We start from the raw sequence: 72,089 nt of genomic DNA, 5'->3' as shown, positions 1-72,089 counted from the left end.
CACAAGTGGATAGTCCATAAATATCCTCATACATGTCACCGGAACAGAAGATCCAGTCGACTTGCGGCTCAGGGCATCCGCTACCACATTCGCTTTTCTTGGAAGGTAAAAGATCTCGCATTCATAATCCTTGACTACGTCCAGTCACCTGTGCTGCTTCATGTTCAGGTTAGGCTGATCCATAATATGCCTCAAACTCTTGTGGTCCATGTAGATAATACAGAGGACTCCATAAAGGTAATGTCTCAAAATCTTGAGGGCGAAAACCACCACCCCTAACTCAAGATAGTGTGTAGGATATCTCGGCTCATGCAGCTTCAACTACCGCGAAGCATAAGTATCACTCGTCTCTCTGCATGAGGACTACTCCCAAGCCGGTGATGGATGCATCACAAAAAACCACAAAATCCTCAATTCCCTCCGAGAGGGTCAAAACTGGGGCCTCGCAAAGTCTCTGCCGAAGGGTCTCAAATGCGGACTACTGCTCAGGGCCCCATCGGAAATCCACCCCTTCCTCTTCAGACGAGTGAGGGGTACTGCAATCTAGGAGAGATCTTGAATAAATCTCCGGTAGTACCCTGCCAAACCCAGAAAACTCCTGATATCCGAGGGAGATTTTGGAACCTCCCAATGCATCACCGCCTCAATTTTGGATGGATCAACCAAAATTCCATCTTGGTTAACGAGGTGTCCAAGGAACTGAACCTCTCACAAACAAAACTTGCACTTCGAGAACTTAGCATAAAGCTGTTCTCGCCTCAAAACCCCTAGAAGCTCGCGAAGATGCTCCTCATGCTGCTCTCTAGTCTTGGAATACACCAAGATATCATCAATGAACACAATAACTGAGTGATCGAGCATCGACCTGCATACCCGATTCATTAAATCCATAAATATCGCAGGCGCATTGGTGAGCTCAAATGGCAATACCACGAACTCAAAATGCCCATAACGAGTCTAGAACGCGGTCTTCTCCATGTCCTCCTCCCTCACCCTAACCTGATGGTACCCAGACCTCAGATGAATATCAAAGAACCAAGATGCTTCTTGCAACTGATCAAAGAGATTCAATCTGCGGAAGCGGATAACAATTCTTCACCATCAACTTGCTCAGCTCCCTATAATCAATGCACATCCGATACGAACCATCCTTCTTCCTGACAAATGGAATCGATGCTCCCAATGGAGAACTGCTTAGACGGATGAACTCTTTGCCTAGAAACTCCTGCAGTTGAGATGACAGCTCCTACATCTTAGGCGGTGCCAATCGATATGGCGCCTTGGAAATAAGAGTCGCATCTAGCACAAGATCTATCCTGAACTCGACCAGCCTCTCAGGAGTCACACTGGTTAACTCCTCCGGAAATACATCAAAGAATTCCCTGATAAATGGAACTTCAACAACCGACACTTGATCCCCAACCTGTGTGTCCACCATATAAGCCAAGTAACCTGCACACCTGTGTTGAATATACTGTCAAGCCCTGACTACCGAACAAAAACCCTGAACCCAACCTAGTGCCCCCTCCATAAATAACTACTTCTTCCCCACTTAGGGTTCGAACTACAACATCCTGAGCCTCGCAGTCGATCATGACACCGAAACGACTCAACCAATCCATACCCTCAATCACACAGACATCCCCCATAGGAATCAGAATCAAATGGATTAGAAAGGATATCACGAAGATCTCCAGAACACAACCCTGATAAACAAACGAAGCAGAAATTCCGTTTTTGTTAGCGACGGAAACTCACAGCGGACATTCCAACTCCCCTATGGGCAAGGGAAAATCCCTACTGAAATATCGAGAAACAAAGGACCGAATCGCACCTGAGTCAAACAACACTAAAGTAGGAAAGACGTTCACTAGAAATATACCTACCAAAGGTACAAAAAAATGAGCAAAAAATAAACATAATCAATAAGATAAGGGATAGAAACATACCAGCCACGACATCTGGAGTGGCTCTGATCTCCTCGGTAATGATCATAAAACTGCAACCTCGAGCCTTTGAGGACTCCACCTTCACCTGACGTCCATTTTCAATCCTCAATCGGGCTGGCACGGGGGCCTGTGCGGGCTTGGCGATGAGCAATGGATAATTGACATTCACATGGCCAAATTGATCACAATGATAAAAAAATCCTCGCATTTTGAACCGGGGTTAGATGGCGGTAATCCCTCTCATAGTGCCCCTCCCTGCCACACTTGTGGCATACCCCTACTGGTCTACAAGCCCTGTCATGAACCTTTCTGCACTTCCCACATGTGCGGCCTCGCTAACCTCTAGACCTAGAATCAGCTGCCTTAAACTGCTTTGGCACCGGCTGCGACTGTGCTGAGGTCGACCTTTGGTCCCTCAACTGAAGCTCTATCTCAAGATCACGCTGCCTGGCGGCCTTTTGCAACTCTAGTAAAGTATCACACACCATTGGGTAGAAACAAACTTCTGGATATCCGTCTTAAGCTTGCTCAAGTAACGGGTCATCTGAGCCTGCTTCGAAGCAAACTCAGGGCAAAACATGGCCCTCTCAGTAAACATCTGGGTGATCTCTGTCACTGACTACGATCTCTGCCGCAAATCCAAAAATTCTTGAGCGAAGCTCTCATGCTCAACCCTCGGCACATAACGAGCATGAAACATCTCCACGAATTGATCCCAATATACCACAACCCTCTTCTCAGCAGAATATGATCCAGTAACAAGTCTCCACCAATCCTTCACTTCGAACCTCAAAAGGTTTAGAGTGCAACTGACCTTCTAGTCAGCTGGGCATGAGCATGTGAAAAAGCATCCCTCAATGTCAGATAGCCACCTCATGGCTATAATCGGGTCTTGAACTCCCTCGAAGGTCTTGGGCTTCGTATTATCAAAGTCCCGATACTGAAAGACCTGACCTGGTCCAACACCTAAAGTGGCTATGGCTGCAACAACAACAATCTCAACAATGGCTTTGTATCTCTCATTAAAAAGCTCCATCATCACGGTCTTAATAGACCTAAACCACTCCGGTATCTGATCCCAAACGATGGCCAAAACCTCCTTGTGGAGGATCTCCCTGATCCTGGCATCCAACTCATCTGACCCAGTCTGCCTGCCGGCTCTCGACCCTGATCTGGACCGGATCTCAAATCGTCTCGTAGTCACCATACTGAAAATACACCAAGAAAATATAAGAGAATCCACATATCATAATAGGGAACCAACTCCCAACAAAGTCGTAGGGGTTGTGACTTCCTTGCCATGCATACAGGTCCTATGCTTTCAATAGTAAGGGCCCATACTACCTTCCACACCTACCCGTATCTGTCTTAAGGATCATCAAAATGTCCTAAAAATACTCATAAGCATAGTCGAACACTCAATCCTTACTCCCTAGAGAGAAGGCTAACCCTCTCACGACTGGACAACTGACCCCACATATCCCATCCTACCCCCAACTGCTACACGACCCTCCGTTGGTGCCAGATAGCTCTTACATGAGCACTATCACATACCACATGACTTAAACAACCTTAGGCTATAGGGTCTAATCCCACAACGCTAGGATTCAAACAAGAGTTGTGTAACAGGACCAAATCCTCTAACCTAACACCCTTTAACCCATGTAGTATGTGACTTAACGCATTCATTCAATAACTACTTCACACACGAAAGAGTCACACAACAATCAATGAGTTACTCTACACAAGATAAGGCATCAAATATCAGGCAATTCTATCATACGATTCTTGAGGATCCCTATTCTATCTCTAGCATGCTGTTCTAACGTATCACAATATCAAATAACAATATGGTATTTTAGGGTATACTTACTGGCTCCTGTTGATCGTACACATCGCACCCTCCTTGTTTATTTTGAAAATCATTAAAAAAAATCTTTTCCTTAGTTTAAGACTGGATTCACACGAGTGTTTCTCCAATTCACTCAAACCAAGGCTCTGATACCAACTTTTAACATTCGAAAAATTCTTGAAAATTTTTAAACTTTTAAAATAAACCACAAACCATCATTGTTTACAAAATGTTTTCAAAAAAAGTTTAATATCAAAGAAATCCCAAAATCATGAAATAAAAACATGAGGAGGTGCACGATCACGCCTTCGCCTTCCTGCGATCCTCGGAAGTACCTGCAAAATAATCCAAAACTGTAAGCCCAAAGCTTAGTGAGTTTCCCCCAAAATACCAACAAACAACAAAACCAAAACAATACAATAAACATCATGCATATAAAGCGTTCATCCTGACTTGAACACCCCACTGGCCTTCAGTCTAACTGGTACGCTCTTTGGGACTTCGATCTGACTGGTACGCCACCTTCGACCTTCATTCTATCTAGGACGCCCTGGGTTTGTTGGCCTTCAGCGAAAGCAGGACTGCCTTAAACCAACCACACATAACATAACAACAGATATCATATCAAGTACTAGCTAGCATGCACAGCAAGTCAAACAGATCTAACAGATCACTAAGCATATCATTATTCTATAATCAGAATACAGATCTAACAAATTCCTACACATAGCATCAGACAATAACTAGGGTAACAATCCAATGGGCCAGCCTTGATGCTTTCGACCCAGTAAGTATAGTGAGGAAAACTCACCTCACAAGTAGTGCTGACTGATAAGATCCAACTCCCAAATCTTAGCTCCTAACTCAAATGCCTACAAACACCATGTGACCAGTTCAATCAAACTTCAAAAATACCAAAAATGCCCTCAAAAGTCAAACTTGGACAACCATGGTGAAAGTCAAGGTCAACAGTCCATATTGACCCAACTCGTCGAGTTCCTATCGGACTTAGAGAATCGGTAAAACCCTAGCCAACTCTCCGAGTTGACTGGAAAACTCGCTGAGTTTTCCCAGCTTAACACATTCAGTCCTTTTTCATTAAGTCTAACGCTTTAAAATGTAAATCTGATACCCAAGAGAGCTGGAAAACCACATAAATGGCTAACTTTACGTCCATGCATCTCACAAAAAGGCTCCAAAAATCAAGGAAGGCTTAATAATGGACCGAAAGTATGAAAGAGGCCTAGAACTTGATAAAGCTTGAAACTTTAAGTCCAATGAGGCCATAAAACGTCCACTTCTGAATTCGTAACTTCATGAAATACTCAACCCATGAACAATCCCAAAAATGAGCCAAATATGAAAATAAACTTCCAAGGAAGAGATCTAAGAAATAGATAAGCAAGTTGTCGAATTTTTACCTCAAAAGAACTGCAATACTCAAAGAGTTTCTGGATCTGAAGCTTTCCCTTCAATCTAGACACTTCCAACCTCAAGTTCCTTCAAAAAAACACCAAAAGAACCAACTCTTCAAGCTCACACACTCAATTTGGGAGAGGATGCACGGAAATTAGGGTTTTTGGACAGAGGAGGCAATTAAGGAGGCCATACATGGAACTTAAGGCCTTTAAATAGGATACAACACCCTAAAAATTAGGGTTTCATAATCAGCCACAAAACGTTCACTTCTGAATTCGTAACTTCATGAAATACTCAACCCATGAACAATCCCAAAAATGAGCCAAATATGAAAATAAACTTCCAAGGAAGAGATCTAAGAAATAGATAAGCAAGTTGTCGAATTTTTACCTCAAAAGAACTGCAATACTCAAAGAGTTTCTGGATCTGAAGCCTTCCCTTCAATCTAGACACTTCCAACCTCAAGTTCCTTCAAAAGAACCAACTCTTCAAGCTCACACACTCAATTTGGGAGAGGATGCACGGAAATTAGGGTTTTTGGACAGAGGAGGCAATTAAGGAGGCCATACATGGGACTTAAGGCCTTTAAATAGGATACAACACCCTAAAAATTTGGGTTTCATAATCAGCCACCAACTCATCGAGTTTTCCTCTCAAACTCGTCGAGTTGGTCCAAAAAGATGTGCGACCTAAGGCCTTTCAACATGTCGAGTTGAGGCCATCAACTCGACGAGTTCCAAAGGAATCTTGACTTTTAAAATAATAAATCTCATACCTAGAAATCGGGATATTACATCTGGCCTTGGCCACGTCATGGGATTCCATCACCACATCGTAATCGGAACCGATATGAATCACAGGGGTATTGGATTCGATTTTGGGTTATTTGAATTTTCATTTTTCAGTTTGATTTTTTTATTCTAGATCGGTTTGATACGAATACGATTTTAATCAACTATGTTTCTTATTTAATTATAAATTCATGGACATTTAAATCTAATCAACTATGTTTGTCATTTGATTATAATTCATGGACAATTAAATCTTTCTGTATCTCTTCCATGTAAATAAATGAATGACAATGAGTTTTATACAAGTAAGAGCATCTACGGCATGCTTATTTCTTTTTAATAAGTTTTTTTTAGCATCATTATATCATTGTTAGATCAACAACTAATCCTTTTACAAGGTGTATTTATGGGTTCTACGAATAACTTTTTATTTATAACCAGGTGTGTGAGACCTATGTATTATATGAGTTTATTTAAAAGAAAAAATAAATATGAAACTATAAACATTTGAAGTTTAAATTTATGAAGTAAAAGTGAAAAAAATATTGAATTATTAAAATTAATGTGTTTTTTTTTATAAATTTAAACAAATAATTTACATAAATAAACAAATGAAACTAATGAGGTTTTAATTAGTAATTCTCAAATTGGATGGAAAATACATTAATGAAATAATATGCATTTATTATTATATTAAATATTAATATTATGTAAAATTTACAGAAAAACCATAAAATACCATGTAGGAAAAAATAAAATAAAAATAAAAATAATAAGAAAAAACCATATGACATAATAAAAGATATAAGTGACAACATTTATTAAAGATGATTGCTAAAGTGAAATAACAATGAATATTAAATTGAAATTTGTTAAAAAAACATTTTTAATGTTTTCCAAAAATTAATTTTACTAGAAAAAATATTTTCTCTAAAATATCCACTTCAATATTTCAATTTTCACCAATATTTAATAGTGTGTTATTTCTTAGATTTTTGACACGTTTCTGGTCAGATGCATAAGCAACACTTTGAGAGGTGATCCAACACTTTCTTGATCTGTTGCAATAAATTCTCGACAAAAAAAAAAAAAAAAAAAAAAAAAAAAAAAAAGCACCTTTCTAAGCTTAATGCAACTTTTCTGGAGTGTTGAAATAGTCGCTAATTTATCTTTTAGATCATCACATTAGAATTAATCTCATAAAGTACAATGAGATTGTTAGACAAAGATCCAATTCGGATTTTGATTTGATTATTATTTAAACAAAGTGAAATTATGGGCAAACCCAACAACATTATATGTAAGCAATATTTTTGTGGGTTATTTCTATAAAAGATCTTATATTTTGATTTTTTTTTTTAATTTAGAATTTTTTTCTTTATTGAAAAGAACCCAACTTTTATCTACTTGTTATATTAGATCTTAGCAGGTCACCAACATATAAAATATGTATTTTTGCTTCATAAAAGACCATATATTTTGTAGGGTTTTTTTTTTTTTTTTTTTTTTCTTAGACCTAAAATGTTTTTTTTTTCAAAATAAACTCAACTTTAAAATTGGTTATAATATGTTATAATTATATCAAATACATACATAAAAATATTAATCCTAACCATTCATAATAGTTTTGTTTAGATATATCAGATTCAAGTTTAAGACATTTCTTAAAAAATAATAACATCACATATAAATACATAAAACTATATTATGAGAATGAAACCATTTGAGCATAAGTTGAAAATCCAAATAACAAAAATGATACCGCGCGCACACTTAAATATCCAAATATATGGTGTTTGTATATCGTGCTGTTAGGAAATTTGACTTCACATGTCTATGTATTCAACTTTTAGCTTTTGGTAACTGTTTTACATAATTGAAATCGAAAAGCTAATTGACCAATAATATTAAAAAAAAAAAAGTTTTGGAGCTAGAAACTATATATTTTCCCAAGTGTAGATAAAAACATTTTGTTATTATTTATATTACAATCGTGAAAAAAAATTATACTATACAACTTCATTGTATGTGTAATGGTTTAAAAAAATGTTTCATGCGTAAATCAATATGACACCAAAAGATGCAAAAGTTAATTTGTTGTCTATTATTAAAACTATAATAATATAAATATGTTTTTTATGCATTGACGAAATTAAGCTATATGAATTTGATGTAGTAAAGAAATAGCTTTTACTACTTTTTTTTTGTATAAATATACGTGGACAAAGAATTGTCCAATCATAAATAAATGTACGCATAATAATTACATTGTTTAAATCGATATCTATGTTTAAACTAAAAGAATATAATTACGTTTTTATACAACTAGGCTTGAAATAAAAAACATTTTAGCTCTAAATTGGAAGAAAAAAAAAATACTAAATGTAGGGTCTTTTATGAAATAAAAATACTTAATTTCCCTTTTGGTGACCTGTTAGGTATAAAATAACAAGTAGCAGGTAAAAGTTAGGTCTTTTTGGAAAAGAAAAAAGTTTTAGGTCTAAAAAGAAAAAAGTCAAAATATAGGGTCTTTTAGAGAAATAACTCTATTTTTGTTATATACTACGTGTCAGACTCGTGTATTACATGAGTTTGTTAAAAGGACCAAATATGAGCAAAAAGAGATCATTCACATAAGTTTTGGTAACCACAAGGATCATGTTTATAAAAAAAAAATAACGATTGAGTTTATGACCTTTGATAAACCATATGGACCATTTATATAATTTGGTCTTAATTAATCTATATTAATAAAATTAATTAATATGAAAATGTATTTATCTACATTAATATACACATATATTAATTAATAGTATATTAATGGAAAATTGAATTCACAAATAGAAAGTGCATTAATTAATCTCTCTTCTAATAAAAGAGTATAGATTTGTCCACGTACTATTTTCTCCTAATTTACAATTTTTTTTACATAAATTCTAAAAATTACATGTGTCATCTATTATATCAGTTCCCGCTCAGAAAACTGAATTAAAGAAATTTGATGTATGTTAACCCTATGATATCTCTCATAATATTTTGAATTGATATTTGAGCATCAAACCAGGGAAAACCCTATCTTCTCCTGTTCACGGTGTTGTAGAAAAATGGAAATAATTCACACTCTTCAAAATCATGCCAAGAAATCTGGTTTCAAATGATCGGGATTTTCGTCTTGATTACAAGATCGCCCTATTGTTAATCTCTCAATTTATAGTTTGCCTTATCCAATGATTTTAACTTATAATTTTTCTTCTCTGTATTCGTTGTTGACCTAGACGAATTGAAGACTTGCACTTTGAAGTTGTTAATCGCATTTTAGAGTAATCTTCCTCTTTAGCTTTTTTAATTCATTATTTTAATTAAGGTTTCTTAACGTAGAGACTCCAAACGTGCTACTGCTTTGAAATCTTATCAAAATGCTTTATGTCATCTCCTGCTACGTAGCCACATCTTGATTTGTCAACTTTTGGTAACAAATTTGAACATTTATTGATTGTTTGCTTTGATAGCTTTCTTTTTGGATGAATTAAAGGCTAATGAATTTTAATTTTGATTGCGAATAGGAGATTCATGCTTCTTTCTCATTGATTATATTCCATAACTGATTTATTTTGTATTACATATAGGCTTGATGATAGTTTAAAGTTTTGACAAATTTGTTTTAAAGACATCAACTAGCTTTATAGGTTTTGGTTTAATAAGAGCTAAAGATGGTGAAATTAATCCTAAGAATTCTCAAAAGCTTCTACTTATTCTTTCATTCTTTCCATGGTTTTGAACATTTTCAAATTCAGTGCCATCAATTTGATTTTGTTTTTTTCTTTTTTTTTCTTTTCAATATCTATATTTAATTAGTTTGTTTTCATATCAATTGGATTGCTTATCAGTTTGTGTATAAATACTACTCGAGATTGAAACTAGATATTCTTAGTTTTTATCACTGGCATCCAAACACAAATAAATGTGGCAGCCAAAACAATCCTTCATCAATGAGTAATGAGGAAGTATTCCTGCAAATGAGTTAATTTTTCTGAAAATTACCATAATACGCTTTTGCTGTAAAATGCATTAGAATTTGATTTCCTGACTTTGATGTTCTATGATTTTGTTGCAGATCTCGCATATTTACGTTTTTGCACTTTTAATCATTTTTTCCCGACTATATTTGGGATTTAACCTTGCCATTCAGTTTCTCCTATTTGAATGACAAATAATGATCATTATAAAAAAATGGCCATGTTGTCGTTTCCGCAAAACGGTTCTCCCAATTTAATGACAAAACCTTACCATTGTACCCTTTGTTTGGGTTTTGGAGCGAATGTTAAATACAAATAACCATTATAATGGATAATGTGGTCTTTAAATCAGAAAAAGACGAAGATTGCTCCGTTGTTGTGTTTGTATTTAGAATACATATACATATATTGTTGAGCTATCTGTCATTTTTTGTGATTTAGCAATTAACCCTAACTACTTTTTGATGTAAACTCTAATATATATATATATATATATATATATATATATATATATATATATATATATATATATATATATATATATTGTTGAGCTTTGATATTTTTTGTCTTAGAAATAAACCATAAAATAAAAAATATATAATTTGAAAGGACATTGCATGATGTAAAAAGAGGACAGTCACAAAATGGGACAAACTCAAACCTATTCTAAATTAAAAAAAAAAAAGGTCTGTTATTTTAATTTTTGTTAAAGAATTTTCATTTTGTTATATTTCTATTTACCAATATATGAAGGTAGCCAAAAATATAGCATATATTGTTGTTTATTTTAAAATAAATGCAAGTATGATGCTAAGATTGTAAAATAAACTATAGTACAGTGTTATTTTATGTTGTGTGTGTATTTAAGTGTTTACTGCTTCATATTTTGTTAGGAATTGAAATTTATAATTATGATCGGCTCATGCAGATTGCACCTTGCGAAAATGAGCTAGAAAACGTAATAGGGTGCAAAATCCTAAAGAGTTTTTGAAAATTGCTAATTTTCTCAAAACAATACTCATGAAAAAGCCTTTGGAAATCAATGTGAAACACAACTAAACACCATACATAAATCAACTACTTATACATGTTTGATAATTGCCTAAGCAATGTCCATCAGTAGAGGTCTCATCGAAAGTAATACATTAGCCTTGTGATTTACAAATCGAACAACTTTTTTTGCAACCGTAGGAACAAATGCACATGTCCAAGATACGCATATCTCATTAAAGGGTAAAATTGCAATATGCAAGTATAAGTGGGTAATAATTGATTATGCATTAACTTATACATTGTTTCAATTAAATTTTATTATGCCTAGGAACAAATGTATTTTTTTTAATTATAAAACTAATCAATTTTTTTTTCTTAACATTAACATGCACATTTTTTTCAATCCATAGATTTTGAAATTAAAAAAAAAAATCACCACTATAAAATAACTAAATTACTTAAAGTGTTAATTAGTGTTTTCAATAAATAAATAAATTTATGGTTCGACAGGTTTTTTACTCCACAACTATAAATACTTAATAAATATGTTTTTTAATAAAATCATGTAAATACACTACATGTATAAAAAATAAGTTTCTGCCTGTATAACAATTTCTCCTTGCATTTTCTTAATAAATCTTATTCATGATTAACATGTTATACGTCAACACACTTATAAAAAAATGTTATACGGCAAAAACATTCAAAAAAATGTAACAACTAATTACTCATAATGGATTAATAAATATTTGCTATGCTTTCATTCATATGATGTGTTGATATTAATTGACTTTATAACATATTATGTGTAAAATATATATTATCGGCTTTAACATATATAAAATACATATTATTTATATTGAGTCATGTTTATTTAACCTCCACTCCACTCCACTCCCTCCTCACACCTATATCTCATAGTTTTTAAATTCATTATTATTTGATCTTTATATATTTAGTAAGGAATATCATTTTTTATTAATATAACTTTTTTTTTTTTTTTTTTTTTTTTTTTTTTTTTTTTTTTTTTTGCAGATTCAAAGCCCACTATGAAGTCATAGACCAAGAAAAGAGAAAAATAAAGAATTATATTTCGATATTAGAATATCCAAAGTTAATTCATGATTACTTATCAATTTAATTTTAAAATTCTATCACCTACAATGCTGTGTTTCTTGTGTACAAATAAGTACTTTATAAAATTAACTAGGTTAAAACTCGTGAAACCCACGGATGATAATTTTAAACAACATTAAAAAATTGATTATATAATAAAGTAATATATCATTAATTGAGTAAAACAGAAATTGAAAATCGAATTAGTAAAACTACAAGCTTGCTTGTTAACCCAAAATGGTAACACTTTTATCCTATTTAGAAGCAATAATTGAGTAAAATAGAAATTGAAAATCGAATTAGGATAACCCCAAATCAACGATTGCTCTAAATCATTTTTTAAAAAATTCCGAAAAAAAAATCATCAACGATCAAACTCATCATGTCATAAGAACAGAGTGAAGAGGTTGAATTCTTATGGAGTATTAGCATGTTGAATATCTGCTTCCACCTGTAAAAATAAAATAAAATTAATTTAACTTTAGAAATTTGAAAACAATTTTTTTTACATAAAGGGGTATTTTTGGAAATTTAACTTTAGAAAACTGAGAATAATTTTTTTACATAATAGGGCATTTTTAGAATTTTAACTTTAAAAAATTGAAAAGAAAAAAGTTGGTGTTTCTTTCTAACTAACCTACCAAATTAGTAGCTGATTTTGGTATTGTAGATAAATATTAACCATATGTACTCATAAGTGGTATCTTCTTTAATTTGTAAAGCACATTCACCAAGCAAGTGAGGCCTTACCACCTAACATCAATCTCTTTGCGGTATATACCAAACATCAAATTACATATGATTATTTAGAATTCTAGAAGAAACTTGATATAAATCTATAACTAATTTGAAAACCGTTTTGATTTGAATAGTTGGCCTTAAAGAAATTTATGGCAATCAAATCTTAGAAAAAAGGAACTCATATGTCCTATTCTTTATCAACAACATAATGTGGTGATGGCAGTAAAGAAAATGTATTTGCCGTAATTAACCCTTTGGGTATTAGCCTGTATTTATAATAACAATTACAAGGGATAAGATAAGACTAGGATCTAATAAACTAGATCCTATCATTTACAACATACTCAATTCTATATCTATTCTATCTTTTATTATTTTGAGCATGTTTACATTCCCCCTCAATCTCAACCTTCACAAGGTTTAGATTGTGTCTTAGGTGCTCTAACATGTTCTTAGTCACAGGCTTGATTAATCCATCAGCTAGTTGATCTCTTGAAAATATGAATCGAACATCAAGTGCTCCCATTGCTACTTTTTCCCTTACAAAGTGAAAGTCCACTTCAATGTGCTTAGTACGAGCATGGAAAATTGGATTAGCGGTTAGATATGTTGCACCTAGATTATCACACCACAGAACTGGTGGTTTGGGTTGGCTAATGCCCAATTCCTTAAGTAAAATCTACAACCATACCGCCTCTGTTGTCCCGTTAGATAACGCCTTATACTCAGCTTCAGTACTTGATCTAGACACTGTAGGTTGCTTGTGAAAGCTCCAAGAAATCAAATTTTGTCCAAGAAATATAGCATAACCACCCGTGGACCTGCGATAGTCTAAACAACCTGCCCAATCTGCATCAGTAAAGATAACCAAGAGTGTTGAATTTGATTGTCTAAATCTGAGACCAGTGTCTAATGTGCCTTTTACGTATCTTAAGATTCTTTTGACTGCCTCCCAATGAACATATGTTGGCCTTGAAAGAAACCGACACACTTTATTGACTGCAAAAAATAAATCTGGTCGAGTTAGTGTCAAATACTGAAGACCACCAACCATGCTTCTATATTTAAAAATGTCTTCATCGTTTAGTGGTCTCCCATGATCTTGGTATAACTTTTCTTTAACGGACATGGGGGTTGAAACACTCCTGCAATTCTCCATATGAGCCCGACGTAACAGATCATGTGCGTACTTGCATTGCATTAATGTGATGCCCCCTGAATTGTGGAGTACCTAAATCCCAAGAAAATAGGTAAGTCGGTCAAGATCTTTAACTGGAAAGGTGGCTGACAAGTCACTCACCAATTTGTCAATAACTGAAGGAGAGGACCCAGTGATGACAATATCATCAACGTAAACGAGCATGTAAATGGTAATGACATTGTGTTGAAAAACAAATAACGAAACGTCATCCTTGGAGGAGACAAAGCCAAGTTGGAACAACTTGTCACTGAGACGAGAGAACCAGGCACGGGGTGATTGCTTTAGACCATAAAGGGCTTTGTGTAATTTACACACAAAATGAGGTCGATGAGGGTCTTCAAAGGCAGGAGGCTGCTGCATATACACCTCTTCATTCATATATCCATGAAGAAAAGCATTGCTTACATCGATTTTTCGGAGGGGCCAACGCAGGACACAACTAAAGAAAGAATCAGTCGAACTGTTGCAGGTTTAACCACAAGGCTAAAGGTATCATGGTAGTCAATACCATGTTGTTGAGTGAATCCTCGTGCCACCAAGTGCGCTTTATGCTTATCTATACTACCATTTGAGTTTTGTTTCAGTTTAAAAATCCACTTGGAGCCAACAATATTGATACCAGGTGGGCGAGGGACCAGTGACCATGTTCTATTTTGCTGTAAAGCAGAGAACTCAGCATCCATGGCTGTCTTCCAAGCAGGGACTGAAAGTGCTTTGACATGATAGGTTGGTGTGGAAAAGAAAGCACATTTGTGTAGATCATAAGGAACCGTGCCATCTGTAAATTTGCGTGGGAAGAACTTACCAGCACGAGAGCGTGTGTACATACCAGGTGCGGTGACAACAGCTGCTGGACTGTGTGCTGGAGACAGGTCAACATCAATGAGAGGACTAGCTGGAGCATCAGAGGCCATCAATGGAACATCAGTTACCTCAGGTGGGTCTAGAACAGGTACTTGAGACTGAGTCTTGACTGTTGAAGGTGAAGTGGGTCCTGTGATTGTATATGAGACTGGTAGGGCCATTGTCGATGCTGGAGCTATATCACAATTGTTAGATAACAACATAGATAAATCATAATAATTCATATGGTCATTCAGAACTCCTAGTTCATTTTGCGGAAAAGACACAACAAATAGGGACCACCTAGGAGTGGTTGTATCGTGACCTGCAAAAGGGAACCTTGAATCATCAAACACAACATCATGAGAGATGTAGATACGCCCTGGGGTATGATCTAGACATTTGTAACCTTTGTGCATTGAACTATAGCCAAGGAAAACACACATTTTGGATCTAAACTCAAGTTTGTGAGAATTATATTTACGCAAGTTGGGCCAGCAAGCACAGCCAAAGGTGTGCATAAAAGTATAATCAGGCTGGAGTTTTAAAAGACGTGTGATGGGTGTCAAGTTGTGGGTGGTGCGACTGGGCATGCGATTTATAAGGTAACATGCGGTGAGAAATGCTTCACCCCAGAAGCGAAGAGGAAGAGAGGAGTGAGCTAGTAATGCCATACCCTTTTCAACGATGTGGCAATGTTTTCTTTCAGCAATCCCGTTTTGCTGTGAAGTATGAGGGCAATAGACACGATGTGAGATACCAACACGCTGGAAATATTGGTGAAGTTTACGGTATTCCCCTCCCCAATCAGATTGAATAGTTCGAATTTTAGTATTGAGGAGGAGTTCAACATGATTTTGAAAATTGTAAAAGATTTGTTCAACATCATATTTTCGTTTAATGAGATAAATCTAAGTATAGCAACTATAATCATCTAAAAAACTGACATAATATTTAAAACCACCACTCGAAATTTGAGCTGGTCCCTAAACATCTGTGTGGACTAGTTCAAAAAGAAAAGAACATGAACTGAATTTTTATAAGGTAATTGATGACTCTTAGCACGCTGACATGCATCACAAACAGACACTTTATTTTCAGACACATAACCTAACTTATTTGATTGTAGAATAGACTTGACAACCGTAGGGGTGGGATGCTCACGTCGATGATGCCATTGAGAAGACAAGACTCTAACACTGGATGATGCATGATGAGGTGTACGAACGATCGGTACTGGGTACACTCCTCCTCTACTTTTACTAGACAGCAGGATTCTCTTCATGACCTTGTCATTAACAAAGAAAGCATGCTTTTGAATTTCAATGAAAACCTTGTTATCATATACAAGTCTATATGCAGAAAGTAAGTGTTTATGAATATGAGGGACATGAAGGACATTTTTAAGATCAAGAGATGTGTTTAAACCAGGTAGTTTTCCATGACCAATATGAAAAATAGGCAAACCTGCTCCATTGGCGACCTGGACTTGGTCCTTGCCTTGATATCTCTCCTGATTGATGGACATTCTTTCAAGATTGCTGGTCAGATGGTCTGTAGCACCGCAATCCATGAACCATGGCAATTCACTGTTGTAGCTGCTAGTTGTGGCCATGTTTCCTCCATGAAAATCTTCAGACTGATATGAGTGATTGAATATGTTTCTGCAATTGAGAGCAGTATGGCCTGGGATGGCACACACTTGACATCTGGGACCACCATTGCTTCTCCCACGCCCCCTGCCACATCCACGATAGTTGTTGTTTCCTCTGTAGTAAGACCGTTGATTGGAGAAGTTGTTATTATTGTTATTTCAACGAGGAGAAGGTGGAGTGTTTGTGTTTTGGCGACTGACTTGGTTTACTGAGGATGCAAACTCAGTGAGATGATTATTGTTGGCACTTGTCTGTGCTTCATGAGAGATGTGACAATCGTCAATCTTGAGTCAAGTCAAGTCATCAAGTCAAGCCGGTCAACTCTATTAAACCTTGTGTATTAGGGTTTGTGTTATGTTCGTACTGTATAACTTGCTATATTAATGGGAAAACATCACTTGAGAAAAGTTTTGTGTTAAAAATTTCCTAAGCCTTAGTACTAATCAATGAACTAAACTAATGAAAACCATGTTGCATACTCATTAGGAGTGTGTGGGATCCTTAATCATGACTTAACGGGCTCAAGAGACTCGCATTACGGAACCAAACACTCACAAATGGCACACTTGAAATCTCTCTCAACTATCTCTCTGTATGAGAAATCTCTCCAAGAATGTCAAATCCCTCCCAAATCTCTCCAAGTATGTGAAATCTCTCTCAAATATCTCTTTGTATGAGAAATCTCTCCAAGAATGTGAAATCTCTCTCAAATATCTCTCTATATGAGAAATCTCTCCAAGAATGTCAAATCCCTCCCAAATCTCTCCAAGTATGTGAAATCTCTCTCAAATATCTCTCTGTATGAGAAATCTCTCCAAGAATGTCAAATCTCTCCTAAATCTCTCCAAGTATGTGAAATCTCTCTCAAATATCTCTTCGTATGAAAAATCTCTCCAAGAATGTCAAATCTCTCCCAAATCTCTCCAAGTATGTGAAATCTCTCTCAAATATCTCTCTGTATGAGAAATCTCTCCAAGAATGTCAAATCTCTCCTAAATCTCTCCAAGTATGTGAAATCTCTCTCAAATATCTCTTCGTATGAAAAATCTCTCCAAGAATGTCAAATCTCTCCCAAATCTCTCCAAGTATGTGAAACCTCTCTCAAATATCTCTTTGTATGAGAAATCTCTCCAAGAATGTGAAATCTCTCCCAAATCTCTCCAAGTGTGAGAAATCTCTCCCAAATCTCTCTCAAAAGTTTCCCGTAACTTTTTGGAATCATTCGGGTCATTCCGGCCCTTAACCGGGTCAAAAACGGCTTGAAACGGGGCGAAAACGAGAAAAATAGGCTTTAGGAACCGAAACCGGAGTGAGAGGCCTCTTAGGACCAGAGACCGAGCCTCTGGTGGCTAAGAGACCAGAGACCGAGCCTCTGGTGGCTTAGAGACCAGAGACCGAGCCTCTGGTGGCTAAGAGACCAGAGACCGAGCCTCTGGTGGCTTAGAGACCAGAGACCGAGCCTCTGGTGGCTAAGAAACCAGAGACCGAGCCTCTGCCTCTGTCGCTTCACACTCCGCCGCTCGGTCGCCTTCTGTTCGCTACTCCGCCGCTCGGTCGCGCTCTGTTCCTTTCTCTCCTCTCTGTCTCTTCGCGTGCTCTGTTCCCTTCTCTCCCCTCTGTCTCTTCGCGCGCTCTGTTCCTTTCTCTCCTCTCTATCTCTTCGCGCGCTCTGTTCCCTTCTCTCCCCTCTGTCTCTTCGCGCGCTCTGTTCCTTTCTCTCCCCTCTGTCTCTTCGCGCACTCTGTTCCTTTCTCTCCTCTCTGTCTCTTCGTGCTCTCGGTTCCTTCCTTTCTCTTCTCTCCTCTCGGTTCTGCCTCCCTCTCTCTCTCGGTTCAGCATAAGAAGGCCGAGCCTCGGCCAAAATTCGCAGATTTGTCACTTTTAGCCCATTTTTGATATTTTTAACATTTTAAGCCCGTTTTTCGTGATTTTAAAGCGGGATTTTCTCCAGAAATTTTATTTTAACATAATAAACCCTAAATATTCATAATTTAAACATATTTTTATGAAAATCATTATCTAAATAATAAAGATCTAATGGGGGATTTATTTAAGGTGGAGTGTTGACTTTGCCTTAACTTATGACACAAGCAACCACCCCACACCCACCCTATGACCAGCCATACCACCCCACCTTACCTATGTCACTTCAATGTTCCCTTACACTCAAATTTCACTCACTCCCACGTTTTTAAGCTGGAACAAACAACCACACTCCTCATTTTCTCTCATTTCTCTCATTCCACTAAGTAACAAACACCACTTTTCTCTCAAACTCTTCTACACAAATTTTCGAGATCCAAGGCTGATTTCAAGTGTTCTTCCACACTTAGTAAGTAAAAATTTATCCTCCCTATTATTATTTCACTTCATTCTACTCAAGTCTTTGATTGCTTACACAAACTCCCTAACTATAATGTTAGATTCTCGAAAACCTTCAAGGCATCTCCAAGTGTTCTTGAATTAAACACTTCCATTCTTCAACAATCATCTACTGAAATCACTTAAGGTGAGTTCATACCCCTACATTTTCATGTTTTCTCAAGTTTTTAAGGGGGGAATACAAGTTAAAACACTAAGAACATAACTAAATTTCTCTAACAGCCTTCATCAGAAAAGTTCAACTCCATTCACGGACTGTTTTGGGCATCTTAAACATTTTTGTTTTCAAAACTGTACAAGGTGCAAATAGTTCGAGTTCTTAGCTTTAAAATGGCTACTTGCACATCTCCATACGATTTTTCTACAATTTATGGTGATTTTTACAAAACTGCCTATCATTTCAAACAACAATCCGGACCAGTCTGTGATTTTGGACTTATTCACTCAAGTTGGAAGTCATTAACAATCGTGATAAAAATTATGAATAAACTAGACACATTTTGCGAACTCTCAGAATTTACGGATCTAGTTTTCGACTTCGTATGATTTTTCTATGATTTTTCCAAAAACAGGGCAGAATGGCTAAAGTTAGCCAACAGCATGTAAATATCATAACACTTTGTATTATGTTGAGCAAAGTGTATAATCATAAGTTCTAATATTTGAATGTGTTTCCTTGTTAGTTTACCATTATGAACTGAAACTAAGTCATTCATATTAAATATTATTCATTCATTTAGAACACGTATTATTTAACTATAAAAAGTATAGTTTGATAAATTCACAACACTAATACATTTCCATAAAAGAATTCATACATATTACATACATTTTAGATAAACTATAATAGGTATAGTTTATGATACATCACTCAACGCACTCGTACAAAAAGGGTACATTCATACAAGAAAGATTTATATTCACACACACATTTCACGTAAACTTGTTAACCTATGTTGTGAGACTCTCTCTCTCCCCGTATGTCCGAGTGCGGGATATAATTCCTGGTAGTTATAATCAAAATCTCCTTGAGGGAGAACGTGATACTTGTATATAGATCTATATTGGGTTTGACACCCCACACCTTGCTGCTAGCTACAGTGGGACCTGCAGGTCTACGGGTGACAAATGTCATTACATTTTCGCAATGCTTGAGAAACGTTGTGGCAGGTTCACATAGTCACAGTATGATTATAGCGACTCACCTAGGGAGATAACAATTCATAAAGTTTACGGGGTTTCATAAAACCGAAGTAGGTTTTAGATTGATAAAGAAATTCACTTTCCATATCATTATAAACTCACGACGTTTCTACTAAGAAATGATGATTTCTTATACATTTTAGTCTTTGGTTATAAGGCTACATTTTTCGGATTTCAAGGAAAATATCGGATTTTTCTGACACAAACGCGACATTTACATGTGATAGACTTCTACTAAGTTTATTAATAAAAGCTTATGAACTCACCAACCTTTGTGTTGACACTTTTCAAACAACTCGTATTCTCAGGAAAACACTAAACAGGTAATCAAGTGCTTTTGAGGATGGGACGTTAAGACGTCAAACTTTTCATATTTTGTCAACATATTGTAATTGATTTTGAAACATGTAATTCATACAAGTGATGTAACTTTTTCAATTATATATATGTTGGTTGTGTTTGCTTAAATTACTATCGAAATTGTGGTTATGATACTATACATGAAGTCCTCCACCCCCGGACGTTTCCGCCATCCTTGGTTTGGGGGTGTGACAAGAGATCAGATAGGAGTAGAATTATGGGTGAGTAACCTCTTGTTTATTGCTTAAAACTGTGATTATTGTAAACAAATCACTATGTCCTGGACCCAGACCTGCCAGGATATAGCCGATAATTTCCTCATCCTTCATTGGATGACCTATATTTGCCATGGTGTCTGCAAAACCAGTCATCTTCTGGTAGTACTCAGATGCTGTGAGATCCCATTTCTTGCAGGTGGACGATTGAGTTCGAATTTGAATAGTATTTCCTTTGTGCTGAGCGGAGAACATAGTGTGTAAGGCGGTCCATAATTCTTGAGAGGTAGTGGTGAACCGTGTGAGCTGAGCGATAACATCCTCTGTTATTGATGACAGGAGCGCTCCAATAATAGCATGGTCTTGATTTACCCACGTATTGAACAGAGGGTTGGCAATTTTTCTTGTTGCGTTGCCTTCACTTGTGGTTACGGTGGCAACAGGGGCGGTTGTAGTTCCATCTAGGTATCCAAAGAGTTTGACACCTCTCAGAATCAGGACGACTTGAGCCTTCCATAGTAGGAAGTTAGTCCTTTTGAGTTTGCAAGATATTATGGTAGCAATCTTGGCAAAATTGATGTGAGCGGTCATGATGAGAGGAGTAATTTGAGAAGAAGAGAGGGAACGATTATGGGCGGAGAGAAGAGGGGTTTATCAGAAGCCCTAGGATTGGCTCTGATACCAAGTAGAGAAAATTTATTTGCTGTAATTAACCCTTTGGGTATTAGCCTGTATTTATAATAACAATTACAAGGGATAAGATAACACTAGGATCTAATAAACTAGATCCTATCATTTACAACAAACTCAATTCTATCTCTATTCTATCTTTTATTATTTTGAGCACGTTTACAATGTTCATAGAAACAAACCATTATCACTAATGAAGTACCAATTGTTATATGAACCAACCATTTTATACTCAACAAATAAAAAATAAACCAAAATTATATTAAATATCATATATTGAAGAGAAGGGATCTTAGAACTATATTGAGCATAGTTGTGAAAGCTTTTCAACCATTGATAAAGGATGTTAGACCTATTGTGGCATTTTTTTTTCTATATATAAATTTTAATCATAGTTTCCACCGGTTATAACCTAGTCTATTAATAAAATTAATTAGTATGAGGTGATATTTAATAGGTGGAATTTGAATAAAAAAGAAAAAGACTATAAAAATGACAAGTAGATATTAAATAATTTTAAAATTTTTAGAAAATGACAAGTGACAAAATGAAGGAGAAGATGATAAATGGCAAAAAAAAACTCTTTATTTATTAGGGATGATTTGTTTCAAACGGTTTATGATTGAATTTAAAATATAATTTTAGACCAATTTTAAGACTCTTTGGAATGATTTCAACCAAGTTTAATTTTTAAAGATTAAATGGGGGTTATGGAGCCGTTTAAGGACTCATGAGCGAATTCCACTCGTTTAGGACCGTTTTTAAGTCGGACACAACCATTTATAAACTGTTTTAGCTATCTTGAAGTGCACTTATGTTTTATTGGGAAACTACATGTAATGCAGATTTCAACACTTTTGTCATAATTTCTTATGACATTTTTTCTGTAAGTTTTTGTTGAGTTTCCATGTGGTTTTTGTATTTTCAAAATTTATGTTTGATGGTCTATGATATAAGTTCATAATAAAAAAAGGGATGGAACTTGTCTATGAGAGAAAACGACATTGAATTGACTATGCTAAATTAGCGTTTTTTATGTGGTCCTAAGATTACTTATCACATGTTACATGACACTCAAGAAGGTTCTTTGTTTGGGGCCCTTATAAAAGAGAGATCACCTTTTGTAGTGTTGAACATTAAAAAATGATGATAGTAAAGAAAAACACATATGCAATCTATATTGTTTGGCTAACACAAATGAAAGATTATTCTTTGCTACATGGTGAACATATCGTTGAATAAAGATTTTATAGAATTCATATATTGTTTATTATATTCTATTAGGATTGCTAATCATATACAACAATAATTGAAGAAACTAAATAGCTTCAACATGGAATGGAAGTTATGTGGTATAGTGATGGACTTTCTTGCATGTACAATTTTGTGGTTAAAAAAATGTTGAAGGATGTAGTCGAGCACATTACTCGGCTTATTAGGCTTCTTTGGACCGGACTTTGTCATATTTTCCCAAATGATCACCGTTAGGTCATTTGAGCCTAATGGGCTGTTTGACAAACTGTCATTTAGTGTTGAATGATAACATCCGCTGAATAATTTCAAAATCTTAATCATTAAGAGAACTAGGTTTAGAGGCTTTTGATTTGTTCAGATGTTGCATCAAACACGTTAAATGCACATAACCTTCGAATGGTTCAGAACTTATCAAACAACCCCTAAATTCATTCTTAGGCGAGACGATCCATTTTTTGTAGGTTTAAACTATGACAATCTTGCTAAAACGTGTATTCACTTTATCTCGACTTATGTTGTATGAAGAAGATTGTATACATTCGATTGATAATTGCTTGAAAGATTAAACGAATGATGGCAAGAAGTTTTATTAATTACATGGATATAGACACCTAACCATCATAGGATGATAACATGTATACAACTTAAAAGAATACATAAGTGGAGGTGGATCACAATTTACAATGAAAGATAGAACTAGAGACGAAGATACAAAAGAGAGGAGATCTGTACACAACAAATAAAAACCTTTCAGTAATCAAAGTAATCGATGTTTTAAGGTTAGTGTTTTTTCTTTGCATCTAAAAAAAGGTATATATTTTCATTTTCGGTCCATATTTTCAGGTTTTATTTCGGTTTTGGTCCAGACCAACTAAGCAATACCATTTTGCCGGTTAATCTTATTTGTTATTTTACCTCAATATTATAGTTTTGCAGAATAAATTACATAAATGGTCCCTGTTCTCTATGATTTTTAGTGTGTTTGTCCAAAAATTTTAAATCTTTTTCAATGTTGGTGCTTATTCAAGGTTCCATAACTATTTTGATCCTTGGTACCTTGAACTTTCAAAGGACTAAAATCTACATAAAATCTTAAAATAAGGACCAGAAAGTCTTGATGACCAAAATCAATATGAAACTTTGAAATAAGAACCAAAACTGAACTCAGTTACCACTTTACGCTAAACACATTTAAAATTAAAAAGCATAGGATTAGGATTTAGGAGACATTGTAATTTACTTTAGTTTAGCTAAAAAACCAAAAAGAAACAAGGAAATAAGGATCAACACTTAGTTAGACTCAAAGGACCAAAATTGAATAAAAATGGAAACTTATAAGGCACACTTTGCTCAACAAGTTTCTATCGCAATTTTGATCCCATGTTGTTTCATCTTTTACGGATGGAGCTAAAAACTAAGAGAAATTACATCTTTGGTCCGTGGTAGAACAAAATTTTGAATTTTGTCTAGCATTTTTGTTTCTTGTTTCAAATAAAATGACTATTTGTTGGACCAAATTTTCAAATACTCAAATGAAAAAATATATATAGTCATTTTACTACAATAACCAAAATCATGACATGAACCACCAAAAAAAAATTACATAGAATTTTATGAAACCAAATTTGCAAAACTCAATTAATACTCGGGGACCAAATATGTGATCCATCGAAAAATTAGATTTGTCGGATTCACAAACCCTAGTCTGAGTACCAGTCTGATACATACCAAACACAATATTAGTTTGATACATACCAAACACAGTACAAATCATTAACAGGTTAGCATTAAAAAAAATGGGAGCTTACAAGGCATTTTAGTGACTATTATGATCATGTTCGTGGGCCCGCGGCTGTGATCCCAAGTCCCCGGAAGACGATCTAGACACCGTACTCGAACCCAAATTTACCGTATTAGCCCTCGGTGATGAAAACAAGCTACTAAAAGGCCAAGGAAAAGATACAGAAAACCGCCTCTCTTCATTATTCCTATTTCCCGATTCACCCGTAACCCCGTTTGATGAATTTCCAATAATACCCCTGGACCCTTCTTGTTCTCGGTCAACCTTTGACTCATCAGCCGGCATCTGATACCTACAAACTGGACATGAACTATGAAGCTCTAACCATGGCAAGATACAATCCCCATGATACCTATGTTTACATGGCATTTCACGTGCTTCATTCCCGATTTCAAATTCCTCCAAACAAACCGAACATTGAATTGAATCTTCTTCGATTTTGACTTTTGGCATTGACTCGATTGCTTCTTTTTTGGCGGGTGGTGTTCCATATCGATTCGGGTCGTTTTCGGATAACTGTTGTAAGAGTTGTTCTAAACCAGGTCCGATGAAGTAATCACCAAAAGATCCAAATGGGTGGTTTTGCGAGAGGTTTCTGGAGTCAAACGGGTTGCCACCACCACTGCCGCCGTGGACAATGATAGATGGGGTGAAAGGATTGATCAGAATAACTTGTTCCTGGTTGCTGTCTCTGTCTCCTCCGGCGACCTCCTCGTTGTTCTCCGATTCAGATGCCATTCCCGCTTGAATACCTTGAAGAAGGTGGAAGATGGCGGCGGTGCTCCTCCTTCTCCTCTGTTCAGGATCCAACTCCGACTCTCCTCCTCCTTGGTGGCGGTTTTGTTCTTCATTCGCTTCGTCTAAACCAAGTTGTCTGAATCTCCGGTGACGGCGAGGGGTGTCCATCATAGTAAGCAAGATAGGAGCCCAAAAAGAGATGCCACGGTCGGAGTCGGAACCAGAACCACCGTCGTTTTGGTGGTGGTGGTGGTCGTCATCACGTCTTACGCTGCCCATTTCCTCCACGAAGCCGCCGTGACAAACTGAACATTTGACCGATTCGACCTCCATGACTGGATCGACGACTCTATCACATGCATGGCACCAATATCTTGTTGACTCTCTCTCTTCCTCCATCTCTCTCTCTTTCTCTTTCTCTTTCTATCACCAAAAAGTTTCTGCAATTTTTCGTTGAATCAGGAATTACCCATAACAAATCTTGAACTAATTTAAGAAAAAGCATACAACTTTCGAATCTTTCATAACTAAAACAGAAAACCCAAGATTTAAAATTTAATACCCACAAACAATATAACAAAAGATAATAATTTTTTATGAAAAAATATAAAACCCATCTAACCTTATTCTGCAAGATGATCGAGGCAATAAGGAAGGGCCCCAAAAAACTAAGACCACAAATTAATTTTCAATCTTTTATATTTTTTGAAAGGTGATTAACTGATCTTTCATACCATGACTCATATATGCATCATAGGAAGAATCTAGAAGAATATAGGGAAATTAAATACGAAAGCCTATGTTGACCACCACCTGAAATGAATGTCATGCTTCTGGAATTCTATTTGGATCTAGTAAGTTCTTTAAATAGCCACATTTCTTTTACCGATTCAGATGAAGAAAGAAAAGAAAAGGAAAAAGATTAAAAAGTAATTACCAGAAACAGCAAGGAAAGAGGGAGCTGGATTTGGGCAGATTTTCTCCTCAAACCTTGAAATTTGAAGGTTTTTGGAGAAAAGGCGAGAAAGGAGATGAGGAAATTTGAAAGGTTGGTTGTTTATATAAAATTCCCTCTGTAAAATTTTAGGGGTTTAGATTGAAGTGAATTGGGAATTTTGTAGCTGATCCATTGACGACTCGAATAAGCTTCATGGAATTTGTCTCTAAATTTACGGAATAAAGCTTTCTAAAAATAGAAGGGAAATAAATATTATTGTTTGGATAGTGACTATATTTTAAAATGACAAAATTATAAAATTGATCGTTGTGGTTTGTGAAAAATTAAAGATATCATCTAAAAAGTTTTCAACTTGTTGAGAGGTCCAAAATCATGAATTTTCCATGTTTCCCTAACCCTTAGAATCACCCTCCTCTTCCTTGATATTTACTTTGCCGTCAACATGCTCGACAGCCCTAGCGGCGGTAACGTCTCTCCTGGAGAAGATCCGCAATAAAGATCCATGGAAGATTTGTAAATTTGGTTCGTGAAATTGTGAAATTAAACATCTACATTCTCCACCAACCAAATCCATAAACAAATTCATGGAATTTTCCAGGAGAATATCCGCAGTAGATCAAGGCAAAGTAGAGGTGTTAAGTGTGTCAAATGTTTGATATATGCTTTGAAACAATAGAGTTGTATTTGTAACACTAAAAAATCAAAATAATTTAAAATTTTCAAAAAAATCAACTATTCATGATCATTGTTCACAAAAATAGCCATTGTTTCAAACGATATTATTTCAAATAAGAGTTTCCCTAAGATCCAGTGACAAAACAGGAAGTTGTGTACCATCACGCTTTCGCCTTTCCACGATCCTCTGAAGTACTTGAAACCATAAACTAAAAATTGTAAGCCAAAGCTTAGTGAGTTCGCCAAAAGTACCACCACACAAACATATAATCAAACAGATAACGTATCCACAAACTCCTGGTTAGATTACCCCTAGCCCACTACCTTTCGGCTGGAATGTCGAATACATAACGGGTCCACAACCTCCTGGTTGGATTACCCCCGGACCACAACCTTCCGATTGGAAGGCCCTGGCGCACAACCTTTCATTTGGAATGCCCCAGTATGTTGACTTATAGCTAGGGGTGGCAAATCGGGTCATCGTGTCGTGTTTCTGACTGACACGACACGACATGATAACGTTTTTTGTAACACGAACACGACACGACACGATGTAGTGTTTTTTTAACTAACACGAAAACGAACCAATTAAAAAACGACAAACACGACACGACACGAAAAAGATAACATAATATAACAATTAGTTTATTTAATTGTTATTTAATCATACATAACATGAAAAACACGAAAAACATGAAAAACACGACAAATAAATGCTAAATCGTGTTAATTTCGTGTCGAATTTTGAACACGAACACGACACGACACGACATCGTGTTTTTTACGCTTGACACGAACATGAATTCAAATTTCAATTTCGTCCCAATTTTGTTCCGTGTCGTGTATTTTTGTCGTGTCGTGTCAACAATTGTCATCCCTACTTACAGCACAAAGTAGTATAGTCTCAACCTCACCATACCTTGTCGACATGTACATAACAAATAACATATATCTTATAACAAATAATCGTATAGCCAGTTAACAGACTAGCAGACAGATCTACAGATCCCTACCACATAGTAACATCTTATGTACCAGGATACAGATCTAGTGGGTCGACATTGGTGCCATTGACCCGCAAATATAGTGAGGGAAAGTCACCTCACAGTCTGACGAATAACTGGACAATACACTTCTCTGAATACCAGCTCTATAGGTTATCTATTCAACAGACAGAGACCAAGGCTTAACTATAGCTCAATATACCCAAAATACCCTTAAGTTAAACTTGGTCAACCCTTTGTCAAAGTCAAAGTCAACCGGTCAAGGAGTCAACTTGGTCCACTCAGCTGAGTACGGGGGGCGTACTCAGCTCCTACACTAGGTGTACTCCTACTTTGACCGGAGTCGAAGGGTTGACCACGTACACGCGGCGTACACTAGGGTACACACGTCCTACGCTTAGAATCTCCTTTCCTTAATAAGAGCTTAATGCATTAAGCTCCCACGTCCAAATTTCAGATCCATGACCAAAATACCACTAAGATTCATAAAGCTTCCAACTTTAGGAAATTGCATGCCCTTAAGTGCTTGATACAAAGAATCCCAACTTCTTAACACCTTAAGACCTTCTACAGCATGCATGGGGAAAAACTAAGAATCAAGACCATATTTATTATGACTCAATGCCCCTCATTAGGTCTGAAAGGACGATTTATTCGACTAGGAGCATTCCATGCTCACGAATCATCATAGTTGGGACCAAAATTGCCCTAAATGAATAAATGGTTAGATTTACAAGATAAGATGATCAAGTTATGAGCTTTTTACCAGGTTGTTAGCAAGGAAAGAATCTCGTATCTAAGTTGCTTCCAATCTTCACGGTCCTTGTACCAACTTTTTCTTATTCAAGAACACCACCAAAGCACACAAATGAGCTCAAAATGCACTCTTCTCACTAAGGGTTCGCTAGAGGGATGTTTTCTTAGATGGAGGCTGATGAGGGAATAAGAAATGAGGTGATAATTGTAACATACGGATTCCCAGGTACCATATATTAATTATTTATTTTAAGTTATGAAGAGTGACTCGACGAGTTGACGCCTAGACTCGTCGAGTAGGATCGCGATTGCTTACTGGATTAATGAATGGACTCGACGAGTCGATGGGTGGACTCGACGAATCCGCGCTATGGACAGAAACCCTAAATCCTCGGGCATGTGCCCTATTTAAGGGATCTTATGGCCCTCATTTGCGGCCACCTTCACCCTTGAGAGCACAAGAGAACCTGAGAGCATTGTGAGTGAGAAAAGAAGCCATTTTCTTCATTTCTAGTGTGATTTTGCAAAGAAAGAAGGAAGGAGGGCAAGCTAGGCAGATTGAGGAGCTCAGATCTACTACCATTCGATCAGAAGAGGCTGCTAGAGGTATAAATCTATGCTCATTCTCATGTATATGGTGATCTACTTGAATCTTGGGTTTTCTTATGCCTTCTTTAGCTTGGATTTGAAGCATATGAGGTCCCAAGGTGGAATTATTCTTAGATCTGGACCGAAAGAGGTCCATAGAGTCCTATCTATCCTGCTTTATGATGTTCCTTTGGAGATATGAACCTAGGTTTCCATTCTAGAAGCTATTTCACCAAAAGAAGCCCTATGAGTGTTGCATCAGTGTAAAGGTTGGACCTTTACGTGATTATTGTGTATTAGAAGGTCAGATCTATAGGTTAGAGAAGCAGATCTGAACTTAGAAGGTCTTTTGAGTGTTTTCATGGAGGGAACTCGCCGAGTCCATAAGGGGACTCGACGAGTCGAGTCAGGTTGCCCCGCGATTCGTGACCAGTGGTAACCCGTCGAGTGAAAGGTTAACTCGACGAGTCGAGTGAGAATTTATGAAGATTAAGAGGACCCGCATGGACTCGCCAAGTTACACGGGTGCACTCGATGAGTTTGGTCAAAGTTTAACCGTTGACTAGGGTTGACTTCAGATTGACCTTAGGGTTTTGGTCAAGCTGGTTCAAGAGAGGTCAGGGAGGGGTAGAAGGGTCTTCTACCCATTCTTTAGAAATAAGTACAAGAGAAAGTATTAATTAGAGATGTTATTATGATTGATAGGAGGAGGCTAGGTCGGATTATCGAGCACGAGAGGTTATCTGACATCGTAGGAGGTAAGTCTTCTCACTATACTTTACCTAGAGTGGTAATTATGTGTGACCGGAAGGTCTTACGTGCTATGATGAGTATGTGATGCATGTTGTTATATGATATGTATGTGCTATGTTATGTTATGAGTATTATGATATGGACCGGAAGGTCAAGATGATACGGACCGGAAGGTCAAAGAAGTAGGACCGTAAGGTCTACCAGGACTACGGGACGGAAGTCCCCTGGGACACATGGACCGGAAGGTCTTGTAGAGCTATAGCCTTGAGTGGCGTATGTGTGTATGTGGTATTTTAGGGAATTCACTAAGCATTTATGCTTACCCTTTATGTGATATGTGTTTCAGGTACGAACGAGGATTACGGGAAGGCGTTGGCATGATTTGTACACACTGATGGAGAATTATGTATTTTGAGATTCTGGGAATTGTTTATTTGAGATGATATTTGACACTTTAGTTTTTGGAGTGAATTATGTGAGTTATGTTTGTTTTAAAAATGAAAAATTGTTTTAAATTTTCACGATGTTACAATAATTATGCATAAGTATGGATCAAACCCTAAAAATTAGGGTTTGAGGTTACTTTACGTACGTCATGTGTACGCGGTGTACGCTTAGTGTACCAAGGTCCGCCCTAGTATGTTCAACGTACACAACATACGCCCAACGTACTAGGCCTTTGGCCAAAATCACCAAAATGCCACTATGGGCCATTCTTGCAAACTTTCTCAAGCCCAAGGGTCAAAATGAAATATTATTTCATACATATGGTTAAAACTGAAAATGCCTCCTCGTCGAGATGTTACAATTCTCCTCCACTTGAACTAGACTTCATCATCAAAGTAAGATGCTGCAAATAGCTTAGGATAATGCTCCCGCATCCCCGCCTCTAGCTCCCAGGTCCACTTGGAGCCTTTTTGATGCTGCCACTGAACCTTTACCAATGGTATTCCGTTGTTGCACAAAACCTTCATCTTTCTCTCCATTATCGCTACCGACCTCTCAATATAATTCAAGTACTCATCGACTTGAATATCATCCAAAGGGACCACTTCCTCATCGTCCAACACGCACTTCTGCAACTGCGAAACATGGAAAGTGTTGTGGATCTGGCTGAGCTCACTCGACAAATCTAACCGGTAGGCCACCCTTCCTACCATGGCAATCACACGGAACAGACCAATATACCGAGGATCCAATTTTCCCCTCTTCCTGAAGCATATCACACCCTTCCGGGGTGATACCTTCAACAATACCATATCGTTGACCTGAGACTCCAACTCTGATCGGTGCTAGTCGACATAACTTTTCTGCCGACTATGAGTTGTCTGCAGTCTCTGCCTGATCTGTTTAATAAGCTTCGTTTCCGTGATCTGGATGACTACTTCAGTACTCCCCATGACTATGTGATCAATCCCCCCCCCCCCCCCAACAAACTGGGGTACAACATCTCCGACCATATAAGTGTTCGGTTGTGAGCAATCTAACACTCCTATGGTGTACATGCAACCCTAAACACCTTGGATCTATGTTTTCTCTATTGTACCTGAAAATATCAATTTCCAAGGTATTTATTCTAACTAGCATATTATGAAGTACAAATAATATAAAATCTAGTAGAATGACATACCTCTTTGTTCGTGCTTGATTCTATGTAGCTTGAGAGCCTAGTGCCCCAAGTGTTACACCTCAAATGGTTCACACAACATCAAATGCATTTGGAATAACTTAGAGAGAAAAATACAACACTTCAAAAACGGCTTTCCCTCACTTGTTTCACTAGTGGACGATTTCTTCAATAATAAGATCATTATATAGTTAGTCACAATTAGGGTAAACCCTAATTGTCATGGCTTTCCATTTCCTTGGATCCATGGGTTCAAATACACCATGGAGCATCCATGGAGCATCCTATGGGTTTTAGCCCAACTTGATAATCCATGGATCATTAGCCCACTATATAAGTATGGATGATTTACACAATCAATCCATATATTTTAATCAGTCTTCTTTTGATCACTTAATTAATTCTAGATTAATTCTTGATGAATACTAATTAAATAATCTTATTAATATATTATAACTTATAATATATTAATAAACCTTAAGTGTCATTTCTCTCATTTTAGTCTATCCAAATGCATGATGCCATGCAACCCAAATAGACCATGTTGGGTCGGGTCAAGTCTTACCAATTATAGTTATGGATTTAGACATTAATCCAACAGTCTCCCACTTGGATAATTCTAATACTATTATTGCAAGTACGACTTCATAACCCGACTAGCAATCGTAGCTCTCAAAAGCCGCTGTCGAACTCTGAACAAATCAATGACGCGTCCATTAGATAAGTGATCATATATTCCTCCATTCTAGATATCATATGGACTGAGACATGGATTATAATCATTCTCTATGTCCATTTGTTGTTTCCCGATTTCTGATTTACGATGACTGACTAATTGAACAAATCAAATCAGTCCAGGCTCGGCCGAGCACTTATATTTTGTCATCACTAAATCATCGAGGTGCCTACTGATATCGCTTTTATCCCTTTGAGGGTAAAAGGAATGGATAAACTTAGATTCATATGCTTGTACTGACTACTTGTTGAATCATACAACAATGCACATTTTATAACATCGAGTTACCAATGTGTTTTCGTACAATCAATGTATAACCAACTCATAATCAACAACTCATATCTCTAGGTTTGAAGAATATAAGATATTATCGTCTCATGATTCACTCGTGATAAAATCCATGAAGTGATTCAAATGAGCGTGGGTTGAATCCAATACTTAGAACTTATGAGCACTCATGAATGTTGTAGCAACTCTTGCTATGTCTAATGCACATTGGAAAAATGATAAAATCCAAATTCATGACAGTCTTGAATCATATCTACTTCCAACATATGACCGACCGTGGATGGTTTGAATAACTTAATCGTTCGGGAAAAATGATCTAATTATTCTGGAAGTCAAAACATGCAAATTGAAACACATAAATAATACTAATCTTGTATGGCCTCAACACTTTGAGAGTAAATAAAAACCCTTTTATCTAATCACCATATTGATTACTCAATATTCATGTTTCGATTAATCAACTTAATACTTGAATTGAAACAATAGTCATGCCATGCACCAAGCATGCATACTTTATTTACCTATGGTCCTTTCTTTGTGAAGTAGATCAATTGAACACGACTCCAATGATGCTCATTTCACAATCCCAATCCCTTTTGTAAATGTAAGAATACTAAACTCTTTCCATTTACTATAATCTGTTAGATTCTAAACTTATATGCAATGATCCTCTAGTAATGAATATGCACACAAGTCACAAAGACTTGGCAACAGACATTACAAGGTATTCCAATGGAAAGCAATTCCATGGAAATGAAGTCTCAAATTCAAAGTACATTCCTTTGAATATCATTCTTTGCATTAAGTTCTTTAATCTTACACAGCTTCAAAGAATAACTTCCACCTATGGAAACAATTCCACATTACCATTTTGACTATCACTTCTGAACAAGAGTTGCTTCTTTTCAAAATATGTCAATATGTTCCTTACTCTATACTTCCAATTTTCCATGAGCCACAAATCTTTGGTAAACCTCTGATTGTCCTCGACAATTTTCTTAATCATTTTAGTCACTTCTGGTTCTATTCTTTTTCCATCTTAATGCCCTAGGAATTTTGAAAATTTAGACCGGATTATAGCACATGTAACCGAACCTATATCCGAAGCATATGGGACACGATTCATGCTATAAAAAATTTTATTTGCCATGTTTTCATAATTCGAACTATGAAGAGGTATGCCGTAATCATAATCGAATTTTGAGAACGCAACATATATAGAGTTTCCTTATGTTGAACCATTCCAACATAACATTCATATATATATCCTTGACTAAAGTTGATTTAAATCTCAATCTAAGCTTGTAGAATTGGAATGAAGTATAAAATCCTCTCCCTTAATTATAGCAACAGAACTTTTCAAAGCAAACTGAAACTTTTGTTTTCTATAATTAACATTTCTTACTTGCAACACTTAACATAATAATCATGCTCCCACTAACATGATGATTATTAGCATAACACTCATGCTCCCACTAGCTCTGACATGTATCTAGAAATCAGCTGGACTTCTTGAAATCAATACTTTATTGACTTTCTCACCAAAGTTCAGATTTCTGATACGAGATGCTTTGATAAGACTTTATCAAAATCATACACCTTTCCTTAGATATCTCACATGTTTATCTAGAACCTTTGACAATTTTCAATAGTTAGTGTGCCGGTTAACCACACACGCTCCACTAACTATATGAGAATGCAAATATCACAACTGTTGTCTACTTAAAATCTTCTTAGTGAAAGCGTTTCCTCACCATCATTTTCATGAATCAAAGAGAAACCTTATGACACTTAGATTTTATGGTGTATGTGTTCCTATCCATGTGAATTTTTCATAACCATAATCACAAGACAAGGTTAGTGGCAAATCTAAACACATATGGATTGAACTTGTTCAATCTTAATTTCTTGCCACTTGGTAGCACAAGGGCCTACCATTGCTTCCAGGTTGTTATGCAAACAATTAAGAACTCATAGAACTCATTAGCATAGTCAACTTTTAACTGGAATAGACATAGAAATAAGAATATGTCAACACGATAGGTTACAGACCTCAAGTCGTGGGCTAGTGATTAACAAAACTCTTGATTAGTTCTTGAAACTATCTCAATACTCCCACTGTCCTCTTGACATATAAGATTCTCTTTGTCAAGAACCATTCCTTGAAAAAACAAATATTCAAGATTTAGTGCAAATTCTTATCAAGTTAAACACTTCTCATAATTGGTCTTAGTTGGTCTTTGTCTTATCCAAAACATCACAACTTACCAATCTCAAATGTACAAGAATAGGAAACATCTTACTCTACATTTGACAAGTGTTAAAAACTTTCTAAAGACCATGTCACTCAAGTTACAATCTTGGAGTATAACTCCAGGATTAGTTTTTGGAATGAAGTATGATTTATCTTTTGATTAAACCATTTCAACAATTCATGATTCCTCTCCTTAGGCAAACAAATGCACTAAGGTGTCCTTAGAGGATCCATTGGGATATGGTTCCATAATCACTAAGATAATCATAAAACAAGATACACAAGTACTCTCCCATCTCTTCAGATTGGAGAAACTTATATCTTTCTGCCTTATTTGATTTTTCTAATTCATTCTGCCATACATTGAAACTTTTCCAATGTTTCAGAATTACACTTAAACTTGTAAACATAATCATATTTACTAAACTTTAGTAAATGATAACGAATAATCATATCAACCTTTGTGGTGGACCTGACAAGTGCACAACCGAATGTACCCGATCCTTTAGTCCTTCACTTGACTCACATGCAAATGTGAACAAGGAATTAGTCTTAATTTACTAAAGATGAAAATTCTAATTCATCACACAATGCAACTTGCATGATTCCAAGTTTCTATCCAACTAAAACTTGGGTGATGAAAATCTTTCCTTATTGGATAAGTTATGACACTACCATAAACGAAAGAATCAAATTCATTTTCCAATATTGCTTAACAATGGAAATATATAAACAACAATTTTTCACAAATGCATTTGTAAGGATGCTTGAAATAAATAAAATCAAAACTTTTTCTTTTAATTTAAAACTTGTGGAAAAACTTATCCTTACAATGCAAATTCATATGAAAATTTTGTTGTTATCTATTCCTAAGAAATATCTCATAACTCTTATGCAATGGCTCAAAATTTTGGTCATCGAACCATGCGACCAGAATCAGCACACTCTTTCTTTAAGCTTCCTTTAATTCTTTCAAAACATCAAAATGCAATTACATTGCATTATGTGTTAAGAATCTCAAGACAGGATCTTAATAGAGTTAGATAATGGGCTTTACCTAAAGTAGAGTCAAACATTTGACTTTACTATCCTTATGGACTTTTAGGTAAATGCGGCACCTTCGCAACTAATGCCCCTTCCTTTGGCAAAAGTAAAATATGGAATCCTTGGAAATGGTACATGAGACTATCACAGACTCAATGTTTCTCTTTACCATTGGGTCAAAATGACTTGACCATGGCCAATCCCTTTCAATTGGGAAAAGAAAGTTTTTTTGGACTTCCAGTGTTACCAATGTCAATGTCCAAATAGGTTTGGGAAGTAGATCTTCCAATCTAATTTGCTTTACCAATGCTCCAAATCATTGCTGATTCAGCATCATTAAGAAAATAGATAAGATCATTAAGGGTCATGTCGTGATTTGTCATCCGGAAGTGACTGAAGAACCAAGTCAACAGCCAGCTACCTCGAGACTTCGACACCCGACTCTCCCAGCTTGTCAATATGTGACTTAATCTCCAAGTCCTAAGCACATATAGACTTTGTTTGCCAATAGGGATTGAGTGACTTAGAACTTATCAAGTCTTAAAACTTGTGGGATAGGGAGAATTATTAGAGGAGGTGGAGGAAGTGAAGTATGATTTCTAGTCCCATTAGTGCTCAATAAAGGGATTAATCTTTCACCTTGATTGCCTTTTGGGATATCATCTTCATTAGGAAGCTTGTTCCTAAAGATTTGGGAAGACCATAGATGTTTTAACAAGACATCTATAATGGGAGAAATTCAAGTTTAGTTGATTTAAAGTCCTTAACATAACACCCAATATGAAATATTAAGGCTAGGACCCAACAACCTATTTATAACCGGAAGAGGGATGTCGTAATCCAAATTATAAAATAGTTGAAGGTAGATAAATGACGATTTACCAATTTCCACAATGAAAAATGAAATATAATTAAGTTTTAATTGGATCTGAAACTCCTAGATCTTTTGAGATACATTGAACTTTCAATGGCATGTTTGAATCTCGATTGTGCCCTCTCAAGTTTGTGACTGGGATGCCGAGGATCACAAACAAGGTGTGAATAACCATGAAAATTGACTTGGTACCCTTAACTTTATCACCTAATCGATGTGCCGGTTAACCACACACGCTCCACCGATCTATAATAAAGTCAAGTTACCCTTTGCCACTCTTACTAGTCCTTATTAGTGTGTCGGTTAACCACACACACTCCACTAACGACTTGGTAAGGTACAAAGTGTAATTTCATGGGTTAGTACCTTTTTCACATTTTCCTAAGTAACTAAGATTGGGAATTTATAAGTGTTTAGTTACTTAGTATTTATCATTATACTTTTAATAAAGGGAGAATTATAGTCATTTCCTACCTGTTCGGCTAACGACCCTCCACCAGTCAAGGAAGCGGTGGGTGAGAGTGGACACCCATTAAACTGCCATTTTATAGGCAGTAATCTTATACCCCCGTATAGACCAGCTTCGTGAATGAGGCCTACTAATGGTAAGATTGATTCTATCTTATACATATCTATATAATTAAAATTATAATAATAGTATAAGAGTGTATTTTAAACATTTAAAATACTTGGTGGTTTAATCTATTAATTAAACTATACTATTAATTTAATTAAACTTAAACCATGTCTTTATGGAATTATTAACTCTTTTAATTAAACACTTTAATTAATTTAATGAAGTCCATAAAGTTTGAATTTTAACTATTAAAATTGTAGAGTTTGGAATTAAAGCATTAATGTGTGTGAGACTTTACAAATTCCAAAACTTGAGGGCAAGTTTTGAAACTATTTAAAACCTTTCATTTCATAACTTATGAGTTTAATGGTTCATTAAAATGAAAACTCTTCATTTTTATGTAACCTCTTATTCTTTAATAACAATTTTAAGGAAGTGACTTTTCAACATCAATAACTTAAGGACAAGTTATGGAGTCATAAAACCATTTAATGAAAATGACTCTTCATTTTTTTGTAACCTATGACCCTTTTATGAGTTTTTTTTAAGATCCATAAATATGACTTTTCACATAACTTGATGACAAGTTACAAAAACATATTTTATCAACTTCTTTTAGATCAATATGGATTGAAAACAACTAACACATAATTTTTTTTATTTATTAATCTAAATCAACTCATAAACAAGGTAACACAAAAACTTTTGGTAATCCATAATTTGAGGACAAATTATGTAGTCCTTACAATTTCATTAAGATCAAGAATTATACTAACAAAACAATTTGTACACAATTCCTATCATCTACCAAAACTCATAAGCATGAACATTCATAATCAACATTTTTCAAGAATTACATAAACACATATAAAACTTGAAACTTTGATTATAGCATTGAAATTGGTTTAGCATAATCATGACCACTTAAAAAATAGGTTTTATAAGTCCAAAACAGTCGAAGGTAATGATTCTAGACCAATTCCAACAAGAAAACTCGAAAATTTGTTGTTTGGGGGTCCAACTCGTCGAGTGCATGAACCAACTCCGCGAGTTGGATGAGTTTACACTTCGAATCGTCGAGTCCCCTGCCCAGACAGCACAAATCGAAGATTTTTTTTCAGCAATTTAAGCAAGTATAACAATAAAACAAGCCGAGGCTCTGATACCACTGTTGGGTTGTGAGCAATCTAACACTCCTATGGTGTACATGCAACCCTAAATACCTTGGATCTATGTTTTCTCTATTATACATGCAAATATCAATTTCCAAGGTATTTATCCTAACTAGCATATTATGAAGTACAAATAATATAAAATCTAGTAGAATGACATACCTCTTTATTGGTGCTTGATTCCATGTAGCTTGAGAGCCTAGTGCCCCAAGTGTGACACCTCAAATGGTTCACACAACATCAAATGCATTTGGAATAACTTAGAGAGAAAAATACAACACTTCAAAAACGGCTTGCCCTCACTTGTTTCACTAGTGGCCAACTTCTTCAATAATAAGATCATTACATAGTTAGTCACAATTAGGGTAAACCCTAATTGTCATGGATTTCCATTTCCTTGGATCCATGGGTTCAAATACACCATGGAGCATCCTATGGGTTTTAGCCCAACTTGGTAATCCATGGAGCATTAGCCCACTATATAAGTATGGATGATTTACACAATCAATCCATATATTTTAATTAGTCTTCTTTTGATCACTTAATTAATTCTAGATTAATTCTTGATCAATACTAAGTAAATAATCTTATTAATATATTATAACTTATAATATATTAATAAACCTTAAGTGTTATTTCTCTCAATTTTGTCTATCCAAATGCATGATGCCATGCAACCCAAATGGACCATGTCGGGTCGGGTCAAGTCTTACCAATCATAGTTATGCACTTAGACATTAATCCAACAACAAGAGCTCAAAAGGTGGGGTACTAATGTTGGAGCGATAATTGTTGTTGTAGTAAAACTCCACAAGATGTAGGTAAGAATCCTAATTCCCACCAAAATCTATGACACAAACCCACATCATATCCTCAAGTGTCTGGATAGTCCACTAACTTTGACCGTTGGTCTGCGGATGATAAGTAGTACTGAAATGTATCCTCATACCCAGTTCCTCTTGGAACTTCTGTCATAATCAGTAAATGAATCGAACATCTCGATCTAATACAATGTAAACCAGAACCCCATGACGAGCAAAAACCCCTCAAACATACACAATGGCCAATTTCTCGTCCGAGGAGCTCTCCTGGATGGCCAAAACCTGGGCACTCTTGGTCAATTGATCCACGATGAACCAGATAGCATCAAAACCCTTCGAATTCATTGGTAGCTTGGTGATTAGATCCATGGTGATCTATTCCCACTTCCACATGGGAACCTCCAAAGGCTGCAACTTTCCATGTGGCCTTTGATGCTCGGCCTAAACCATCCTACAAGTCAAGCACCTCTCAACGTACCAGGATATCTCCCATTTCATACACGGCCACCAGTAACTTAGTCTTAAATCCAGATACATCTTGGTGGCTCCCGGGTGTATTGAAAAGCGAGACTTATGTGCCTCCTCCAAAACTATATGTTTGATCCCACCAGAAACCAGAACCCATACCTAACCACACTGAGTCAACAATCCCTGTCTAACGGTGATAAATCTATCGATCTAGCCCATGATCCTCTCTTGTTTCTAGTTCTTCTTCTTGACTCCTTCTTCATGTTCCCCTCTGATCAAATCCAAGAGTGGAGAATCAATGGATATCCTCATACACATACCCCCAACTGAAGATCCAACCGACTTGCAGCTCAAAGCATTCGCGCCCACGTTCACTTTACCCCGATGGTAAAGAATCTCGCAATCATAATCCTTGACCACATCAAGCCACCTGCGTTGCCTCATGTTCAGGTTCAGCTGGCCCATAAGATGTCGCAAACTCTTGTGATCCGTGTAATTGGTACAATGGACCCCATATAGATAATATCTGCAAATCTTTAGGGCAAATACCACTGCCCCCAAATCCAGGTCATGAGAAGGATATCATCCCTCATGCGGATTCAGTTGCCGAGAAGCATACACAATCAATCGTCCCCTCTGCATAAGAACCGCCCTAAACCAATTATGGATGCATCACAAAATACACAGAAATCCTCAACACCCTCTAGAAGGGTCAATACTAGGGCCTCGCATAATCTTTGTTGCAGTGTCTCAAACATCGTCTACTGCTCCGGGCTCCATCAGAAATCCATGCCCTTCCTCGTCGGACGCATGAGGGGTACAACAATCTTGGAGAAATCCAGGATAAATCTTCGATAATATCCTGCTGAACCCAAGAAACTTCTGATCTATGTGAGAGAGAGAGAGAGAGTTCATAACCTCCCACTGAATTATAGCCTCAATCTTGGTCGGATCAACCAAAATCTTGTTTTGGTTAACGAGATACCCCAATAACTAGACCTCTCGTAACCAAAACTCACACTTCGAGAACTTGGCATACAACCACTCTCACCCCAACACTCCCAAAAGCTCTCGAAGGTGCTCCTCATGATGTACTCTGGTCTTGGAATACACCAAAATATCATCAACAAAAAAATAATTGATCGATCAGGCATTGGCATGTATACTCGATTCATCAAATCCATAAACAACGTAGCTACATTGGTGAGCCCAAATGGCATCACCATGAAGTCGTAATGCCCATAACGAGTATGAAACCCAGTCTTCTTCACATACTCCTCTCTAACCCTCACCTGATGATACCCCAGCCTCAGATCGATCATGTAGAACTAAGATGCACAAAGCAACTGATCAGGATGTTGCCAATCCGCGGAAGAGGATAATGGTTCTTCACCATCAACTTTTTTAACTCACGGAAATCAATGCAAATCCAATGTGAACCATTATTCTTCTTAACGAACAATATCGGTGCTCCCCACGGTGAACTGCTTGGTCTGATGAATTGCTTGCCTAATAGCTCCTGAAGCTGATAGGACAACTCCTTCATCTCCAGTGATGCTAACTGGAATGGTGCTTTGGCAATCGGAGCCGCATCTGGAACTAAATCAATTTAGAACTCAACCTACCTCTTAAGAGGCACATCAGGTAACTCCTATGGATACCCATCATCAAAATCCCTAACAACTGATACACCTGAACTGATTGTTACACCCCAAACCAGAACGGCCGAAACATCGGGGGGTGGGTGACTTTATGTCAAGTATCACAACACATGCATTATAGTAATCAAATTACAACAACCATTGCATTAATAATGTATAAGTTTTTACATAGATGTTCAAACATTGTATATTTAACATCAAAAGTAGATACAGTAAAAGACAAAAGACGTAGAATGGTACTAGGCTGTCTTCTCAAAAGCTCTTGGAGTGTACCTGTCTACTGGATTCCCTGAGCATACAAGTGATTTTGAAAGAGAGGATCAAAATTTAAGTTGGTGATTTCATAAGTATTAGTTTCGTTATAGTTGCAATAGTTTTAAGTAAGTGATTGATTTTGTTTCCAAAAGTCCTATACTTTCTGCTTTACAAGTGAAAAGTAGTTTTAATACCATAAAACCGTTTTGTATATGTGTTATTGTACTTATAACATAGTATAACATAATTTTAACTCACCATAAAATTATAAGAAGAATGTTTTCTATTTTGTTTATGGAAAGTGATTGATGAAGTAGCATTTCTTAAAAATACACTACCTCTGTAATAACTACCTTATTATTATATTGGTTAATTAGGGTTAAAATGTGATTAGGTTGTAACCATGCTTCATAGACTAGTATATAATACGAAATTCTTCATACGTCGAAAATGGTATGTCATTTGTCACCCGTAGAGCTGCAGGTCCCACCGTAGCTAACAGCAAGGTATAGGATGGTCAATCCTGTATAGATATATACACAAACTCACGCTCTCCCTCCAGGAGACTCTGGTTACAAAACGCGACCTAGCAAGTATATTGTTATGTCGTGAAGTAGTTTCTCACATTTTATTTTATGTTGTTTAAGTAAAGATTGAATTATTTCCTTATCTTAGCCAAGTAGTTTAACCTTGTGTACTTATCTAGTAAAATAGATTTCCGGTTTGCTCATAAAACTATATGTAGCACCCATAAAATTCAAGCCAAATTAAAACTTTTTAATACATTTTAAAACCATCAAGTTATTATAGTTTGTTTTAAAAATAATTTAGACATCGGAGTATCTGCAGAATCAATTCATAAAAGCATAAAATATGAGGAGTTGTACGATCACGTCTTTTCCTTGCCACGATCCCCTGAAGTACCTGAAATAATAAACTGAAACTATAAGCCCGAAAGCTTAGTGAGTTACCCCCAAAATACCGATACACATACAGTCCATATAACGATATCAACAATACCAAACATTACAAACTGAACAGAACTGCACGTAACGGGTCCACAGCTTTACAGATTGGAATACTCCTGGGCCCACAGTGTGAGTCTGGAATGCCTACCGAGCCATCAACTCACATCTGGATTGCCACCAAGCCCTCAGTATGAGTCTGGAATGCCTACCGGGCCCTCAGCTCGTATCTAGACTACTCCCGAGTCCTCAGTACGAGTCTGGAATGCCTAACGGGCCCTCAGCTAATAGCTGGAATACTCTGGGGTTTGTTGGCTACCGCACGAAGTAGTACAACCTCAACCCATCCCGCATAACATGTCGACATGTAACATAACTACCGCAAATATAGATAACCATACAATATCACAGGTAGTCCTACAGATGTACCAGACTAGCATATCAACTGGCATACATCACTAACTCATACTCAACATATCAATAACTACTAGAGTATAAAATCCAATGGGCCGAACTTGATACCTTAGACCCCTTAGTAGAGTGAGGATAACTCACCTGACACTACTGAAGTCCCGCAGATAAAACTCCAGCTGTTGGTTAACAGCTTCCCGAACTGTCAACATCAAACAATACCCAATTAATAATTGGTTCCAAACCTAAGGTCCAACTCACACTTCAAAAACCCAAATCCAAGTAATGGGCCTAAGCCCAACAAATGGTCCATTTATGGCCCAATTTTCCAAATTGGGCCTAACCCCTCATATGGGCCTTAACCTAAAGCCCATCAACCTATTCTGGTCCATATGATCATTCTTGGATGGTCTATTAATAATCCAATTACCAAAGCCCAATATAAAGGCCCAACACAAAGCCAGAGTGAAAATAGGGTTTCACATAAAGTGACAATTAGGGTTAAGTGTTTCTCACTTAACCAATTAAGGACTTAATCCATTAAGTCCCTTACTTTACTAAATAAGTCATATGGCGTGATTGGGCTTAATATAAAATTCCATTCCAATGATCCAAATGTGGATCCCGGTAAGTCTAAGCCTAAAATCCCAAAATTAGGGTTTTCACATGAAATAATGATTAGGATTAAGTGTTTTTTTACTTAACCCATTAAGGACTTAATCCATTAAGTCCATTATTGCATTGAGTTAGTTTGCCAATGATTATTATTTAATATTTCAAAATTATTAAATAATTCTCGTGTGTGTGTCCCGGTCAATTTCCACAAGTTAAGGTTTTATGCTCTTAGGGTTTCCTACCCAATACTAGCACATTAGTCAACCGGTTGGGCTTTTAGGTTACTTTGGGCCCCATTGGGCCCATTAAGATTTTATTAAGTCAATTAGGGCTTTATTGGGCCCCAATAAGCCCACTAAAGTTTCATTAAGCCCATTAGGGTTTCAAGCATCCCAACGAATTAATACCACAATGCAAAGCACACCGCCACCCGACACGGCAGCCACCACCCTATGGTGGTGATTTTGACTTTCTTTCCATTATCCCATTTGTTATAATTAGAATACCATCCAAAAACACACACACACACATACTTATCATACATGCACACAGCCACTAAAATACACACACCTACGATGGTGTATGGCGGCAGCGGGGTTTTCCTCGAGTCTCCGGTAGCAACAACCCAAGACAAGTACAATTTTTGAGATACAACTGGAAATCACACACACATCCGATACATAATACACTTCAGCCACCCTGGCGGCGACAACAAGGAAAACGACCAGCAACACCGGCGGACCTGGCCACCACGAAACCCAACAGCAAAGAGACTGATCGTCCCCACCCACGACCATAACACCGACTTAACACTCTCCTCATGGACTCTGGCGTCCCACAGTGAACTCTTTGCTGCCTACAACATCCGAAAACGGCGGTAGAGGACGGAAGAAATAAGGTGTGCGCAACCTAACCACAAACCACCACAACTTATACAGTCGCGAGTTTCCGATCTCCAAGGTTGAACGACGATGATGGTGACTTGTTCGAAGGCAACTTTATCTTCCCAATGGTTGTTGCGGTGAAGGAAAATGATGATCGTACCCCCACCGGGAAGCGACCACAGCAACAAATACCCTCGGTTTCACTAGGCGTCGATGGTCCCCAGCCGCAGTAAGCATCATCGGTGGTCTAGTCGGTTGGAAAACAGAAGTGATAGGAGTGGTGGCGGCTGAAGAAGAAGGGGGTATAAGGTGATTGCGGCTAGATCACATGGATAGGGTTAGGGTTAGGAGGCAGGTGATGAAATGAATATATACCCAACTCCCAAACATAATTCCCATAATAGCATAACTAGTCCCTCCCCACATTATTCCTTTCAAAACAAACCCTTAATTTACAATCTAAACCCTCCCTTCTGAAATCCTTACATATTAAGTCCAAGTAATTACCATATGGCCCCTCCATAATGAATTCTTTTCAAACCAGATCCGAAACTTACACTTCAATCCCTAACTCCATAAAATCCTTCAATATAAGCCCCCACACTTACACTTTAACCCTCGGAAATCAAAAGTATCTCATTTGGCACCCCGAAACCAACACTCCACTAATTATTAATTAATTTTGGACAATAATAACAAATAATAATAATACAAATTGCTTCTCGGGTTCCAGGTTCCTTGTTTAATTATATTATTTTAAATGGGATGTTACAACTCTCCCCCACTTAAATTTGATTTCGTCCTCGAAATCGTTTCTTGTCATTCCTTACACGCCAAACAACTTGAACTATTTGACTACAACCCAGAGCAAAACTCTAGCCCTTCCAAGGCAACCATATCCAACCCTCGCAGGGTTCTAAAACCTGAAAAAAAAAATAAGCAAATCCCTTACTACGTGATCAAATTTACTCCATCCGAAATCTGGAGTGCCAAGATGGTCTGTCTCCTTGACAGACCTCCCACACAAGATCATTGTCGAGTTCATTGCACTTATCTCCCAACTGACTATTCAACTGCTAGTACCTTGGGGTTTCCCACCCAAAAACTAAATCACAAATCCCGCACTGCTACAGTAACATCCTGAAATATCAAGAGTAGAGTTGAAGGGCTAAAAGAGTAAATTAGGAAAGAGCAACTCGGCGAGTCCATGTGTGGACTCGGCGAGTAGAGTCGCGACTTGGTCGCGTGTTAAGTGGCCGACTCGGCGAGTCAGTGTATTGGACTCGGCGAGTAGGCGCTGAGTAGAGAAAACCCTAATTCTCGGGGTTGAGCCTTATATAATGATCATTATGTCTTCCTCCCAGCCTCTTTATCACCCCTTGAGCCCCAGAAAACCCTAAATCGCGGAGAAGCACCATTTTTGAGTGGATTGGAGCTTGGAGAAGTAATGGTTGAAGGAATTTTGGGAAGATTGAAGGCTTGGAGCAAGGGGCTTTGCTTGGATTCGAATTGCATTGCAGTTGGGGCATCACTTAGAGGTAGTATCTCGTTTTTGACCTGTTGATTATGTTGTTTCTTCATTTTGGGGTTTGTGAGAAATTGTCTATGGATGAAATGGGAAGTCTAGAGGTTAGATCTGAGGTTGCTACCTCAGATTTGGAAGGGAGAAGAATCAGAGAGCATGAAAGTCCCTGTGTTGAAGTGTTTAGTGAAGCTTGCATGTCCCAAACCCTAGCCCCAATGTGCAAACGGCTTAGATCTCTTTGGATTCAGGTAAAGTTTGCCACTTTACGTGATGGATGAGTGGTAGGAGGCTAGATCTATGTCTTGGAGCAGTTGCATGGCCTGGAATGCTTCGGAATGTATTCAGACTGACGGTACTCGGCGAGTCACATGGGTGGACTCGACGAGTTGGATGAAGATGGCCTGGAACTCGGCGAGTTGTATGAACAACTCGGCGAGTAGGTTGAAGATAGCCGTAGACTCGGCGAGTCTGTTCTTGGACTCGACGAGTCTTGACGAAGAGTCCCAAATATTTCCTGGTTGAGTCGAGAATCGGTGAGTCAAGGGATGACTCGGTGAGTTGGGTGTGAGTGGACTCAGAGTTGTGGGACTCGGCAAGTCTCGTGGTGACTCGACGAGTTGAGTCGCGAATTGGGGAAGTTCTGATTATGGGAACTCGACGAGTCACAGGGTTGACTCGGCGAGTAGAGTCAGTCAAGGGTTGACCTAGACTGAGGACTTTGATTTCGACCAAGGGTTGGCCGTTGAGTTTTAGGGTTTAGACAGCGATGTGGCCTTTGGGCCAAGAGAGAGGTAAAATAGTCTTTTACCCATAAGAGGGTGTTATGAGAGGATTTATTCTAGCCTCGAGAGTTATATTCATGAGAGTATTTGCCTTACGTGTTAGGCGGTGGCGAGTTCGAGATTCAAGTGTGGGGATATCTGCTTTCTGCTTGCCAGGTGAGTCTTCTCACTATACTTTACCTTGAGTAGGTAACCAGAGTTATGTGATTAGAGTATTTGTATGCTATATGTACGTGATGTATTGTACTGCATTATTTCTATGTGATTTACGCTGTGCATGTTTATAGAGTTGGAACCGGAAGGTTCCCAGAGTTAGAACCTGAGGGTTCACAGAGTTTGGGTGCACGGACCCACAGAGTTATAGCCTCGAGTGGCTAATATGTGTTATGTGTGGTATTTTGGGGAACTCACTAAGCTTCGTGCTTACAGCGTTTTGTTTGATGTTTTACAGGTTTCTTTCAGTATCACGGGACGGCACCGGCTTGATTGTGCACACCAGAGAAAGAGTCATATTTTGGAGGATCCTGGTTTTCTATGCAAGTGAAAATGGAGTTATGTTTTGTAAATCGACTATGAATAAGATTTTAAACAAGTGTTTCTAAGAGTAAAATGATTATTTTAAATGAAAATTTTGTCTTGAAATTTACGGTGTTACAAGTTGGTATCAGAGCCTTGGTTTGAGGGATTCGGATGCGCCTTCGGGTAAATCTGGACTCAAACTGAGGAAGTAAGAAAAGTTTTTAAAGAAATAATTTTCTAAAAGTGAATAAGAGTTCAAAGAGAAAGCAAGAAGGAGCAGTGTGTACAATCAGCCAGAGCCCGAACGGTGATTTCCCAAAATACCCTTATTTTTGTGTTATGAGATATGTATGATGCACTTTATGAGATATTATTGCATGCTAGAGACAGGCTAGGTATTTCATATGTTAGGACTAGAGTGACCTGATTTGTGATGCCTTAGCCTAGGACTCATTGTTATATGTGTTATGTTTTGAGTATGTGATGAGTGAGAGTATCCAGTTAGAACCCATGAGGGGTAGAGTTACAGAGTTCGGCGGTACTTTCGAGGATGAGCTGAGAAGGTGGAGTTATCACAGAGAGGGAGTCCTATGTATCCTTTGATGCTCGAATGCTGCTTGCTTTGTGCTTTGTGGAACTCTCGATGATGGGAGTCAGCTACCAAGTGAATATGACGATATTCAGGAGGTAGATGGCTGGCATCATTAGGAGCTTTTCAGCAGCTGATAGCAAAGAAGTGGGAGGACGACGGAAGAACCTAGGGAATAACCCTATCCAGATGAGTGCGCTTGTAGAATAGAGAATTTCGCTGGGGAGCGAGCACGCGCTATGGGATTGGTGAAAGAGCAGGTCGAGCAGCTATTTAGAAGCTCTGGGATGGTCCGTGTGGAAAGTATGGGTAGATGTGGCAGGTAGTATGGGCCCGTACTACTGAAAGCAGAGGACCCATACTTGATACAGGGAGTATTCTGAAGGTTCTAAAGAGCAGATTGAGGAGTGATGTTATGGTTTGAGTACCATACATCGGAGCGGATCGAGGAGTGATGTTATGGTTTGGGTACCATACATCAGGGCAGGTTGAGGAGTGATGTTATGGTTCAGGTACCATACATCAGAGCAGATTGAGGAGCGATGTTATGGTTTGCGTACCATACATCGGAGCGGATCAAGGAGTGATGTTATGGTTCGGGTACCATACATCAGGGCAGATTGAGGAGTGATGTTATGGTTTGGGTACCATACATCAGAGCAGATTGAGGAGCGATGTCATGGTTTGCGTACCATACATCGGAGCGGATCGAGGAGTGATGTTATGGTTCGGGTACCATACATCAGGGCGGATCGAGGAGTGATGTTATGGTTCGGGTACCATACATCAGGGCAGATTGAGGAGTGATGTTATGGTTCGGGTACCATACATCAAAGCAGATTGAGGAGTGATGTTATGGTCCGGGTACCATACATCGGAGCGAATTGGGGAGTGATGTCATGGTTAGGGTACCATACACCGGGGCATATTGAGAAGAGATGTCGTGGAAGGAGTACCATGGTTCGTAGTGAATGATGTTTGTGGTTCTCCGGTTATTCGGTCACGAGTAAGTTCGAAGAGGCATCCCTTGAGAGGGAGATCGAGAGTCCCTCAGAGTATTCTAGTAAGGAGTCAGTGGAAGGGAGAATTTCGATCTGAGTTGAGCGATCAGTCGATAAAGGAGATGTCACCTCCTATGATCGGGGAGGTACTGATTATGTAAGTGTGAGAATATGAGAAGCATGATGTTTTGGTTTTGGGTTTAGGGGTAAACCCTGCAGGTCGTCATTGATGATGATTTCCCCCAGAGTATCAGGTAACATGTGTGCCGCGAGGCAGTGATCTATCATGAGCAGATAGTCAGTTGGGACTAAGATAGTCGAGGGCCACGCTATACCCAATTGAGTATAGTCGGGTGTATGGTAGTGGTATCAGTGGGGAGTTCAGTTGAGTTTAGCGGTGCAGAGAGTTTTCTATCCATGGGGTGTTGAATATGGGAGTGGGTCCTTGTTCGTGGGGTGATCCCGGTGTTGGAGCGTTGGTTGATGAGTTGAGGTGAGGGGTACGGTGATTTTATGGTTCAGTCTATGAGCCAGGGATGTTATTGAGCAGTTGAGTTGTTGGTACTAGATTGGTACGAGATTTGGAACGACTAGAGGAAGACGTGACGAGAAGTTCTTGAGGAGTTCATCAGAGGTTCAGAGTATATGAAGTCGATTCATTTCCATAAGGGGGATTATCGGGCGTTGTGTAGCACTTTCCGGGGGCAGGTGCGATTTTGCTGGAGAATATAGTTATGGAATAGTTGTGTGCTATTTGGTGACGGTTTGAACCCTAAGTGGGGGAGAACCGGGTGCCGTATGTAAGAAAGCAGAGATTTGTCAGGAGCAGTTATAAGTGGAGTATAGAGATATGCGGTAAGAAATCATGAGACCAGAGATGTCGGTGATCGAGGAAAGGGGTCGGAGTGAGTTAATGCGGGAAGTACTTGTTTGAGAAGGATGAATGTCTCCACGACAGGTGTTTATTAGTCAGGAATATGGTATTGGTCAGTGTTGGGGCAAGTAGATAAAGAATGATTGGGCAGCCAACTCCCGGGTCGGTATGCGTATCCTTGTTTGGGTTTTGAGTGGCGGGAAAAAGGGTTTCGGAGAATTATCAGCGTATTTCGTAGCGTTAGCGTTTCTTCGTATTGCAGTTGGGAAATTGAATACACCGAAGTTGCAACTTGGGAAAAATGAAGATCTAGTTATGGGGTTCAGAGGGAATGTATTATTGCATCTATATGGTGCTTGGGGCAGGAAACCTGTGGTTGTGGCAGGATCTTGTGATGATCGGTGGGGATGTTCCGAGGTATCCGGGTATTGATATCTTTATTTCGAAGTTATTCGTGAATCTTGAGTTGAGACGACTTGTGGTATATCAGGTATCTATGGAATTAGTGATAGCCCTTCGAGTATGGGCATCCAGGGAGATTACTTGGGAGAGTGGATCTTCGCAAGGGTGGGCATCTGTTATGACGATTGCCTCCAGAGTCTGTGATGAATATTCGAGACGAGTATGGGTAGCCGCCTATGATAGTCTGTGGAGCACGAGCTAGTGGAGTCAGAGGGTGTTGTGATACTGCAGGGAGCCGTAGTACTCACTAGTCAGAGGGTGTTATGATACTGCGGAGAGTCGTAGTACTCACTAGTCAGAGGGTGTTGTGATACTGTGGAGAGCCGTAGTACTCACTAGTCAGAGGGTGTTGTGATACTGCGGAGAGCCGTAGTACACACTAGTCAGAGGGTGTTGTGATACTGCGGGGAGCCGTAGTACTCACTAGTCAGAGGGTGTTGTGATACTGCGGGGAGCCGTAGTACTCACTAGTAAGAGGATGTTGTGATACCGCGGGGAGCCGTAGTGTTCACTAGATTGCAAGAGAGTGTGATGACGGAATGTTCTCCGATCAGTGTATGATGTGGAAGAGTTTTGGGCTTGAGTAGCCCTAGTATTGAGTTTTTGGAGCCTGGATGTTGGACCGGGGGCGAGACTAGGGTCCCCGTCTCTATCGAGGAATGTGGTGAGATGGCAAGGGATATGCGCAGCAGAAACCAGAGATCAGAGTGGAGACGATCCTCGGTTGGATTGTACTTTCTTGCATAAGGAAAAGAGAATTTCGTGACTTGCGTGTCACGGGGCCGGGATTGTGGTCACGGGGAGGAAGTTAGTGGGATATTTGGATCATGATTTGGGTGACCTTTGGAGGCTCAGCTGTGGAGTCAAAAGCTGACCTGGTGCCCAGTCTCGAAGAGGGATATGTGATGAGCTAGAGCTTATCCTGATGATGTCGGAGGACACCTCAGAGGGTGTGAACGATTCAAACGCTCAAAGACATGCTTCGGGCATGTGTATTAGATTTCGGAGGGTGTTGCGGCACGTATTTATCCTTGGTTGAGTTATCCTATTTCAACAGCCATCATTAGTGCATTGGTATGCCACCCTTTGTGCTGTTGTATGGGAGGAAGAGTTGGATCCTCATTTGCTGGGGAAAGTGTTGATTCGCGGGAGTGAAAGTTGTAGTGAGAATGGATGATTTGGAGTATGGTGGTCGAACACTGTGTCTGTGACAGTGGTATGGAATGACATCATGATGGGATGTCTGCTGAGGACGTGGAAGGATTCCGCGGGTGTAGAGCCAAGAGTCTCAGGATGGATGTAGGGATGGAGTCTGGGACTCCCAACTTGATTCTGATCGAGGGCTGTGTGCGTAGTGGTGGTTTCTCCTGGGGATGTTAGAGACGTCATCAGTGTGACGGGTTTTCCTAACCCGAGAGTGCAAAGGTTGGTGCGGCATGGGTGTGTGATTGAAAGAAGAGGATTCATGGGAGTTGCTCTGGGATTTAAGAGTGGGTCTTTCCGTCGTCACGGATTGGATAGAGAGGGATTCGAATCGGGGATCCGATGGTTCATGTCTTCTAACCTTTATGGGTCGAGTGATTGTTGAGATTTGGGGCAGTGATACTTCATGGGTAATTCTCGGATCGATGTGTGTGGTCATCAGAGGGTGCATCCGGTGCCCGGTTCGAGACAATGGTCAGGACACCGTAAGGAAAGGGAAAGTGTGTTCGAGTTTCGATGGGTATGCCTTGTGAGATCTGGTCCGATTAAGGCCAGGTGGCACGTTGTGGGAGTAATTCTGGAGTTGAGTTGCTGTAGGCTTCGAGGGTGAAGCCTAATTTAAGTGGGGGAGAATTGTAACATCCTGAAATATCAAGAGTAGAGTTGCAGGGCTAAAAGAGTAAATTAGGAAAGAGCGACTCGGCGAGTCCATGTGTGGACTCGGCGAGTAGAGTCGCGACTTGGTCGCGTGTTAAGTGGCCGACTCGGCGAGTCAGTGTATTGGACTCGGCGAGTAGGCGCTGAGTGGAGAAAACCCTAATTCTCAGGGTTGAGCCTTATATAATGATCATTATGTCTTCCTCCCAGCCTCTTTATCACCCCTTGAGCCCCAGAAAACCCTAAATCGCGGAGAAGCACCATTTTTGAGTGGATTGGAGCTTGGAGAAGTAATGGTTGAAGGAATTTTGGGAAGATTGAAGGCTTGGAGCAAGGGGCTTTGCTTGGATTCGAATTGCATTGCAGTTGGGGCATCACTTAGAGGTAGTATCTCGTTTTTGACCTGTTGATTATGTTGTTTCTTCATTTTGGGGTTTGTGAGAAATTGTATATGGATGAAATGGGAAGTCTAGAGGTTAGATCTGAGGTTGCTACCTCAGATCTGGAAGGGAGAAGAATCAGAGAGCATGAAAGTCCCTGTGTTGGAGTGTTTAGTGAAGCTTGCATGTCCCAAACCCTAGCCCCAATGTGCAAACGGCTTAGATCTCTTTGGATTCACGTAAAGTTTGCCACTTTACGTGATGGATGAGTGGTAGGAGGCTAGATCTATGTCTTGGAGCAGTTGCATGGCCTGGAATGCTTCGGAATGTATTCAGACCGGCGGTACTCGGCGAGTCACATAGGTGGACTCAACGAGTTGGATGAAGATGGCCTGGAACTCGGTGAGTTGTATGAACAACTCGGCGAGTAGGTTGAAGATAGCTGTAGACTCGGCGAGTCTGTTCTTGGACTCGACGAGTCTTGACGAAGAGTCCCAAATATTTCCTGGTTGAGTCGAGAATCGGTGAGTCAAGGGATGACTCGGTGAGTTGGGTGTGAGTGGACTCAGAGTTGTAGGACTCGGCAAGTCTCGTGGTGACTCGACGAGTTGAGTCGCGAATTGGGGAAGTTCTGATTATGGGAACTCGACGAGTCACAGGGTTGACTCGGCGAGTAGAGTCAGTCAAGGGTTGACCTAGACTGAGGACTTTGATTTCGACCAAGGGTTGGCCGTTGAGTTTTAGGGTTTGGACAGCGATGTGGCCTTTGGGCCAAGAGAGAGGTAAAATAGTCTTTTACCCATAAGAGGGTGTTATGAGAGGATTTATTCTAGCCTTGAGAGTTATATTCATGAGAGTATTTGCCTTACGTGTTAGGCGGTGGCGAGTTCGAGATTCAAGTGTGGGGATATCTGCTTTCTGCTTGCCAGGTGAGTCTTCTCACTATACTTTACCTTGAGTAGGTAACCAGAGTTATGTGATTAGAGTATTTGTATGCTATATGTACGTGATGTATTGTACTGCATTATTTCTATGTGATTTACGCTGTGCATGTTTATAGAGTTGGAACCGGAAGGTTCCCAGAGTTAGAACCTGAGGGTTCACAGAGTTTGGGTGCACGGACCCACAGAGTTATAGCCTCGAGTGGCTAATATGTGTTATGTGTGGTATTTTGGGGAACTCACTAAGCTTCGTGCTTACAGCGTTTTGTTTGATGTTTTACAGGTTTCTTTCAGTATCACGGGACGGCACCGGCTTGATTGTGCACACCAGAGAAAGAGTCATATTTTGGAGGATCCTGGTTTTCTATGCAAGTGAAAATGGAGTTATGTTTTGTAAATCGACTATGAATAAAATTTTAAACAAGTGTTTCTAAGAGTAAAATGATTATTTTAAATGAAAATTTTGTCTTGAAATTTACGGTGTTACAAGTTGGTATCAGAGCCTTGGTTTGAGGGATTCGGATGCGCCTTCGGGTAAATCTGGACTCAAACTGAGGAAGTAAGAAAAGTTTTTAAAGAAATAATTTTCTAAAAGTGAATAAGAGTTCAAAGAGAAAGCAAGAAGGAGCAGTGTGTACAATCAGCCAGAGCCCGAACGGTGATTTCCCAAAATACCCTTATTTTTGTGTTATGAGATATGTATGATGCACTTTATGAGATATTATTGCATGCTAGAGACAGGCTAGGTATTTCATATGTTAGGACTAGAGTGACCTGATTTGTGATGCCTTAGCCTAGGACTCATTGTTATATGTGTTATGTTTTGAGTATGTGATGAGTGAGAGTATCCAGTTAGAACCCATGAGGGGTAGAGTTACAGAGTTCGGCGGTACTTTCGAGGATGAGCTGAGAAGGTGGAGTTATCACAGAGAGGGAGTCCTATGTATCCTTCGATGCTCGAATGCTGCTTGCTTTGTGCTTTGTGGAACTCTCGATGATGGGAGTCAGCTACCAAGTGAATATGACGATATTCAGGAGGTAGATGGCTGGCATCATTAGGAGCTTTTCAGCAGCTGATAGCAAAGAAGTGGGAGGACGACGGAAGAACCTAGGGAATAACCCTATCCAGATGAGTGCGCTTGTAGAATAGAGAATTTCGCTGGGGAGCGAGCACGCGCTATGGGATTGGTGAAAGAGCAGGTCGAGCAGCTATTTAGAAGCTCTGGGATGGTCCGTGTGGAAAATATGGGTAGATGTGGCAGGTAGTATGGGCCCGTACTACTGAAAGCAGAGGACCCATACTTGATACAGGGAGTATTCTGAAGGTTCTAAAGAGCAGATTGAGGAGTGATGTTATGGTTTGAGTACCATACATCGGAGCGGATCGAGGAGTGATGTTATGGTTTGGGTACCATACATCAGGGCAGGTTGAGGAGTGATGTTATGGTTCGGGTACCATACATCAGAGCAGATTGAGGAGCGATGTTATGGTTTGCGTACCATACATCGGAGCGGATCAAGGAGTGATGTTATGGTTCGGGTACCATACATCAGGGCAGATTGAGGAGTGATGTTATGGTTTGGGTACCATACATCAGAGCAGATTGAGGAGCGATGTCATGGTTTGCGTACCATACATCGGAGCGGATCGAGGAGTGATGTTATGGTTCGGGTACCATACATCAGGGCGGATCGAGGAGTGATGTTATGGTTCGGGTACCATACATCAGGGCAGATTGAGGAGTGATGTTATGGTTCGGGTACCATACATCAAAGCAGATTGAGGAGTGATGTTATGGTCCGGGTACCATACATCGGAGCGAATTGGGGAGTGATGTCATGGTTAGGGTACCATACACCGGGGCATATTGAGAAGAGATGTCGTGGAAGGAGTACCATGGTTCGTAGTGAATGATGTTTGTGGTTCTCCGGTTATTCGGTCACGAGTAAGTTCGAAGAGGCATCCCTTGAGAGGGAGATCGAGAGTCCCTCAGAGTATTCTAGTAAGGAGTCAGTGGAAGGGAGAATTTCGATCTGAGTTGAGCGATCAGTCGATAAAGGAGATGTCACCTCCTATGATCGGGGAGGTACTGATTATGTAAGTGTGAGAATATGAGAAGCATGATGTTTTGGTTTTGGGTTTAGGGGTAAACCCTGCAGGTCGTCATTGATGATGATTTCCCCCAGAGTATCAGGTAACATGTGTGCCGCGAGGCAGTGATCTATCATGAGCAGATAGTCAGTTGGGACTAAGATAGTCGAGGGCCACGCTATACCCAATTGAGTATAGTCGGGTGTATGGTAGTGGTATCAGTGGGGAGTTCAGTTGAGTTTAGCGGTGCAGAGAGTTTTCTATCCATGGGGTGTTGAATATGGGAGTGGGTCCTTGTTCGTGGGGTGATCCCGGTGTTGGAGCGTTGGTTGATGAGTTGAGGTGAGGGGTACGGTGATTTTATGGTTCAGTCTATGAGCCAGGGATGTTATTGAGCAGTTGAGTTGTTGGTACTAGATTGGTACGAGATTTGGAACGACTAGAGGAAGACGTGACGAGAAGTTCTTGAGGAGTTCATCAGAGGTTCAGAGTATATGAAGTCGATTCATTTCCATAAGGGGGATTATCGGGCGTTGTGTAGCACTTTCCGGGGGCAGGTGCGATTTTGCTGGAGAATATAGTTATGGAATAGTTGTGTGCTATTTGGTGACGGTTTGAACCCTAAGTGGGGGAGAACCGGGTGCCGTATGTAAGAAAGCAGAGATTTGTCAGGAGCAGTTATAAGTGGAGTATAGAGATATGCGGTAAGAAATCATGAGACCAGAGATGTCGGTGATCGAGGAAAGGGGTCGGAGTGAGTTAATGCGGGAAGTACTTGTTTGAGAAGGATGAATGTCTCCACGACAGGTGTTTATTAGTCAGGAATATGGTATTGGTCAGTGTTGGGGCAAGTAGATAAAGAATGATTGGGCAGCCAACTCCCGGGTCGGTATGCGTATCCTTGTTTGGGTTTTGAGTGGCGGGAAAAAGGGTTTCGGAGAATTATCAGCGTATTTCGTAGCGTTAGCGTTTCTTCGTATTGCAGTTGGGAAATTGAATACACCGAAGTTGCAACTTGGGAAAAATGAAGATCTAGTTATGGGGTTCAGAGGGAATGTATTATTGCATCTATATGGTGCTTGGGGCAGGAAACCTGTGGTTGTGGCAGGATCTTGTGATGATCGGTGGGGATGTTCCGAGGTATCCGGGTATTGATATCTTTATTTCGAAGTTATTCGTGAATCTTGAGTTGAGACGACTTGTAGTATATCAGGTATCTATGGAATTAGTGATAGCCCTTCGAGTATGGGCATCCAGGGAGATTACTTGGGAGAGTGGATCTTCGCAAGGGTGGGCATCTGTTATGACGATTGCCTCCAGAGTCTGTGATGAATATTCGAGACGAGTATGGGTAGCCGCCTATGATAGTCTGTGGAGCACGAGCTAGTGGAGTCAGAGGGTGTTGTGATACTGCAGGGAGCCGTAGTACTCACTAGTCAGAGGGTGTTATGATACTGCGGAGAGTCGTAGTACTCACTAGTCAGAGGGTGTTGTGATACTGTGGAGAGCCGTAGTACTCACTAGTCAGAGGGTGTTGTGATACTGCGGAGAGCCGTAGTACACACTAGTCAGAGGGTGTTGTGATACTGCGGGGAGCCGTAGTACTCACTAGTCAGAGGGTGTTGTGATACTGCGGGGAGCCGTAGTACTCACTAGTCAGAGGGTGTTGTGATACCGCGGGGAGCCGTAGTGTTCACTAGATTGCAAGAGAGTGTGATGACGGAATGTTCTCCGATCAGTGTATGATGTGGAAGAGTTTTGGGCTTGAGTAGCCCTAGTATTGAGTTTTTGGAGCCTGGATGTTGGACCGGGGGCGAGACTAGGGTCCCCGTCTCTATCGAGGAATGTGGTGAGATGGCAAGGGATATGCGCAGCAGAAACCAGAGATCAGAGTGGAGACGATCCTCGGTTGGATTGTACTTTCTTGCATAAGGAAAAGAGAATTTCATGACTTGCGTGTCACGGGGCCGGGATTGTGGTCACGGGGAGGAAGTTAGTGGGATATTTGGATCATGATTTAGGTGACCTTTGGAGGCTCAGCTGTGGAGTCAAAAGCTGACCTGGTGCCCAGTCTCGAAGAGGGATATGTGATGAGCTAGAGCTTATCCTGATGATGTCGGAGGACACCTCAGAGGGTGTGAACGATTCAAACGCTCAAAGACATGCTTCGGGCATGTGTATTAGATTTCGGAGGGTGTTGCGGCACGTATTTATCCTTGGTTGAGTTATCCTATTTCAACAGCCATCATTAGTGCATTGGTATGCCACCCTTTGTGCTGTTGTATGGGAGGAAGAGTTGGATCCTCATTTGCTGGGGAAAGTGTTGATTCGCGGGAGTGAAAGTTGTAGTGAGAATGGATGATTTGGAGTATGGTGGTCGAACACTGTGTCTGTGACAGTGGTATGGAATGACATCATGATGGGATGTCTGCTGAGGACGTGGAAGGATTCCGCGGGTGTAGAGCCAAGAGTCTCAGGATGGATGTAGGGATGGAGTCTGGGACTCCCAACTTGATTCTGATCGAGGGCTGTGTGCGTAGTGGTGGTTTCTCCTGGGGATGTTAGAGACGTCATCAGTGTGACGGGTTTTCCTAACCCGAGAGTGCAAAGGTTGGTGCGGCATGGGTGTGTGATTGCAAGAAGAGGATTCATGGGAGTTGCTCTGGGATTTAAGAGTGGGTCTTTCCGTCGTCACGGATTGGATAGAGAGGGATTCGAATCGGGGATCCGATGGTTCATGTCTTCTAACCTTTATGGGTCGAGTGATTGTTGAGATTTGGGGCAGTGATACTTCATGGGTAATTCTCGGATCGATGTGTGTGGTCATCAGAGGGTGCATCCGGTGCCCGGTTCGAGACAATGGTCAGGACACCGTAAGGAAAGGGAAAGTGTGTTCGAGTTTCGATGGGTATGCCTTGTGAGATCTGGTCCGATTAAGGCCAGGTGGCACGTTGTGGGAGTAATTCTGGAGTTGAGTTGCTGTAGGCTTCGAGGGTGAAGCCTAATTTAAGTGGGGGAGAATTGTAACATCCTGAAATATCAAGAGTAGAGTTGCAGGGCTAAAAGAGTAAATTAGGAAAGAGCGACTCGGCGAGTCCATGTGTGGACTCGGCGAGTAGAGTCGCGACTTGGTCGCGTGTTAAGTGGCCGACTCGGCGAGTCAGTGTATTGGACTCGGCGAGTAGGCGCTGAGTGGAGAAAACCCTAATTCTCAGGGTTGAGCCTTATATAATGATCATTATGTCTTCCTCCCAGCCTCTTTATCACCCCTTGAGCCCCAGAAAACCCTAAATCGCGGAGAAGCACCATTTTTGAGTGGATTGGAGCTTGGAGAAGTAATGGTTGAAGGAATTTTGGGAAGATTGAAGGCTTGGAGCAAGGGGCTTTGCTTGGATTCGAATTGCATTGCAGTTGGGGCATCACTTAGAGGTAGTATCTCGTTTTTGACCTGTTGATTATGTTGTTTCTTCATTTTGGGGTTTGTGAGAAATTGTATATGGATGAAATGGGAAGTCTAGAGGTTAGATCTGAGGTTGCTACCTCAGATCTGGAAGGGAGAAGAATCAGAGAGCATGAAAGTCCCTGTGTTGGAGTGTTTAGTGAAGCTTGCATGTCCCAAACCCTAGCCCCAATGTGCAAACGGCTTAGATCTCTTTGGATTCACGTAAAGTTTGCCACTTTACGTGATGGATGAGTGGTAGGAGGCTAGATCTATGTCTTGGAGCAGTTGCATGGCCTGGAATGCTTCGGAATGTATTCAGACCGGCGGTACTCGGCGAGTCACATAGGTGGACTCAACGAGTTGGATGAAGATGGCCTGGAACTCGGTGAGTTGTATGAACAACTCGGCGAGTAGGTTGAAGATAGCTGTAGACTCGGCGAGTCTGTTCTTGGACTCGACGAGTCTTAACGAAGAGTCCCAAATATTTCCTGGTTGAGTCGAGAATCGGTGAGTCAAGGGATGACTCGGTGAGTTGGGTGTGAGTGGACTCAGAGTTGTGGGACTCGGCAAGTCTCGTGGTGACTCGACGAGTTGAGTCGCGAATTGGGGAAGTTCTCATTATGGGAACTCGACGAGTCACAGGGTTGACTCGGCGAGTAGAGTCAGTCAAGGGTTGACCTAGACTGAGGACTTTGATTTCGACCAAGGGTTGGCCGTTGAGTTTTAGGGTTTGGACAGCGATGTGGCCTTTGGGCCAAGAGAGAGGTAAAATAGTCTTTTACCCATAAGAGGGTGTTATGAGAGGATTTATTCTAGCCTCGAGAGTTATATTCATGAGAGTATTTGCCTTACGTGTTAGGCGGTGGCGAGTTCGAGATTCAAGTGTGGGGATATCTGCTTTCTGCTTGCCAGGTGAGTCTTCTCACTATACTTTACCTTGAGTAGGTAACCAGAGTTATGTGATTAGAGTATTTGTATGCTATATGTACGTGATGTATTGTACTGCATTATTTCTATGTGATTTATGCTGTGCATGTTTATAGAGTTGGAACCGGAAGGTTCCCAGAGTTAGAACCTGAGGGTTCACAGAGTTTGGGTGCACGGACCCACAGAGTTATAGCCTCGAGTGGCTAATATGTGTTATGTGTGGTATTTTGGGGAACTCACTAAGCTTCGTGCTTACAGCGTTTTGTTTGATGTTTTACAGGTTTCTTTCAGTATCACGGGACGGCACCGGCTTGATTGTGCACACCAGAGAAAGAGTCATATTTTGGAGGATCCTGGTTTTCTATGCAAGTGAAAATGGAGTTATGTTTTGTAAATCGACTATGAATAAGATTTTAAACAAGTGTTTCTAAGAGTAAAATGATTATTTTAAATGAAAATTTTGTCTTGAAATTTACGGTGTTACAGCTACCTATAATTCTCTTCTCAACAAGAGATTAGGTACTCCTTCAAGAGAAATTCGTTCTGATAACCAATTCCTAGCGATAAAACGAAAAACGAGATGTAAACTGGGAGATGAACCCTTTTTGGATCAACACGACAATGTTTCCTTTGGTTCCTGAACCACATATATATGCTAACCGGCTCATAAATCCAAGCAGGTTTTTCACTCTTTAAAGTTCAAAAATCTTATTTTCGCGAATGGAAAGAAGAAAAGATCAAAATCGTGTGAGACTAGAAGCAAATCTAAATGTGGTTCGGATGAGGTGAGCTCTGCTGCTTCTATGAACTCGATATCTATAGAATTACACAGAACTATGGAATTAGGTGAAGAAGTGGGATTTCATCTCAATCTTTCTAGTCAAGCCATGAGGGATATTATTGAAGGTGAAGGTGCTCAAAAGAAATGCCAATGAGTTGTCTTTCAGTAAACCTTAGAGGTGTTGGAGGGTATTACAAAGGAGATTGGGTGAGAGAATTAAAAATGCTTCATCAGATTAATTTTATTAGTGTGCAAGAAACTCAATTGATTGACACTAATGATCTTCCTGTGAATCTTTTTTTGGGTAATCCTGATTTTCATTATGTCTCTGTGGAATCGCAAGGTAGATCTGGAGAGATTTTCTCTAATTGGAATCCCCATGTGTTTCAAAGGTTGAATGTGATTAAAAACTCGAATTAAATATTAGTGTCCGGTAGCTGGAGTGGGATGCCTGGCCTCACAAACATTTTGAATATTTATGCCCTTGTAAATGATGATGATAGAGCTTCACTGTGGCTGCACTTGAATAATCACATCAGTTCAATGGAGGGTTGTTGGCTTCTTATAGGTGATTTTAACGAAATCAGATACAAGCATGAGAGGTTTTCCAATCGTGGTTGCGATACCTCTATGGAGCAGTTCAACTCATTTATCAGGGATTCCAATTTGTTTGAATTTAGTCTTGGAGGTCGTAAATTTACATGGATTAACAAGGATGGTAATTGTAACATCCGGGATTTCAGGTATATTAATTATTCTTTTAATTTTGAGTTTTGTGGAAGGACTCGGCGAGTTGGTGCGTAGACTCGCCGAGTTGAGATGCAATTTCTCACCCGGATTGATGCCCGGACTCGTCGAGTCGCCTTGGTGGACTCGGCGAGTCTGTGCTGTTTAATGAAACCCTAATTTCTCGGGTTTGAGGCCTATTTAAAGGGCCTTATGGCCATCTTTTGCGCTCGTCCGTCCCAAGAGTGATATCCTATAACGTTTGAGTGATTCAAGTGAGGGAAGGAGCCATTGTTGATCTTGGAGTTATTGCCTAGCAAGGAAAGAGGAGATCTAGCCAAGAAGAAGCAAGAGAGGGGTGGATTCTTGAAGAACTGAGGTCCAGGACATCATAACTGAGGTACCATTTTGAATCCTTCTCTATTATTGTGATGTTCATATAGATTTAGAGCTTTTGAACCCATTTGTGGCTAGATCTAGTATCATCATGGTCCCCTAGCGAGTTAAGGCTCTGGATTTGGACCCATAGAGGTCCAGAGCACCTCTTTGCCCAAGCTTTATATGCATCCATGGAGGTTTTGGTTTGGGATCAATGTATTTGAGGCTAAAACACCATTAATGAGCTATTTGATGCTTAATGAACACCAAGACGTGGAATTTACATGGTCAATAAGCTTAAGGGGACTGGATCTATGAGTTAGTAGAGTGGATCTGACCTCAGAAGGTCATTTGGGGTTGTGCATGGAATGCACTTGCCGAGTCCTCTCCCAGACTCGGCAAGTTGGAGCGGGTTGTTCAGTGATTACGAACCAGGGACTGAGTAACCGAGTCAGGTGAGTGACTCGGTGAGTCAGAAGAGATTCAGAGGGATCGGGTTCCCGTAAGGACTCGGCGAGTCCACGCCAGACTCGGCGAGTCGGGTCAACCGTTAACCGTTGACCGTTGACCAGAGTTGACTAGTTTGACTTCGTAGTGTTATTCAGCCTGGGTCAAGGTGGTATTAAGTAGAGATATGCTTGTGTTGTAGGAGGACGATAGCTCGGGAGATCGAGCACTAGTAGTTATGAGATTTACGAGTTACCGAGATATGCGAGGTGAGTCTTCTCACTATTCATTACCTTTAGTAGGTATTTCGAGTTGACCAGAGGGTCTCATGTGCTATGTATGAGTTTATGTGTTGTCTTAGAGATTTCGTGCTATGTGTTATTTGTATGTTGTATGGTTATATAGACCGGGCCGGAGGGCCCAACAATATTGACCGGGCCGGAGGGGCCAACGAGCTATGACTGGACCGGAGGGTCCGATGAGCTGCGGGACTGGAGGGTCCCGCTGAGACATCTTGACCGGAGGGTCGGGTTTAGCCTTGAGTGGCGTATTTATGGTATGTGGTATTTTGGGGAACTCACTAAGTGTTTATGCTTACAGTTGTTGTGTTTGATGTCTCAGGTACCAGCGAGGACCGTGGGAAGGCGACGGCTTGACTTGTACACACCCACACCGATGGAGTTCATGTTAGAGAGATCTTGGGATTTGTTTGAAAACACTGTTGTTATGAGTTTGAGATTATGATATGATATACATTTTGTGGGTTAAAAATGAAAAATTAAATTGGAAATTTTACGTTGTTACAAGTTGGTATCAGAGCCTTGGTTTGAGGGATTCGGATGCACCTTCGGGCGTATTTGAACTCAAACCGAGGATTTGAGAAATTTTCAAACAAAACTAAGATTTTCTAAAAAGAAAAAGATGTTTTGGAACCAAGCAGAGTGGAAGGTGTGTACGGTCAGCCAGCGCCCGAATGGTTAATCCCCAAACTACCCTTACATTATATGTTATGAGTTATGAGATATTATGTTGTGCATGCTAGAGAGGCTAGGTATTCCTATTAGGCTTAGAGCGGCCTGATTTGTGATGCTTTAGCCTAGGAGATTGCTGCTGCTATGAGATACTTTGAGAGTGAGTAGGTAGCAGTGAGGAGCTCGTGAGAGGTCTTCTGAGGGTAGCCAATGCATAGCGAGAGTAGAGTATTTACGACTTGGGATCCTAGGAGGAGGACTTGGGTTGTATATTGATTCGGTGTGGACAATAGTATTGGGCCTGAACTATTGAAGACATCGGATTGGTGCGCAGTCGAAGTAAGAATCCTTGGGGTACCAGAAGTTGAGGATGATTAATTTGTTGAGTGTGAGTATGCTCGAAAGTGTCCCTAATAGTTCTTATGTTGTATTTTAGAGATTGATCATGGTCAGGACACGCCATACCTTCGAGAGCAGTGGGGTGAGTGATTAGGAGATCCGTCAGATCATCCATGAGGAGGTGGCTGCTGCCATCAGAGTCGAGATTCCGGAGATGTTTGGGTCTATTAAGACCACACTGATCGAGACATTTGATGAGCGTTACGCTGCTTTGACTGATGTTGTTGTTGCTGCTGCGAGACCCCAGGGTGGTGATTCGTTGCTGTACCGAGAGTTCAGCAACACGAAACCTCTAGAGTTCAATGGTACACAGGATCCGATAGCCGCCATAAGGTGGATCTCAAACATAGAAGGGTGTTTCTATACGTGCTCGTGTCCGGAGCACTTGAGGGTGCGGTTTGCACTCAACCAGCTTCGTTTGGGGGCGAAGGACTGGTGGAAGTTTGTGACTGCGAGCTATTCGACAGCTGAGCTAACTGCAGTGACCTGGGAGAGGTTTACTGTAATGTTTCGTGATGAGTATGTTCCCCAGGTGGAGAGGGAACGCTTAGCCCAGGAGTTTCTGACCCTCAAGCAGGGGACTGAGTCGGTGACAGTGATTACGAGGATGTTTCATGAGTGGGCATTGTTTTGCCCGGAACAGGAGTCCACTGAGCAGGTTTGCATGAGCCGATATTTGAGTATACTGAGGAGGGACATTCGTGAGTTCGTGGCGAACTCGACTTACCGGACATTTGCCGAGCTCCAGGAAAATGCCTGGAAGAGGGAGATTGAGCTTGAGACGCAGGCGAGGGAGGAAGCCGAGTCTTAGAGGGGTGATCGGCGACCGGCACAGTCGCAGCCAGCCGCCAAGCGGGCAAAGCTCGCTGATTCGAGGACGAGTAGTTCGAGGGGCTGTACTTGTGGGAAGTGCGGCAAGAGCCATGATGGGTCATGTAAGTCTGGGGTATGCTACAAGTGTGGGAAGGAAGGGCATTTCGCGAGGTATTGTCCTAAGGGGTTTTCAGTTTGCTTCCATTGCAACCAAACCGGCCATCGGAAGGCCGAGTGCCCCCAGCTTCAGAGGACAGTGCAGGGATCCGTACATGCAGTTCAAGCTACTGAGACCCAGCCAACAAAGGCCGAAACACCGAAGGCTAGGGGGAGAGCCTTTCAGTTTACAGTGGAAGAGGTCCGCGCAGCACCTAACGTCGTGGCAGGTACATATTCTTTATTTATTTATGCTGATTTTATATTGTGATGATTATATGTTATGCGTAGGTACTTTTCTTGTGAATTATGTACATGCATTAGTGTTGTTTGACTCGGGTGCGAGTCGGTCGTTCGTATCTGTGACTTTTAGTCGGCACATTAGTATTCCAAAGGAGGCGTTGAGTCGACCTTTGCAGGTTTCCATAGCCGATGAACGTGAGGTATGTGCTACCGAGGTGATACGTGGAAGCGTACTGGAGATCTTCGGAGTGGAGTTTCCGATTGACTTGATACCGATTGCCATGAGGGATGTTTGTGTTATAGTGGACATGGATTGGTTGAGCCATTTCAGGGTTGTCATAGATTGCGAGTGTCAGTTGGTGATGATCCGAGATCCTAGTGGGGGAGTGATGACAGTCTATGGCGAGGGGACTCGTGGTGGTTCGGTATTATGTTCGGCTGCCAGAGCGAGGCGGAGCTTTCAGCAGGGCTTCAAGGGATTCGTGGCCTATGTGTCGGATGTACGAGAGGCTGTTGGGAGGCCAAGTTCAGTGGATGATGTGCCGATAGTGCGTGAGTTCCGGGACGTGTTCCCCGAGGAGTTGTCGGGCGTACCTCCCGAGAGGCTAGTGGAGTTTCGTATCGATTTGATTCCCGGGGCCGCGCCATATCGCCTAGCGCCGCCAGAGATGCAGGAGTTATCCTCACAGCTGCAGGAGCTGTTGGGGAATGGGTTCATCCGTCCCAGTAGCTCTCCCTGGGGAGCGCCGATCCTTTTTGTCAAGAAAAAGGATGGTTCACACCGAATGTGCATTGATTACCGGGAGCTGAACAAGTTGACGGTCAAGAACCGTTATCCACTATCGAGGATCGATGATCTATTTGATCAGTTGCAGGGGGCATCTTGGTTCTCCAAGATAGACCTGAGGTCGGGATATCACCATATGAGAGTTCGGGATGAGGATATCCAGAAAACGGCATTTAGGACTCGTTACGGGCATTACGAGTTCGTGGTGATGCCATTCGGGCTCACCAATGCACCCGCGACATTCATGGACCTAATGAACAGGGTGTGTAGGCCGATGTTGGATCGATCAGTAATTGTATTCATTGATGACATCCTGGTGTATTCGAGGACTAGAGAGCAGAACGAGGAGCATTTGAGAGAGCTCCTCGGAGTTCTGAGATCGGAGAGGCTATTCGCCAAATTCTCCAAGTGCGATTTTTGGTTATGGGAGCTCCAGTTCTTAGGGCATCTCGTTAACCAGAATTGGATATTGGTTGACCAGGCAAAGATCGAGGCTGTGATGAGTTGGGAGGTGCCGAGGTGACCTACGGAGATCCGGAGCTTCTTAGGGCTGGCAGGCTACTATCGGAGATTTATTAGGGACTTCTCCAAAATTGTTGTGCCACTTACCAAGTTAACCCGGAAGGGTGTTACTTTCTCATGGGGTCCGGAGTAGTAGACCTTATTTGAGACCCTTCGCCAGAGATTGTGCGAAGCTCCCGTGCTTGCGTTACCGGAAGGGATGGAGGATTTCATGGTGTACTATGATGCATCGATATCGGGGTTGGGAGCGGTGTTGATGCAGAGAGGGCATGTGATCGCGTATGCGTCGAGGCAGTTAAAGCCTCATGAGACGAGATATCCCACCCATGATCTAGAGTTGGGGGCTGTGGTTTTCGCCCTCAAGATCTGGCGTCACTATCTGTATGGGGTTCGGTGTACGATATACACGGACCACAAGAGCTTGAAGTACTTGATGGATCAGCCAAATCTAAATATGCGTCAGAGGAGATGGTTGGATGTGGTAAAGGATTATGATTGCGAGATCCTGTACCACCCGGGCAAGGCTAATGTGGTAGCCGACGCCTGAATCGTAGGGCAGAGGGTGCCCTGATGCGAGATATCTGTTTGAGGTTGACGGTGACGACCCCGATTTTGGACACCATCCAAGGGGCTCAGGATGAGGCTGCGTGATTAGAAAATCAAAAGAAGGAGTGGGTTGTCGGTCAGGTATTGGATTCGTTACGGATGGTCGGGGACTTATGACTTTTCAGGGTCGGATTTGGGTACCGTTTGTGGGCGGTGCGTGTACTATCTTGATGGAGGAAGCGCATCGATCGAAATTCTCGATTCATCCCGAGGCTACTAAGATGTATTTGGACCTAAGGAAAGATTATTGGTGGACCTGTATGAAGAGGGATGTTGCATGGTTCGTCGAGAGGTGCCTGACTTGTCGTCAGGTTAAGGCCGAGCACCAGCGTCCGCACGGAAAATTGCAGCCGCTGGAGATTGCTGAATGGAAGTGGGAACAGATTACCATGGACTATATCACCAAATTGCCACGGACTGCGAGGGGAGTTGATGCGATTTGGGTGATCGTGGATAGACTGACGAAGAGCGCTCATTTTCTAGCCATCAGCGAGAGCTCTTCTGCGGAGAAGTTGGCGGAATTATATGTGAGAGAGGTGGTATCGCGGCATGGGGTTCCGATGTCGATTGTTTCAGATCGGGATGTGCATTTTACTTCCAGGTTTTGGAAGAAGTTTCATGAGGAGTTGGGTACAAGACTGCATTTCAGTACCGCATACCACCCGCAGACGGACAGATAGAGCGAGCGGACGATTCAGACGCTTGAGGATATGCTCCGAGCATGTGTTTTGGATTTTGGAGGGAGCTGGGACACCTATCTACCTTTAGCAGAGTTTTCATACAACAACAGCCATTATTCGAGCATTGATATGCCACCCTTTGAGCTGTTGTATGGGCGGAGGTGTCGCACCCCCATCTGCTGGGGAGAGGTGAGGCAGCGGGTGATGGGTAGCATGGAGATTGTACTCCAGACGATCGAGATTCAGCAGGTCAGGTAGAGGTTGTTGACCGCGCAGAGTCGCCAGAAGAGTTATGCGGACAGGCGTCGATCCGAGCTCGAGTTTCAGGTTGGTGACCTTTTGCTCCTAAAGGTCTCTCCTTGGAAAGGAGTGATACGATTCAGGAAGAGGGGCAAGTTGGGTCCCGGTATATTGGACCCTTCAGGGTAATTGCTAGGGTAGGCAGGGTAGCCTACCGGTTGGATCTACCTGCTGAGTTGGGGCAGATCCATGATACCTTTCATGTCTCGCAGTTGAGGAAATATATTGCCGACGAGTCGGTAGTGGTGCCGTTAGAGGACATTCAGGTGGATGCGAGCCTGAACTACGCGGAGAGACCAGTTGCAATTGTGGATCGGAAGATCAAGGTTCTGAGGAACAAGGAAGTGCCTCTGGTACAGGTTCAGTGGCAGCATCGGAAGGGATCCGAGTTGACCTGGGAACCGGAGCGGGAGATGCAGGAGCGGCATCCAGAGCTATTTCAGGAATGAGACTTCGAGGGCGAAGTCGGATTCTAGTGGGGGAGAATTGTAACATCCGGGATTTCAGGTATATTAATTATTCTTTTTATTTTGAGTTTTGTGGAAGGACTCGGCGTGTTGGTGCGCAGACTCGCCGAGTTGAGACGCGATTTCTCACCCGGATTGATGCCCGGACTCGGTGAGTCTGCGCTGTTTAATGAAACCCTAATTTCTCGGGTTTGAGGCCTATTTAAAGGGCCTTATGGCCGTCTTTTGCGCTTATCAGTCCCCAGAGTGATATCCTAGAACGTTTGAGTGATTCAAGTGAGGGAAGCAGCCATTGTTGATCTTGGAGTTATTGCCTAGCAAGGAAAGAGGAGATCTAGCCAAGAGGAAGCAAGAGAGGGGTGGATTCTTGAAGAAATGAGGTCCAGGACATCACAACTGAGGTACCATTTCGAATCCTTCTCTGTTATTGTGATGTTCATATAGATTTAGGGCTTTTGAACCCATTTGTGGCTAGATCTAGTATCATCATGGTCCCTTAGCGAGTTAAGACTATGGATCTGGACCCATAGAGGTCCAGAGCACCTCTTTGCCCAAGCTTTGTATGCATCCATGGAGGTTTTGGTTTGGGATCAATGTATTTGAGGCTAAAACACCATTAATGAGCTATTTGATGCTTAATGAACACCAAGACTTGGACTTTACGTGGTCAATAAGCTTAAGGGGACTGGATCTATGAGTTAGTAGAGTGGATCTGACCTCAGAAGGTCGTTTGGGGTTGTGCATGGAATGCACTCGCCGAGTCCTCTCCCAGACTCGGCGAGTTGGTGCGGGTTGTTCAGTGATTACGAACCAGGGACTGAGTAACCGAGTCGGGTGAGTGACTCGGTGAGTCGGAAGAGATTCAGAGGGATCGGGTTCCCGTAGGGATTCAGCGAGTCCACGCCAGACTCGGCGAGTCGGGTCAAACGTTGACCGTTGACCGTTGACCATTGACCGTTGGTCGTTGACCAGAGTTGACTAGTTTGACTTCGTAGTGTTAGTCAGCCTGGGTCAAGGTGGTATTAAGTAGAGATATGCTTGTGTTGTAGGAGGACGATAGCTCGGGAGATCGAGCACTAGTAGTTACGAGATTTACGAGTTATTGAGATACGCGAGGTGAGTCTTCTCACCATTCATTACCTAGGTATTTCGAGTTGACCAGAGGGTCTCATGTGCTATCTATGAGTTTATGTGTTGTCTTAGAGATTTCTTGCTATGTGTTATTTGTATGATGTATGGTTATATAGACCGGGCCGGAGGGCCCAACGATACTAACCGGGCCGGAGGGCCTGACGAGCTATGACTGGACCGGAGGGTCCGACGAGCTGCGGGACTGGAGGGTCCCGCTGAGACATCTTGACCGGAGGGTCAGGTTTAGCCTTGAGTGGCGTATTTGTGGTATGTGGTATTTTGGGGAACTCACTAAGCGTTTATGCTTACAGTTGTTGTGTTTGATGTCTCAGGTACCAGTGAGGACCGTAGGAAGGCGACGGCTTGACTTGTACACACTTACGCCGATGGAGTTCATGTTAGAGAGATCTTGGGATTTGTTTGAAAACACGGTTGTTATGACTTTGAGATTATGATATGATATCCATTTTGTGGTTTAAAAATGAAAATTTAAATTGGAAATTTTACGTTGTTACAAGTTGGTATCAGAGCCTTGGTTTGAGGGATTCGGATGCACCTTCAGGCGTATTTGAACTCAAACCGAGGATTTAAGAAATTTTCAAACAAAACTAAGATTTTCTAAAAAGAAAAAGATGTTTTGGAACCAAGCAGAGTGGAAGGTGTGTACGGTCAGCCAGCGCCCGAACAGTGAATCCCCAAAATACCCTTACATTATATGTTATGAGTTATGAGATATTATGTTGTGCATGCTAGAGAGGCTAAGTATTCCTATTAGGACTTGAGTGGCCTGATTTGTGATGCTTTAGCCTAGGAGATTGCTGCTGCTATGAGATACTTTGAGAGTGAGTAGGTAGCAGTGAGGAGCTCGTGAGAGGTCTTCTGAGGGTAGCCAATGCATAGCGAGAGTAGAGTATTTACGACTTGGGATCCTAGGAGGAGGACTTGGGTTGTATATTGATTCGGTGTGGACGATAGTATTGGGCCCGTACTATTGAAGACACCGGATTGGTGCGCAGTCCAAGTAAGAATCCTTGGGGTACCAGAAGTTGAGGATGATTAATTTGTCGAGTGTGAGTATGCTTGAAAGTGTCCCTAATAATTCTTATGTTGTATTTCAGAGATTGATCATGGTCAGGACACGTCATACCATCGAGGGCAGTGGGGTGAGTGATGAGGAGATCCGTCAGATCATCCATGAGGAGGTGGCTACTGCCATCAGATTCGATTAGTGAAGAGGAGATCTGTAATGCTATTTGGAGTTGCGGTAGTGACAAGGTGCCTAGACCGGATGGGTTTACCTTAAACTTTTTGAAGCATTACTGAGACTTGATTAAAGGGATAATATTTTGTTCGTTAAGACTTTGAGGATTAGGTATCTTGGCAGGAGGTTGCAACTCTTCCTTTATCTCTTTACTGCCAAAAACCAGTGATCCGTTATTTTTGAAAGATTAAAAACCAATTAATATTGTGGGTTGCTTGTATAAGATCCTCACAAAAATTCTTTCTAATCGGTTGAAGCTTGCGTTAGACAAGATAATTACCTCAGAACAATCGGCTTATGTTAGTGGTAGAAGTATCTTGGATGGACTGCTTTTGCTCAATGAAATTGTCTTATGGGCCAAAAAAAGTAAAGAAAAAGGTGTTAATTTTTAAACTTCATTTTGACAAAGCATTCGACTCTTTGAGTTGGGAGTTCTTAGATTCTGTCATGGAGCAATTGGAGTTTGGATACCAAGGAGTTTGATATTTGTAGAAGCGTGAGGCAAGGTGACCCTCTTGCTCCGTTTTTATTTATTATTGTCGTGGAAGGTCTTCATATTTCTTTGGAGGCGGCTTGCAAGCTTCATCACTTTCATGTCTTTCTCTTGGAAATAACGGACCTTCTATATCTCATCTTATGTATGCGGATGACTTCACTTTTATTGGCGATTGGTCGGAGATTATTTTTTTGAATCTTAATAGATTACTTTGTGTGCTCTTTTATTGATTCAGGTTTGAAGCTGAATCTTCACAAAAGTAAGGTGCATGGCATTGGTGTGGATAATTTGGAGGTTAACATACTTTCCAACATCCTAAAATGTAAGCCTACTTCTTTTCCATTTATTTATCTTGGCCTTCCGGTGGGGGCAAATATGAAACTTGCCAAAAATTGGAATTCAGTAGTGGAGAAATCTAAGAAGAGGTTATCAAATTAGAAGGAAAAAGCATTGTCTTTTGGGGGTAGTCTCACTCTTGTGACTTCGGTCTTAAATAGCTTGCCTCTCTACCATTTTTCGATATTTAGAGCTCCAAGGAAGATCATTCTTATGCTTGATGGTATTAGAAGGAGGTTTCTTTGGGGTGGTGATAGTGAAAAGAAGAAAATAAATTGGATTTCTTGGTATTTGGTCACTAAACCTAAGAAAGAGGGTGGTCTTGGTGTGGGTTTTCTCAATTCGGTTAATTTGGCTCTTCTTGCCAAATGGTGGTGGAAATTAAAAAATGAAGGTAGTTCCTTTTGGTCTTCATGCATTAAGTCAATCCATAACTTAAAACTCATTGATGATAAACCTATTGCCAATAATACCATAAAAGGTGTGTGGCTAAGTATATCTCAAATTGATGTTGATTTGCATGATAAGGGTTTGTCCCTTTCTGAGATTTTTAAGAGGGTTGTTGGAGATGGTAGTGACACTTATTTATG

General features: G+C 40.2%; 2 protein-coding genes across 4 annotated transcripts; both read right to left on the bottom strand.

Moving 5' to 3' along the window:
• Positions 1-23,224: 23,224 nt before the first annotated feature.
• Positions 23,225-26,336, bottom strand: LOC145031338 (E3 ubiquitin-protein ligase SIRP1-like). Of its 3 annotated transcripts, none has more exons than XM_078979876.1 (3): positions 26,157-26,336; positions 24,489-25,659; positions 23,225-23,406 (listed from the first exon to the last, which is right to left on the bottom strand). In XM_078979876.1, the coding sequence occupies exon 2, from the start codon at positions 25,616-25,618 to the stop codon at positions 24,497-24,499; it is 1,122 nt and encodes a 373-aa protein (XP_078836002.1). In that variant the 5' UTR covers positions 25,619-25,659; positions 26,157-26,336; the 3' UTR covers positions 23,225-23,406; positions 24,489-24,496. The 3 variants fall into 3 exon arrangements, with proteins under 3 accessions (XP_078836002.1, XP_078836001.1, XP_078836003.1); XM_078979875.1 differs by lacking the exon at positions 26,157-26,336 and adding an exon at positions 25,842-25,974; XM_078979877.1 differs by lacking the exons at positions 23,225-23,406; positions 26,157-26,336 and adding an exon at positions 25,842-25,974 and having other exon boundaries at positions 24,290-25,659.
• Positions 26,337-30,777: 4,441 nt separating this feature from the next.
• LOC145029970 (uncharacterized) lies at positions 30,778-31,212 on the bottom strand. Its single transcript, XM_078978415.1, has one exon. The coding sequence runs from the start codon at positions 31,210-31,212 to the stop codon at positions 30,778-30,780; it is 435 nt and encodes a 144-aa protein (XP_078834541.1).
• Positions 31,213-72,089: the final 40,877 nt, after the last annotated feature.

Source organism: Lactuca saligna, chromosome 2, assembly GCF_052625555.1.
Source record: "Lactuca saligna cultivar CGN05327 chromosome 2, ASM5262555v1, whole genome shotgun sequence".
Classification (NCBI taxonomy): Eukaryota; Viridiplantae; Streptophyta; class Magnoliopsida; order Asterales; family Asteraceae; genus Lactuca; species Lactuca saligna.
The sequence above is the reverse complement of the archived record's forward strand: the minus strand, read 5'-3'. Positions and strand labels throughout refer to the sequence as shown.

Bases quoted from the DNA above. Each gene is read 5' to 3' on its own strand.
- LOC145031338 (XM_078979876.1), bottom strand. From the start codon at position 25,618: ATGGAGGAAGAGAGAGAGTCAACAAGATATTGGTGCCATGCATGTGAT.
- LOC145029970 (XM_078978415.1), bottom strand. From the start codon at position 31,212: ATGGTATTGTTGAAGGTATCACCCCGGAAGGGTGTGATATGCTTCAGG.